A 72,089-nucleotide genomic window follows, 5' to 3' on the forward strand; every position below is an offset into this window, starting at 1 on the left:
CTATATTGTTACACTGCATATTGTTCTCAATGAACAAAATTGGAGAACCGCAAGGTATATCTCAGGTAAATTTTTGAAAGTTCTTAAGCCTTATCGCAAGATGAAGCCAATGCCGCATCGCAGCATTGAAAATATGGAGGAACGTGGAGTGACAATATATTCTGCATCGAATTTGCATGATTCTTGAAGGTGCCACTTAAAGCTTAGTGGTGCATTCTATGACAGTCAGATCTGAAATAATTATTTTGGTTTTAGACGATTACATTACTAACGTTGCCATTATTCAATGGACATATTCGCCAATTTATAGGATGTAAAACGGTATTTTTGCTGTAATTGTTTGCTATTTTAAAGCGCTATTTTCCGTTAATGTAATAATACAATATTTATTCTTTTCTTTCAATAAGATGACTATTCCTATATTGCTGGGGAAGATTTTATTGCAGCGAATGTGGTCATCAGCAACTCTTAAATAATTTCTTTTTCGGCAATATGATAATAAGTCGTTTCATTCTCTTCTTCCTATAGATGATACTCTGACAATAGGCATCAAAGTATTAAAACGGATTATCGTGCGTACATTATACAAAAATACTTCCGTTTTCATTTCAGATCATTCGTTGGATAAATCTGAAAGAGCAAATTTGACAACACTGTCTTGCATTTAGATGTGTTTTCGCATTACACATCTCTGGTTCAATAAAAATCTGTTTGTTGATTTACAGTCTTTCTTATTTTTACCCATTATCCCGTAGATATTTTATTTTATGCTTTTGCTTCATAGATGCATATCTTCCAATTTAAAATAAAATTGCTTTGTTCCTGATTGAATCAATTGATTTTCATCACTGGATTTGATTTTCATTTACTTTAGTAGGCCACCAGATGCCACCATTCTTGTACCATCTGGTGGCAATACGAACTGGATAATATATAACAAACAAATCTAGCCATTATGGTATGCGACGCACTTAGAATACGAATATTTAGTTTCTCCCATAAGGCAGCGGTTCATATGCTTTGTGGTGCTAGTCTCACCACCCATCAAATATATCTCGGCGACCCACCCAAAACAACATGGCGAACCAGTTTCGGGTTACGACAGATTAGTTAAGATCAACTGCCATAAAAGACACTCAGCTTATCTTATAATTATACGATGAATTACACATTAAAATTCTCTGAAGCGCAAGCGTGAATTATTATTCATTGCACATTTGATTCCTTCCGCGGAAAGCAGTGAAGACCCTTCAAAGTTACTAAAAGAATGGATTGTTCCAGCATTCAAAAGCCATTTACCTATTTTCGTATGGAAGTACTCGCAATTACCACTACTATCATCATTGGCGACTCAGTTTTGTGAGACCATGCTAGTAGCGACCTTGGGGTTTCGTCGGTCTCTGGGGTTTTGGGCATCGTATGATGTGGCCATGCAGCCTATGCGTGAGTGACAGTCCCTATTGCAGTTGGTGCGGACGTATTGGGAAGTCTGAGTTGCTGGGTTGCTGCCACACTCTTATTACTGTCACGTTTTTCTGCGGCCAGCTGACCTCTCCTCACAGCAGCAACTGCTGAACCCTTGCGTACCGTCAGTCTCCAGGTGCATTAGTCATCGGCCTGCACTTTCCAGCCGTCGGGTGAAACGTCGCATTCCTTCATGTCCCTCTCGTACACATCCTTGAAACGGAGTGAGGGGCGTCCGATTCTTCTGGTGCCAGTGGTCAGCTGACCATATATGATGTCTTTTGGCAGCCTCACATCCTCTATACGTCGGAAGTGTCCCATCCATCCAAGGCGGCGTTCGCTCAGCAGGGAGTACATGAAAACATCATAGCTTTAATTGATTTAAGTCATTGTCATAATATTGAAAATACCTGGCACGATATGGTATCCGAACATTCCTGGTCCTGCGCGTAAGATTCGTTTGTCTTCGAAAATATCTTAAATAAGTCAATTAATTTCTCAAGATGTTCCAGCTATGTATCTGAAAAATCATAGAACAGAGCCTCTCTGACACATGTATATGATGCGTTTAAAGGAAACAAGATTTAATAGTTTCTGTAACGTTACACACTCCTTTTGCCTGATAATGTGATTCTAGCATTGGGTACACTCAGAAAGTTTTTCAAAATACTATACACATCATTCTTTGAATATCTCTTTTATAGGATGTTGTCTAATATAACAGTCTCATAAATCTCTGCTACGATCAATATTAACTCTAGCTTCACAATGAAAATAATATCTGCACAAAATTTTACAAACATTTTAGCGAATCCTTTTCCTGCATTGAAGTTGCAATTTTATTCGCACAGAAATGCAATCTACATATATGTAGTATAGTCACAATCAATAATAATGTACCGACCTGACTGCGGCAGATTTTGCTTTGCAAAACCATTCACGTGACGAAAGGTGGGAGTAATTGTAATATTTCTATCTTTTAAAAATAATAACAGCTGCGTAGTTTCACGTTAGCGTTATAATTATTTTTACTGACTAAATATTAGCCATACCGTATACACTCGTGTGTGATTTAAGAGTAAGGTCATAGGGTATAGAAGGCTTCGACCTATAGCAGTAAAATTGTCTAAAAGCACGATGATGATACTACTTAACTGACAATTCGTTGTCTCGCTATTTTTGTACTGTATATACACAATGTATCTAGTTGTAGCATGTTCTAATAAATATTTCATCTTTATTATATCCATATTTAAACGGATCTTATTATGGTCTTGTACAAAAAACAATAAAGTTCTTCTCGTAATTGTCAATACTGGTCTTTCCTCAGGTCAATTTCTTTATATTTATTCATTTATTTATTACTAATTTTTTTATCAAACCTATACAGAGTAGAGCAACAACAAAACTGTCAAAAAATGAGTTACTTGAGAAAAATGGTAAAAAGTGTTTCTTCCACTGGCTGTCTGTTTGATATGTGTCTTTTTAAATTCACAGTTGTATGCGTCCCCAGATTTCTTGTTTTGTGTCGTGTACATTTTTGTTGTTATGTCCATATATATATATATATATATATATATATATATATATATATATATATATATATATATATATATATATATATATATATATATATATATATATATTAAGACTCCAATGTAATCCTGCCTACTTTGCAAGGCGCCTTGATGGCATAGCCTCCCATACTAATTATCCCTTACTTAAAGAACATTACCCTGATACATCGAAATGCGAGGGATAGGGGTGTTTATTTTGTTGGGTATTTTAAAATTATATTAGTTAGTATGAGTTGTCTTTGTTTTGTGTTATTGAATTAGATTTTGTAAATTTTGTACTCCCGTCTGTCCCTTTTCTGACCTTAATTTCAGAATTCTTGAACAGATGTGACTGCATTTTAAACTGGCTTGACCCGCTCTTTCTGGAAGTGGAAGATTTTAGCATGTGACGGTAGAGGTTGGCCCAGCTCAGCTCACCGTATGGGAAAGATATAACTAATCACTTCCTCCCAATGGCTATACTTCTCTCCTCTCCCGTCTTAGACGAACAACGACGTCCCTCATTTAACCGCTTGTAGAAAAAAAAAGAAAAATAATATATATATATATATATATATATATATATATATATATATATATATATATATATATATATATATATATATATATATATATATATATGGACAAGAGTCGATTCGTAGAACTTATTGCTTCAGATTATGCATATGTCGTATTTATATGCAAATTTGTATTGCTATGTCCGTTGAAAAGGATAATGTATTTCTAACATGCTGTGAAAAGTAAAGGTTCTATTCATCTTGGTAGAATTGTTGTCTGGGTAGGGAGTAGATAGTCATCGACTTCGTGTACTGTCCTTATGTATTCGTAAAGTTTGTTTAGCTGTGAGAATAAAAATTCGTAACTATCGCAAGTATTTTCCGCTTTATTATGACGTGTATAATGTTGGCTGTAATCTGACTATGTTAATTTTATCTATGTTATTGATATACAGTATTTTATTTTCATCGTATGACCACATAGAGCTTTCTAATCTCGTATTATTCTATTTTATTTAGTTTCGACTTCTTGCCGTTTGTTATCACATGTTTTTATTGTATACTCCTCTTTCACATAATGAGGTTGTTTGTATTTTCCTAAAGATTTTTATGCTAAATGCTGCTTCCTAGTCAAAAAGACATCGTGTAAATATTTATACATAATTCTTCGTATTTCGATAGGCTTAATATTGGCCAATTTTTTCAAAATCTGTGTCCAATTTACGTCTGAGATATTTTAATTAAACTTTTATACAAGTTTCTGTTTTCTTTTTTTTAATCTGTTGCATTTATTTTTGAATGTGTATTTGAATCTTTCTTTCCCTTCTATAATTTGTTTCTGATCCTACACCTAAATACCATGTTTTTATGTTTTTAAGTTTTTTGTAGGTTCGATTCAGTTTTCAGAAGTCTGTTATTGGATATTCGTTTTAATCCTTTATCGTCCGTACTGTAAATCTTGTCATCTCCAGCTACAAATTTACGAAATAAAATATGTTTAAAATAAAAGTGCAACAAAACCAAAATGTATATGTTGCAAAGTAGGTTTTCTTTATCAAATTACTTATTAAAGTTACTATATTTACTTCTGTTACGATTTTAAGGTTTCTGCTGCTTTGCTTTATCTGTCTTTATTTTGTACAAATATTATTTTGGGAAGTAATACATTTTTTCTTCCATATAAACTGTAGTATACTTTAATCATTTTTATAAAGTATGTTATCATCAAAACCTATAGTACTTATAACATACCGTATTATAACATACAATATTATAACATACCGTATTATAACATACCGTATTATACCATACCGTATTATAACATACCGTATAATACCGTACCGTATTTTACCATACCATATTATAGCATACCGTATTATAACATACCGTATTATAACATACCGACCGCTCCGGTGACCTAGTGGTTAGAGCGTCCGCATCGGAAGCGCGAGGTCGTGGGTTCGATCCCCGACCGAGTCATACCAAAGACTTACAAAAATCGTACTAATAGCTGCCTCGCTAGGCGCTCAGCATTAAGAGGCTTGTGTTAAGACTGGTTGGCCTGGTGTCAGGAAAATGTGACTGAGTGGGACATCATGCTACATGTCTGCGGCATGATGCCCCAGTGCTAGACATCACTATAAACTGCCACACTGCAGACATCGTAGCGATAAGACTGAAAAATTGTTAAAGCTACGTTAAAAATCCTAATCACATACACACATACCATACCATATTATAACATACCGTATTATACCATACCATATAATACCATACCGTATTATACTATACCATATTATAGCATACCGTATTATAACATACCGTATTTAGCTGTGTGTTCATGTTTGTGCGACTTGCAATTTTTCAACTCCATTTAGGTCAGAGTAAGACCATATTTTTATGATAGTTTCTACTTTCTCAAATATTGCTTTGAAATTGGTTTTTAATGCCTTTTCCCCATGAATTATTCCTAGCGCTTTTGTTTGTTTTCTTACATGTTTAGGTGATTCAAATTACGCTCAGCTTCCGCAACCGGATGTAAAATGTGACACATGCGCGACAGAGAAAATATTCCAACAAAAAGTATATATATATATATATATATATATATATATATATATATATATATATATATATATATATATATATATATATATTCATTCTATTATTAAATGTTTTCATTTTGCATCTGTTAATATCTTAATGTTTGTCGTTGCTGATGTTCAGATTTGGTTTTGTTCGTTTTGCTATTGTTATGTTTAAATTTTGATTTATTTGTTTTTATGTGGTTCTATGTTTCTTCCCCTTTTTCCTAGTTCCTAGATCTTCCTGTTTTGAAATGTTCGAAATAAAGAACCATTTTCTATTGCAATAAATAAAAGTCGTTCCAATCGAAATATAGCTGTGTAACTCCGAAATTTCATGAATGTGTTACGTCACGAGAAATGCAATAATATGAACTTTCAACTCGTTTGCTTTTTTGAATAAAAAGTCTATTATTTGTATAAATTTTTATAAAGGAATTATAGTGAAATCTACATAATATGTATTTCTGTTTTTTTTTCTTCCAATAATATTTTTCAATCGCATATTTTAATGTTATACAAACTTAAAGATCGGGTTTGTAAAGCGACCAGTTGGACAAGTAAGAGTCGCTATCATAGTTTTCATATGAACTATGATTAGACAAGGAAATGGTGTTTAATTTTCTCCGGTATACAAGACGCTGTGAAAAAAGCACCTACTGCTTTAACTTGTAATACCTTGCGTTCTATATGTGATCAGTGAGGTGTAACATTTCACCAGTGTTCTCTGGCTAATGTACTTATACTCTTCCGAATAAAACGAAACATCAAAACGTAACACTTATAAGAGACAGAGAAGCATACAAGAGACGGAAAAATATGTTGTAGAGCACAGAAGATGGGAGGAATATTCATAAAAATATACAAGTAAGGTTGGATATTCAATAGTACGCGATTACATATCATGGATGATAAAATGGTCTAAATCAGTGCTGTCCAACCTTTTTGACACCATGGACCACTGACAATGTTTTCTTGATGCCGAGGGCCGCAGCAGAAAACTTAAAAGTAACGACTATAAAAAGTATTCACAATTGTTTACCTGGTTAAGAAGATATACTATGAAAGTAGGCCATTGACGTTTTTTTACACAAATGCAAAAAATTTGCTCGAGCTCTGGCGGGCCGCAGGTTGGACAGCACGTAAATCTGGTAGGGCGATAACAATATGTCATTGTCATTCTACCTAACTCATTATAGACTAAAAGTATTAGGAGTTTGTTTGTAATGCCAATAATTAATTTACAAAAATATGTAAGTAAAGCTTCAGTGTCAACTGATTTGCATAAACAAAACTTGTGACTCACAATTCAAAGTTGGCGCTATTTTAGTTTCAAATATTTGGAATATAATTTTTGCAGAGAGTTTACCACGATAATAAACTCAAGTCTTCAAACTCTGAAGTGTCTTTGCCGCTTATGCTGATAGGTTCTTTTCTGTGGACATATATACCATGAGTTTTTAAAAGCAAACACACAACAAAGATATTTATAATAAGATACCGTCCCTATCAGGCAATCAATAAAATATCAACGTTCGTATCCTCTACAATATCCTCCATTTTAGTAAAATTCCAATATTATTGGGGGGGGGGGGGGGTCGACAAGGTTATTTTTAGTTTCCAGATGTTGCAGTATTAGTTTAGTTGTTTTGAATTCTTTGAATCTGAATAGCAGTTTCGGCAAAGGCAACAAAGTCATCCGCATACATCGGTGCAAACGGCTTAGCCAATTCTAATGTTACACCGTTATTGTGGTCAGAAATGTGTGTCCTTAAATCATTTAAAAATAATTTAAATGAAATGGGTCGTAAACGAATAAGTAAATGAATGGTTTTAATTTCAAATGTATTGTCATTTTTAAATTTCAATGTAATGGTCAAGGTCTGTCGTTTCATTAATAATTCACTTAAATCCATTTCCTCGGCATGGCATAGCCAATAATAATGTGTTAAGTGCCGCTAAAACCGACCATTCAAAAGTGTTACAAAAGAACCATAGCCAAAACTGCATATGTGGCGTAAGCCATATTGGCAGATAAAAACAACATCGCAAAACCTTTGTCATGCACAAGTAAGTCTAATACATTTATTATTATTATCCATTTCATCATGTAACTAAAGTGTTATTTATGGTAATATACCCATATCATAATTTTCATATATGTCACATCTGTCGTAAATGGCATAACGTAATGCAAGGAACAGCGTAACGACCGAAGCACCAGTAATTCATTTCAAAGTCATTTCACTGCACTATTCTTTTCTTGGGTCACTTGTTTCCATTATTATAACTATTCATATGAATAGTATTTGCCAGTAAGTTGCTTCGACTGCCGTGTTACGTGTACCTTTTATCATAACTATCCACATGAATAGCATTTGCCAGTAAATTGCTGAGACTGCCGTGTTATATGTACCTTTTATCATAACTATCCACATGAATAGCATTTGACACTAAATTGCTTCGACTGCCGTGTCACGTGTTCAGATTATCATATCTATCCATATGATGAACATTAATCCCTATATTACTGCCACTGTCATATCACTTGCTCCAATTATCGAACTTATTTCAGTTTTGTACAGTATACATTTTTGCGCTAATTTTAATGATTTAGCTGTCCTTTATTTTTCTGTGATACTATAGCTAGGGATAGGGTAGCTGCTATATCAAAGCTAGGGATGAGAATGGGTGTGATATCACAGCTAGGGATAGGGGTATGTGTGGTATCAAAACAAGGGATATGGGATAGGTGTGATATCACAGCTAGGGATAGGGGTATGTGTGATATCTGTATCAGCAACACATGACAAAAGCTTCACTAACGTTGTAATACTTCAATAGAATTTGCTGCTTGTATTTCGACATAATCTAATATTAATTTATAGCCGTTGGGTATAGACGTCTCTCATTCATTTCTCCCTTTCAATAATCTCTATTTTTCAGACGTTAACGGTGTAACTTTTTTGTGCCTTAGAATTTATTGTGTCTTAAATATCCTTACGTTATCAGAGATATTGGTTACATGGTTGTTAGTTTAAAACAATATAGTAACTTGATTTATTATCTTTCGATAATTTTAAATCGGAGCTCGTGTACTTTTCTGGCCTGTTTTACAATTTGCAAAAATACCTATTTTATTTATTCTTCTAAAATATCTAACATTTGTTTTTGTTTCGAATTTGAATCATGAGAATATTAAAATGAAAACTTAGAAATGCATTATTATAGTCTATCCTAAAAAGAGAGGGGTTTGTGACATACTACACATAATTAATTCAGTTCTAGCAATTAGACTTGTCTAAAAGTTTGGTTTATCATTCAAAAAACTTGTAGAAACCAGAGAGATGAATAAAAAACCTTCCATGCAATTAGTTTGAAGCTAAGGCTTACTTTACTTTAATTAACTAGACTGCGATATTCGTTTCATTTTCAAATATCTTCAAATGGTCCGTGAATTGCTGAATTTCATTGAAGGCGGACTGAAAAAGTTTTATATATCCCAATTCACAATGTTTTAATCGTCTTCCAAAAACTAGGTCACACTCTTTCAATTACTAGATCCTGAAATATTTTTATAAATTTAATTTACAAGATTAGTTCCAAATTCAACATCACGTGAACTATTATATAATTCTCCCCGCTTCTAACTTGTCAACCTTTTGTGGCTTCTCTTGTGTGTTACGTGTTTAGGTTCGAATAAACAGTAACACAGAAAGAGTGAAAACAGCAAGCTTTTAACAATTTAACAAATAATTTATTTTCCTGGAAAATTCTGTAAAAATGAAGAAAAAAAAGAACTTACAGTTTCAAGAATCAAATCCAAAAATAATCTAAGAATAATCCACGAATTAAATTGCAAACGTCCGATTAATAAATGTTCTAATAATTTCAAGTTCGAATCCTGTTGGAAAATCCAAGATGGATGACGATGACGTATGCTGTAGTCAGTACTGTGCTTATCTACAGTTCCTTGTAGAAATACAAATAATGGCACTCCGGTGTTGGAAATCCAAATTAAATTTGTAAGCAATGTCTTTCCAAAATTTCTGTGTGAGCACTCCTCAAAATATTTCCAGAGAATAAAGAATTAATCTTTTTGAAATCCAAATGGTCTGAAGATAATGAACTCAAAATCTGGCAACAACAATGAAAACAACTTGATACCAAGTGTAAAATCCCAAAAACTGAGAGAGAGAGAGAGAGATCTAAAACAAAGGTTATATTGTATCATAAGACGCAGTTTCGAAATTCCCGCAAGTTGCGAAATCAAAAGGGGGTCACGTGATCGTGTTTATATCACGTACACAGAATATGGCCTTGATTAGACCAATGATTTTATTCCCAGAATAAAAATGAAAAAGGTATTTACTTCTTAACCCACGTAGTCCCATCATGACCATGACAACAACCAATCATTTTAAAATAAAATAGAACTTTGTTTACTAATTTTGAATCAAGGTCAGCTCCTAGGCCAACACCTGGTGTTTATGAAAAGAACGATTCAAGTTAACCAATTTTCTGAAAGTATATCATCTCCAGTGAATAAATTTCCATTACAATTGCATGTAAGAAACATTTTTAAAAAAAATAAAACTGACAAAATGATTAAATTATAATAAATGTATATTAAATCAGACATATGTAACATATGAACAAAACAAACTCCTGTCCATGTGGTCTACATTGCTCTGACCATTTAGTTTTGTAACTACACATTCTTAAATTGAAAACATTCGACACCGTAAATGACAAAATTTATAAATAAACCGCAATTTACAAATCCGTAACTAGCGACAGCTTGCACTGAACTACTAGTAATACTTTTGATATGTGAAGCAGATGCCTCAACGTGCACGCTGGCGGGTGTCATTTATGCAATTATACCCCTTTAGAACGGTAAGCATTTGTTCTTCCTTTGTAAACTCACTTGTTGTATGACCAGAGATTTACATTTTTAAATAGATTATTTATAGTAAATGATACTTTCATTTAAGCAAATATTAGTTATTGACCGGTACTACAGTAGTACTTCAGATAAGAAAGCACGAATTTCTCCTTAAATAGTTCCTAGCCTTATCTTGAAGATTCGTAAGATTGTGTTAATCTGACTACTTAATTTAGACGTATTTATCAACCTTAACATTTGTATGTGCTCTATTATGGAAAAAGGACTATTCTTCACATTCATTTTCCTTTTTTACATTGGAACTGGTATGTTTGGTCTAATGAATTCATGAATTTCATCGTGCATGTTATATTATAGTAGCCACTTAGTGCCACATTGAATTCTATACTTTATCTTGTAATTACGATTTAGTATTTCTTAATTGCATATTAGCTGGTATTTCTTAATTGCATCTTAGCATACTAAGTATTCATTAAGAAATAAATCATGTATTTCGATTTGACACTAATCGACTTTTGTAAAAATCGGTCTCCATAATCCTAATAATTCATGTATGCATACATGATCGCACACACACACACATCCATCCATCCACACACACACACACACATGCATGCATACATACATACATACATACATACACCCATACATACATACATACAGACATACATACATTTTGTAAAAATCGGTCTCCATAATCCTAATAATTCATGTATGCATACATGATCGCACACACACACACATCCATCCATCCACACACACACACACACACACACACACACACACACACACACACACACACACACACATGCATGCATACATACATGCATACATACATACACCCATACATACATACATACAGACATACATACATTCCTTGACGGGCCCCCGAGTGGCCGAGTGATCTAGAGCGCTGACAGTTACGGATCACTGCCATCTCAACTCTGTCTGCGTGAGTTCGAGTCTCAGGCTTGGCTAACATGGGTACGTGAGAAAGCCTGCCAGTAGCTTCTCGTGGGTCGGTGGTTCTTCCCGGGGTTTTCCAGGGTTCTTCCTCCACCAATTATACTGGCCATGTATAGCCTATCTTGTGCTGAAAAATGGCGTTAAACCCTACAACAACAACAACAACAACAACATTCCTTGACATAATTGCATGTAGCCTTCTCTACAGCTTATAAATGTCCAAATGTAATATTTGCTGAGTAGCACTCTTTATACGAAGATTTATTGACAGAAATGAATACAGAATCATCCTGTCCGCAATGGCTTGTACTGAGGTGCTTATTGCAAAAATGAAAGATCGCAAATGGGTAATGAGTTATATTGAATGAAGCGAATTCATACCATAGTTTGCCCATTTGAGATTCCATTTATCACAATTTTTTATCTGGAGTTAATCAGTCCATAAGCATTCTCTTCATGAGAGAGGCGAGTTTATTTTTTCTTAAATGTAGAACTTTAAGCTATGCTTGTCCTGGGGGTGGAGTGCAAGATGCATGCTGCGTTGCAGCAGCTACGTAAAGGGACTATTTGTATTAGAATATTTTGCCGGGCGTTTCTCTACCTTAAAATATGTTTTTGTTCGTTTTGGACAACGTTGTGTTTCTTTCGCAGTTCTCCCATATATTTGGTATGTAAAGTGTACAAACTATGTATATAAAATATTCAACGGCAAACACTGTATGTAAAGTATACCAACTATGTTACAAGGTGCGCAAAGCAAACGTAGGTCCAAAGTCAATAATTTGTGCCCAGTTCCATTTCCGCTGTAAATCAGAATTCTATTTGTTTAAAATTACGCGAAATCAAACACATTTCATCCGCCTTCCTCTTCAACATCATTTAACTATCACAATCACAGAATACCACCCTTAGTCATATTGGCGGCTAAACTTACTTCTCTTTTAATATAAATGTCTGGCTAATTGAGACCAATTACAGTTTTAGACTAGTTCCCCATCCAATTATATTACATGTTTCGAAATTCACTGTCGTCCGCTTTTGGGATGCAAACAACCTTGAGCGTGCAATGCAGGAAATTTAAATTGTTTGATTGCAAGCCGATTGAAATTTCCGTGACATCTCAATACAAAATAGTTACTCGTTAGCCGGGACCAATGCTCTGACACACACAAAATTGTGTGTGGACCCTAACATGTCTGCATATATACATATCGTTGGTCAAAAATAGAAACAGAAAGACAGAAACACATAACAAAACAGAATATTTTTAACACTACATGATAACATTCACTCATTCACTTATCAGATAGCTAACGCTTCAATCATTATGTTATTTATTCAATCAAGTGTGTAGCCAGTGTGATCCAGGCTGGAATCAACATGGAAACTCTTGCTATCATATGAGCCACGAGAGCGAGTTATGGGTTGCGGCCTTTGTAAGTATAAAAATTCCCATCACCATAGGAGAAAGAGAGGAGAAAGAGAAAGGGTTACTTGTTTATTACTAATAGATAACTGTATAAAAATTACAAATAACAGTAGTCAGGCATGTTTGCATCTCACAAAATAACTAAAAGAAAGACTTGTCTTGGTTTTAAGAAATTCTTAAAAATGCAGACATATGCATCTGGGTCATTTCTTGAGAAGTATACGTCTTAAGGAATAAATAGATTGCATCGATCTAGGTTAGATAAACATGTCAGTACTAAGGCTTATTTCATAATATATCAACTTTACATTTGGTACTCATTTTTAGTGAAAAGTAATCAGATCTATTGCTGTGGGCCGTGCCAACGCACAACAAACAAACATACAAAAAATGACCACTGATATTATGAAAATTTCACAGTTGGCATTTACAATCAACTCTCATCATCATGTCTGGGGTACACGAACATTCCTGGCCACTTCAGTACTACTGCATAAAGAACCAAAATACCGTCAAGTCATTAAACCATAGTACTATGTCATTGATGAGTCAAGTCAGCATTACTGCGTAAAGAACCAAAATACCATAAAGTGATTAAGCCATAGTACTATGTCATTGATGAGTCAATTCAGTATTACTGTGTAAAGAACCAAATGCCGTCAAGTCATTATGCCATACGACTATGTCATTGATGAGTCAATTCAGTATTACTGCGTAAAGAACCAAAATACCACTAAGTCAGTATGCCATAGTACTATGTCATTATGAGTCAATTCAGTATTACTGCGTAAAGAACCAAATGCCGTCAAGTCATTATGCCATACGACTATGTCATTGATGAGTCAATTCAGTATTACTGCGTAAAGAACCAAAATACCACTAAGTCAGTATGTCATAGTACTATGTCATTATGAGTCAATTCAGTATTACTGCGTAAAGAACCAAATGCCGTCAAGTCATTATGCCATACGACTATGTCATTGATGAGTCAATTCAGTATTACTGCGTAAAGAACCAAAATATCACTAAGTCAGTATGCCATAGTACTATGTCATTATGTGTCAATTCAGTATTACTGCGTAAAGAACCAAATGCCGTCAAGTCATTATGCCATACGACTATGTCATTGATGAGTCAATTCAGTATTACTGCGCAAAGAACCAAAATACTATCAAGTCATTAGGCTATAGTACTATATTACTGACGAGTCAATTCAGTACTACTGCATAGAGAACCAAAATACCATCAAGTCAATATACCATATTACTATGTCATTAATGGGTCAATTTAGTATTACTCTGTAAGGAACCAAAATGCCATCAAGTCATCAGACTATAGCACCAAGTCATTGATGAGCCACTTCGGTACTACTGCATGATAATAAAACTGCCATTGATTTTCAAGGATATAGTGTTATTTCAGTGCTGATGCACAGTGAACAGCAAAGCATGATGATACATTCCATACAAAGCCCGATGACAACGCAAAATAAGATCAAATCTTTTAAACAGGATCAATAATTGCATAAAGTTTTGTGCGTTAGAAACTCAACAGTTTCCATGGAGGTAATAAAAATATTAATGAAATTAATCTGAAAGCAGCAATCAGTGCATCAAGAGATAACATGTATTTATTTACGAATCTGGATGGGATAAAAGTATGATCGAAGCTAGTTACAAAACCACGTTCAAGAGCATATCATTTTTATTTGTCAAATTTCAAACGCTAGGAAAGACATTCTGCAATGTTTAAAAAGAGAAAAGATCTTCAGATTGTATTTAATGACCATATCACCATTATAAACAGTATAAACTCTAATAGCAAGATGAGCAAGGCAGTGTAATATGAGGAAATATTAGATTACCAGTAGGTATTTCATGTGGACAAATGCAGAGAATCGTATTCGTCTCAATTTACAGCTGATCAGGTAGCTGTCTTTGAATCAGTCATATGGAATAGCAAAATTTGACATCAATCTAAACTCATTTATATAACTGAAACGATTGAAGAAATGTTACGAGTTGTTACAATAAAAGTTCCTGTAGTAGATGGGTGTCCAGTTATCTTGTTGATAAAACCTAAGACAATTTGTGTTCCCTGGTTGTTTTAATTGATTGACTTCAAGACTTTTCAGAGTAATGTGTTGCAAAGAACAGTAGTTAACAATCTTTACTACGATACTGAAAGTACAGTTGCTACCACAAACTATGAATAAACTTTGGGGACAAAATCAAAAGGGACAACTTAAAACAAATACAGTATATACTCGTAAATCAAAGGAAATAACGAATCGTTTAAGATCTGGGAACCAGTAGAAAACATTACTCAGTTAAAATAAAGTTAAAAACAGCAATACATAGATGCCATTGTCAAGGTACATAGGTTTCTAGAATGTGACATATTTGGAAAACAACCAATAAGAAATTAAAACATGTACGTTATGCGAATTTATATTGCTGTCCAAACAAGAGGGGGGAAAAAGAAAAAGAGAATCACACTTTAACTCACGAGTGGTTGGCATGACAAACGCAATAAGGAGAATACAAGGTAGGCATTGTCCTGGCTAGGTAATAAAAGACAACACAGTAGTAATGAAAAAAAGCTAACATTGAAAAATGTGACACTGAATTTCAGTAAATTAAATGTTTCAAAAGCTGAAAATTAAATACAATATAAATGGCTGGTCTTCGAGATCGTGAACAGCAAAGAAGGTAAAGAGAAGCACACGGACGATGAAACAATCGTTAGAACTTAAAACTTCTATCAAGTTTCTTTCAAATAACATATATCAGCGATTCACGCATGTGCTCCATCAACTGTGCATTTTTCATGGACAAACTATTTACCGTTTTCATTTTTAAAACATTCATGAAACATTCTTTACAAAGAATTACCGAATAAATTAACACAAATCAGTTCATGTGGAAAAATGTTTTAATTCCAACTACAAAATCACTAGTTCAGTCATTTCGTGTAATATGCTGTAAATGGAAAACAGTTAAACATATCAAACTATCAAATTTGCAAAGACTGTCTGAAAGAGGTAAAATGAGTCTAGGATATATGAATAGATTAGAATGCATATTCAACAGTGAATTATATGTTAATGTAGAAAAACAGATGGCACATTACATGCAATAGTCGTGACAATAGTCGCAAAAATTTGTTTCGAAAAATCTTTTTGTCGCAAATGTGACCAATTTTTACTTAACATCAAAATAAATTTGGTCTTTTTCAATGAAGGTCATAAGTTTTGTATTTTCTGATCTTGAATGGTCGTGCTGTATTTTTCTATCCTACTCAAACACTTTTTCGTGATTGCTAACTCATGTGTATGATTCTTTTATAACTGGAAGACGTGTTACAGGGAAAGTTAAACATTTTTGTCACTTGGATTTCGTAAATAAGTATGGAAACCATCATCATTGATTAAATTTACTTGCTCTGTTTCAAAATATATTTCGATAATATTTATATTGTTCAAAAAACATTTCAGATGAGTTTGTGTTGTCTCCGTGCTTTTCATGGACTGTCACCATGCTTTGAAGTTCATTGTACTACAAGTGTTTCAACGTTGAAATATCACTATGGTGCAATGACAAGGTGGTATCTTTGTGTACACGTAAGAGTACGGAAATGGCTCAGCAATATTCACATACCCCTACACGAAACTATGATACGGAATAGGTAGTAAATGTCGATGCTATAATTTTGAATTTGTCTGTAGTAAATATTACAGTATTGTAATTGGGCACAGCACATATCAAAAATGTCTTTCTATTTTACATGCAATAAAAAGCCCAGAATCGACATTTATTATCCACTAATTCTTCATTTTCATATTTCTCATCATCATCATAGTCATCATCTTCGTCATCATCATCTTTATTATTATTATTATTATTATTATTGTTGTTGTTGTTGTTATTATTATTATTATTATTATTATTATTATTCATGATGGTGGTGGTGGTGATAGCTGGTGTTAGAGTTATTTACCAGAGGTATATCAGAGTACAGCGTGGTTGTTCTGATTGTTAGTGTGGAAAGAGACTCTTCCCACTTCAGTATCAAACCAGGACCAAGGCAACAATTTGGGTGCAAGCGTTTGTTGTAAATAAATATATCATAAATAAAATAAAATACGCTACCATATATGAGGTTTTGCCACAATTTGTTACTTACCAGTTGGAATAGCATCCCTAAAACAGAATAAGTTATCATTTTTGGGTTTTTGCACACGTTGTTTACTTACGGTGGATAAGAAATTAGTCATTTCTCTGACCCCATCGGAATATTGCACAGATGAACCAGTATACTTTGTACAACTTTTTATTTCCCAACCAACATATCTATACACGAGGTTCTTTCTTTGTCAACAAGAGTAGATTGGTTTCTGACTACGCACTTCTCAACGTTCAATTTGTAAGTACTCTTCCCCAGTTAAATTCTATATTATATGAACGGTTTGTCTCCTTTTTACGCCTTCGACCTCTCGCAACCTGACCTAAGCCGAGCAACATTTGCTCTATACTTCGCAGTCAAAATGATCTCTGATAAATTAACTGCCACACAAGGCCGATGTTGCACGGCTTGAACCACACGCATCCTCTTTATTTCCTACACCTCAACCTCGATAACTTGCGCACAACGGGGGTCCAAAAACATAGACCGCACAATAAGCGAGGGCGCGAGTTATCGAGGGACATCCATAGCAATATGAAATGATGCCATCATTGCTGGACATCGAGAAAAACGCCGAGGGGTGGGGGAGCGAACTGGTCCGTTTAATGGTTGAATACTCGTTATAAAACCACCTTGGAAATAAATGTCAATAAAGCGCTTTTTCTAACAAAGTTATTCGTTCCTGTGTAATAATGGCATTAATTTTCAAGATGCCCAACCGCTGAGAGATCGTTAAGATTATTCCAGCTGTTTTCAACAATCATTCATGTGATCGTGAAAACATTGCGTATTAGATCACTGCTTTATATTGTTGTTGAGTAGTATGGTTCCCTGATCCGTATGTTCCTTGCTTCGCACTCTGCTAAGTGGAATGCAACGCAAAGAGCATAATAAGAAGAGAACCGGGCTAGTTATTGATTCAAATTCACAGACAAGATTCTTCTTATTTATAAAAAACTGAACATTTTGTTTGTGAAACAGCCGTTAAGGTCGAAACTAAATTTTTATTGTTCTATTAATATCATATTGTTGAAGTGATTTGATACAAGTAATAGTGAAACTTCTTACCCGTGAGGAAATCTCCGAGTGTCAGTTCAGGAATTACAAGTTAACTACAAACTCTGAAACTATCTTCTCATTAATAAAATGTATATGTGAACCAGGATTGTATTTCATCAAGTATTCATTTCACTTGGTAGTCTTTCTTTGATCACATTTGTGAGCGAGTAAGGTAGTTTAATTATACGTGCATTTTAACAAATGTGGGTAATGCTTACTTTCTTAAACTGTTTCGCTTAATCACGACTACAAGTCTCCTCAACCACATAGCAAGAAAGGTATATAATGTTTCTCTCTCTCTCTCTCTCTCTCTCTCTCTCTCTCTCTCTCTCAGCTGCCCTTCCAAAGTTAGCGAAACAATCAGAACGTTTCCTTATCTAAGTTTCCTTTTCAGTTGGATGGTCACAATTATGCCCTAGAAACGCTTAAAATGTAGGAACTTCCAGGGACTTTGCTTCCTAAAGTCCCCACCAGGGGTTCCATCCATCAAACTCCTTGTCGTACTTGTTTACGCACCCCACCCTACCACAATGTTATTTCTGAATCCCACCCCCACTCACCACCCTGCTCGGAACATTGAATACTTGTGTTATGACTTATAGTACCGGGGCCCCGAGTGGCCGAGTGGTCTAAAGCGCTCTCCGTTACGGTTCACTGCCATCTCACCTTTGTCTGCGTGGGTTCGAGTCTTGGCCAATGTGGGTATGTGAGAAAGCTTCTCGTGGGTCGGTGGTTCTTTCCAGGATTTTTCTCGGGTTCTTCCTCCACCATTAATACTGGCCGCCATGTATAGCCTATCGTGTGCTGAAAAATGACGTTAAACCCTACAACAACAACAACTTATAGTACCAGCACCCAAATGCTACAATCTAGCAAGACACAGAAACTTTAAGCCCAAGATGTCGGTAGGCCGTCTTGGCCATCCAAGAGTCATCCATTCACTTCGTTCCACACCGACGCATGCCTATCAAAGATGTCGGTAGGTCTGCATTGTCTCCCATTTAACAGAACCCAACCTTGACGCTCTGTTAAGGGTCACTGCAAACGCTTACAGCATATCCAAGTAATGCTTTTATCTGGCTGTTCCATGGTATTGCATGCTTACAACTTGAGCACATGATGTAGTGAAGTCCATCTGTGAGAACCAACAAACTGGGAGTTATGGAACTGCATTTTTACGTGAAATGAAATAGAGTATTACATATATCTGCATTCCTTAATAGGTCGTTACCAAATGATCTGTGCCACGCCTGACAGGTATCGTTCTAATAAGTTACTTTCCTAGTTTAGGAAAAATGAGTATCGATGCCTACTGACTGGCTACCTATTGGGTCTGGGGAATATATCCGACAACGAAAACATATAATTAACTCTCCATCGTCTGCGTTAACCGAATTTACAAAGACTTACTAGAATATATGTGTATGTTATTAAAATAGTAATAACGGATTAGCTTCATTATTGCAATGTATTATTATTATTATTATTATTATTATTTAAGGATATATGTCGAATCCTGGGTGGATATTTAGCAGAGGTTAACGATGAGGCTGAGGCACATTTCTTGGAAAATCAAGTAAAAATGAATCAAGTCGCCGAAGGTAAATAACTGAAACCTTAGCTACATCGTCATGCATATCATACATTCTTACATTTTTCAGAGCTGTTTTCAGAAAGGTACGTGCCTAAATTAGCTGTAAAATTCCGCATATACACATGTTGTCATTTGCATTTCATGCAAGAAACATACACTCGCTCCCCTGGCGCTCGCTCAGCTAGCCTTGACACCTGTCTTATATAATTTATAATAAATAATCTCAGATGTAGAGCTATACTTACTACCATTCTTTAGGCTAGTTAATAGTTGTTATGACACTGTCAAAAATGGCCAATGTAATCGAGCTAGTACTTCATTTGTTCGGTCTATTTGAGAAGAGAAGTCAGGCATGCGCGATGCATGTTAGCAGAATGATTAGTCTTCATTTGGAAGGTATGGGGGTGCTGGTTAGGGTGTTGAGTGTATTTAAAATGATGTCTTTCCTTCTGTTCAATGCAGGTTAACTTCACATTAGTGACTGCTTAGATATTTCTGATTCTGGCCGTTTGTTATTACTCTGTACTAACTGTATTCAAAGTATACCCCGTTTTTTTACTTGCTGAAACGAATGGACTTAATTTGCTTTATTCAAATACAAAACCAAACCTAGACAAATAAATTGTTCTCCGGTTTCTTTTCCTGACATGTCCGGTCGCGGAGAATAACGTGGTATGGACATGATTCCTACTGGAACGTTAACTGTGCATTCAGGACTCAGGTCACAATTATTTTTCCTATATAGTATCTACATTTTGTCTCAGTGCTAAACTTTCCACCGTGTCCAAATCATAATAAATGATAAACCATATATTAATCTAAAATAACTTCAAAGATGCATTCACTGTGATGTTTTTGTCATAGGTTATCCAGCATTTCTTTGTCAAGCTGAACCACATATTTCCCTTCCGGATCATTACCAATGCCTCATTACTCAGTGTGCATTGTCGCAAAAATACACACAGACAACCACGGACAACCATACCATAATGATGATATTCTAAAAAAATAATGAACAATTACCTTAAAATCAGTACCAAGAATGCCTAAATCTAACTCTAGTATCACAACAAATAAGAGAGTGGAAAAAGTGCAAAAAAAATAGACTGGGACTAAGTAATAAAGTCCTTCAGCGCCTGTTGACCTCGGTTTGAATTGCTGACGCATGCGTGAAAAATAGTATCACCCCAAGGCGAGAGCGTCGTGTCGCAGTGGTAAAGCAAGAACTGACTACTGCGTGTGATAGTTATAGCAGCTAAATACAAAGGTGCTCTTTTCTGATCCTGATTAAAACTATAAAAAAATGAGTCTTCTGAAGGATTTAATGGATTAGTAAAAGAGGGATTATACTGACCGTCTCGATAAGGAGGTTAATCAAAATAAACTTATTAATAAGTAGCAAACAGCCCGATAATCCGACTGAATAAAATGTGGACGCTCCAGACAAATCGTGTCTTCAGTTGTTTTCCGTCACCAGTCATATCAGAAAGAAAATAAGACGGACCAGCTTGTTGGTCTAAGTTCTAGACTGAACCATTTAGACTCGAAACTATGAACCTCCGTCGTGGCAAGAAAAGAAAACTTTCTGCATCTACTATATCAAATTATTATATGTCTACATAAAGAAACTCATGCAACTATTTGTTGTTCTTAGTGTTATTATTACTGTTTTTGTTGCTGTAATATACAGAGACAACTGGATCGGTGGAGGGTTCTTTTGGATAACGGTGATTCCAATATACGAAACAAACCACAAAGATATATCAATTATTCTTTCTACTTTTGAATAAACATACATAAATATATGTCACCAGAGACCTAGATGAATTAAGAAATCATATGTATTAGTCCAATGTCCTTTATGTGCTTTTATATATATATATATATATATATATATATATATATATATATATATATATATATATATATATATATATATATATATAGGGGCATATTGGCTGGGAGCAGACGATTTATTGGTTGAGGGCGATTGGGTGTGGTTAAACAGTAATACCCATGTGGCCTCACAGCCGTATTCTAACTGGCAACCCGGTGACCCGAACGATGGATTTGACGGTGAGAATTGTATGGTGATACTAAATAACGGGCTGTGGAGCGACTGGAGATGTCATACGCCTGTTCATTACATCTGTGAAAAAGACGGTCAGTTTTTGTAAGTTGATTTTGCTTCCATTATCTCTTTTAATAAATTTCTGTTTTCGTCTCTCACCTTATAATGAGGTAGACTTTACTATTATTCCATTGAAATGATCCTTCAGGATCTATTAGATTCGATGTAGGGGGTGGGGATAAGAGTCAGGCCACCCTTCCACCAATAAAACGAATCAGCTCGAAACAACCAGAACGCTTGCATGACTAAGTTTGCTTTACAGATAGATGGTTAAAAGCCTTCCCTGGAAACTATTAAAATGCAAGAGTTTCCTGGGGCTTCGCCTCCTGGACCCCAACATGGGATTCCATCCCACAGACTCCTTGACTATTTGTTCCGGCCACTCCCATACCAAACGAAATGGGTTCCGCCCCTAAATGTAATTCAAATCGATCTTCTTATAATCAGTTCTGATAGGCACCGATAGAGGTTAATGTTTTGGTGACCTTTTGAATCACCCGTCCACGTACGTTTAGTAACCTATCAGATAAAGCCTTCCATCTTATTTTAGGGAGTGTTAGCGTTACAAACGTTATCTTCCGAATTACGTTTTCCACTTTCATATGTATTAATGTCGCAATTTGATTGGTTAATGGAAAGGTCAACAGAACGTGAGCGTGCATTGACGAACGTCAGCTCTCTTTATGATGGAGATCTCGATTTTTATCAGATTAAGTTAAATATATATATATATATATATATATATATATATATATATATATATATATATATATATATATATATATGATGATCTCGATTTTTATCAGATTAAGTTATATATATATATATATATATATATATATATATATATATATATATATATATATATATATATATATATATATATATATATATATATATATATTGAGGACATTTGTTTGAAACGAGTGAATAGCCTATATATTTCACAAAGTGGGTTAAAATTCAACACTTTTAATACACAGAGCATTTATTTCATAAACGTTAAAAATACGTTTTTTTATAGCTATGTTAGATAACATTTGCATTTTTAATTGTACATCGTTCATTACCTTCATAAATTGACAATAAACTATTCCAAGATGTTATGCTTTCGTACTATCCTGATTTTAAAAAAATCACCTCGTTATTCTTTACTTCCAATGGGTGTTTCAAGCCCATACCAACTGTATCTTAGCCGGCGGAGAATAACTTCATTAATATTTGCTTGTGCACTGGCTTCAATCACGTGACCAAGTAGCGAAGGCCAACTTCCTATAAACCGTTGGAAAATGTTGCAGTTACTTATTAGGATTTCCGGTACTCATTCAGCCAACACAATGATATTAGCATTTCAATAACTTCAAATTTCAGAATGATCATGATCAAACCTATATTTATCAGTGTAGACATATACAAGTCATGATGATAGCTTCTGTGTACAGAATATCATGAGCCACGGCATTTTCTGGATCTACATGTGTTTGAAATATACGTTTTCAATTCCGCACCAAAGAGTCGGGGTGCTAATTCAGTAATAAGTTTCCAAATTCAGGGCTGTAAAATGACTGAAATTCCGTCAATAAAATATTATCTCTGTTTTTAAGTTACAACTAGGATAAGCTCTCAAAAGATTCTTTTACTAAAATGTTACTTTTATTATCAACCAATTCTGGCCAGCCAAACCGATATATCCTCTATTTTTTTGTTCATCCACAGACTGGTGTCCAGTCTTCCGTATAATAATAGCACGTGATTACTTTAAAGAAATCGAGTGAGAATGAGTTTTTGAGCTACACCAGTGACCACTATATAACTGTTTCTCACCCATGCGACAGAGAAATCTAGCTATTTTGCCAACCTTACTTTTCTTATCTCAGTCTAGTTGTCCCAGTCCGGTCGTCTCAGTCCATGCTATAGGAACTAATTTTAAAAAATGAAGAAAACCCAGCTTTCTTCTGCTGGTTCTGAGGGAGTTGTTATAAAATCAAATTGCAGCAACAACAGATATATAACAAAAACAAATTTAGTCATATAACAACATAAGGTTTCTCCAACTTAGATAACACACCATTAAAAAAATACATTTTGAGAAGGCAGACACACGCACACGAAGTTGAGTTATTTGGTAATATGCTAGAAACTGCAAAATGCATTGCTAATTTTATCCTATAAATTTTCAGGTCAGCGTCATTAAATGCAGCTAAAATTATGTAATTAGCTTTAAATGCTGCGTGTGAAACGAATTAGGTACTTTTAGCTAGATTTAATGATGATGACCTGAAAATTTACTGAGTTACAAATAGGATAAAATTTGCGATGCGATATGGAACGAACTGTAACAAGAAACACTCTTCCAGATACACATGCGATACACATCACTGGCTACAAAAATCCAGACTCTCTCAAGAAAACCTGCAAAGCCGGCAACAACCAGATGTGTTGTCAGACCTGCGTTCTTCAAACTTTGTCAAACACCCCCAACCAACCCCATTTCAATCAAACGTACTAAACAAATAAAACTTCCTGCACTTACCAATTAGAGTGGTTCATTCATCAGTCTACACGCTATTCCACAAGATTTTCATGTAGCGTATAATTGTACCAGTAATAACAACACTTGATATATTTCAAGGATATAAAATATACATTTCCAACAATATCATGATTTAGAAATCTCCTCACTTCGTTAGAGCTGTGTGCTTCATCGTACCGTTTCCTAACATAGAACTTTTTCCAAATTAGAACTGATGAAAGTTTAAAGATATCGGTATAAAATATATTAACTACTTAGTGTTATTTTCATATGACACCCATCGATTAATGTGATAATACAGTAGTAGCATAAAATGATTTTATAATTCTATTTTCTAATGCGTATAACATGTGTAATCAAAGTCGACTGTGCACCCCATTGCCCGCATAAACATATTCGAATTAATGCGCGTTTACAAAAATAAAAGTATAAAGGGAGATATAAAAAGCTAATGATTAATATCCCAATTATTGATTTTCAATTACTCGGTGCATACAACCTATTAAATTAAAATGCTTTACTGATAGTCTTTATAAAAAAATATCAAAAAGAAGTATCAGAATCAAGATCTGATGGTTAATATTAAAAAAAAAAACATTTCCAGTACAAAGGTGGGTTCGACGAGCATCAGTACATATTAAGTTTTCAGTCCATCAAACTGGACGCCCAGAATGTGCAGGTAGCCTATGCGACCTTTCGAGAGCTAGTCTACAACACAGTCAAAGAGATCGTACGGCCTTCCCCCAGAAAGCACAAGAAAGGTTTGATGATAACTGCGAAAACATCAGGCAGATGTTGGTTGAAAAACATAGGCTCCACAAAGCATAACTAAATTATCCAAATTCCATTTCAAAGAAAGAGGCCTTCAATAACATCAGCAGGACTGTTCAACAGAAACATCGGCAGATGCAGGACACCTGGCTGAGTAACAAAGCTGATAAGATCCAAAGCCACGCTGTCAAGCAGGATACGAAGAGGTTTTATGATGCGCTGAATGACATCCATGGCCCATCATCATCAGCATCATCCCCTCTCCTCAGTGCGGATGGGAACACACTGATCACAGACAAAGAGATGATCCTCAAAAGATGGGTTGGACACTTCAATTGTGTCCCGAACCGCCCAACATCCATCAGTGATGAGCCACCGATCGGCTGCCCCAAGTACCAGTCAATGAATCACTGGATGGCCCACCAACCATGTTAGAGACCCAGAAAGCAATACATCTGCTCTCTAGTGGCAAGGCTCCTGGCTCAGACTCAATCTCAGCATAGATATACAAGAAGGGCGGTGCAGCTCAGACTGAAAAGTTCTATAAGTTGTTTCATCTCATGTGGCAAAAAGAGACGATCCCACAGGAATTCAAGGATGCTACTAGTATACACCTGTATAAGCGCAAAGGAAATCTTCAGGCTTGTGACAACTACCGAGGTATCTCTTTGCTCTCCATCGCAGGCAAGATACTTACCAGGATTCTCCTCAACCGTCTCACATCACACCTTGACCATGGATTCCTACCAGAAAGCCAGTATCGATTCTGAAAGTAGTGTGGAACCATCGACATAGTGTTCGTTGCTAGGCAGTTGCAAGAAAAAAAATCAAGAGCAGAATACTGACCTTTTCTCTACCTATGTCGACCTGACCAAAGGCCTTCGACACTATTAACAGAGAGAGCCTGTGGAAGATCATGGCCAAGTACGGATGCCCAAGGAAATTTATCACTATGGTGCAGCAATTCAACGATGGTATGGAAGCTAGAGTCCGGAACAATGGTGAGACATCAGATCCCTTCCCTGTCTCGAAAGGAGTGAAGCAGGGCTGTGTACTGGCGCCAAAAATTTTCAATCTCATATTCTCAGCTATGCTCACTGGTGCCTTCAGATATAGTGACGTGGGAATCAGCATCAGATACCGAATTGATGGCACACTGTTAAACCTCAAGAGGCCCCAAGCAAAAACGAAGGTCACAACATACATCATCAGAGACTTTCTATTTGCTGATGACTGCGCCTTCAACGCTAGCTCTGAAGCTGACATGCAAAGCAGCGTCAACAAGTTCCCTGATGCTTGCACAAATTTCGGCCTTACGATCAACACAAAGAAGACTGAAATTATGTATCAGCCAGCCCCAGGAAAACTGTATGCTGAGCCAAATATCACAGTCAACGGCTACAAACTGAGCGCAGTGAACAGGTTCACCTATCTTGGCAGCACTCTATCCAAGAATGTCGTAATAGATAACGAAGTTAATGCCAGGATTGCAAACTACACGCCAAGGTATGGAACATAAGAGGCATTAGTCTTCAGACAAAGTTGAAGATGTACAGAGCTATAGTACTCCCTATGTTAGTATACGCCTGTGAAACCTGGACAGTGTACCATCGCCATGCAAAGAAGTTGAACCACTTCCACACTACCTGCCTCAGAAGACTCCTAAACATCAACTGGCAAGACAGGATCTCGGATACTGAGGTCCTTGCACAAGCAAGCCTTCCCAGTATCTACAACATCTTGATGCAATCACAGTTGCGATGGGCAGACCATGTAGCTCGCATGCCAGACAACCGGCTTCCAAAGCAAACTAATTTATGGCGAGCTTGAACAAGGAAAACGCAACAAAGGAGGCCAGAGATAATGATACAAGGATACCCTGTATACGTCATTAAAGATCTTTAGTATTAGCTACGACACGTGGGAGCAGACTGCCCAGGACAGGGTTGTGTGGCGCTCTTGCATCACTAAAGGTGCTGCCGGTTGTGAAGAAAACAGGACAGCCTCGGAAGAACAACGGAGGCAGGCCAGGAAATCCCGAGCCATTCACCCCACGATCAGCGTTGCTACCATCCCATGTCCACAATGCCACAGAACATTCAGGGTGCACACCAGCCTCATCAGCCACCAACGCACCCACAGACCATTTGTTCCCGATTAAACACTGGATGTCTAAAGTGGTCCTCATCGACTTTACGGACGAACTACATACATACTGATTTTATTTATGTTGTTTAAATTTAACACTATCAACGTGCAAGTATAGGTTTTAGGTTACTCTAATAAGCATGACATTAAAGGGATTGTTTATATAGTTTTAAAGAGTAGTCAAACTTTATGATGAAAAACACTTTAGCTTTAAAAATCAGTAGGTTATGGTATGAAATTCGTGCTAAATGTACGATTTAAAGTGGTCTGGTGTTGAGAAACCGAATTTACTCGTTTAGACCAAAAAGGTAGTCTTCATTTTTTTCGATTTACGGTTAAACAAATGTAGATTTTGGTTCAATATCCATCGAAATTACTCTTTTTCGGGTAAGAAAATCTTTTCATATCAGGAGAGGTCATAATGAGTTCAAAAGATGAAATGGCGAGATATATGCTGAATAAGTAGTATGCCGGACGCAATCAGGGTATCTGTAAATGCCATTTTGTAAGTAATATTCTGGACGCTATCAGCGTATCCGTGTACGCTATTTTATAATCTTATGTGACGAATTAGGTTTGATAAATGCCTTGCTCATTCCAAACAGATGATGCCACCATGTCGTTGCAAAGGATTTTGTGTCAGACAAAACTATTTCGGATCTTTGTTCATCGTAGGGAAGCAAACAAATGAATCTACTTTACTTTTTATGTAAATGCGGGTTCTTTTGCACACCACACAAATAAATCTATTTTGTCTGTGCCATATTGTGATCAATAACTAGCAAATGAATGACGCATAAAAAGACTCCGTTAAAATTGACTTGGAGAAAACGAAGTTTGAAATAATTGCCTGCCGGTAATCATGACATATCTAGTTGCAGATAGTATCCGTTTTCGGGTTTAGTAAAAATTATAAAACTTATTTGCATCCCTGATTGATGGAGGATCAGTAGACAAGATAGGTTACAATCACACTGAAATCACACCGTGCTAGTACGCCAGACCTATACTAGGTCATCGAGTGTATATATCTTAAACATCGACAAACCTGGGAAAGGACCTACTGCTCTGAAAACATAAATCCGGAAATGCGAGTATTTGTTTGTAGTAAATTCAGGACGAAGTGTTAATTGCTTAGAAGTAGTAATAATATGATCATGAAAAGTAACAAAACCAACAAATCCCCTATACAGATCATACAATAAAGCATTATCGTTAGATCCTTCTAATTTCCAATCATAAATGTATCCGATATTAGCATTTATTTGGCCTCATAATTGAAATTTCCATATTGCTACGTAACGGCAGCTGGACACTGTATTTTAATCCAAAAATATAATATTTCTCCGTCTGTGATCCACTCTAACCCGCTAGATATAGGGCTGTTAAAAGCAAGCATATATCTTATTTTCTGAATAACAAATTGATGCCGTTGCAATAAAACCATAACGATTATTAACAGGGTCAACAAGATGTGGGATATGACCGACACTATTTTTAGCTCGTTTTGTACTACCACCAATCACTTGCGATTTTGGTGACACTATCCACGTACTGTTTATTGGTAAGATCGGATGTAGATACATACACGTACGTAGAAGTTGTCCTATTATCATCCATATCGTTCGCACCTGTTACCATACCATCGGATTTTTTAAAGTTAATTAGCATCTGCTAATTAGAATTAATTGTACTCCATGATGCTGAACTTATCTCATCCTCAACATACAATGTATTTGTTAGATAAAATGGGGGATTGGATTATAGGCCGTTGTTATTGTACAACTGATTTGCTTAACGTAAGGTGCATCAGCAGCTCGACATGATACATTAATAGCAGAGTTTGTTGCAGTAATTGATCTCAGCTCAACATAAGATATATTTGTAATATCATATCCAGCAGTTGCGTTATATGACGTTGTTATCTTATTCGATCCCTCATCTAACACTAGAGTCATCGTATCGCCGGATTTTATTAAAAAGTTGTCCTTGACAAACTTTACATTTGTTTCAGAATCGTTATTGGTCAAAGTTGCGTTATCAACTTGAGTATTCAATGTTAATTTCTCACCCATATCTAAATTTCCAGCCATCTTCCCATCAGATAATGACAACTTAGAATTATCTACCAAGTTAAGTTGTGCATAGTTTACCGCATGTGAATTATTTATGTTAGTGGGGGGTATTCAGTTTCATGACAAAAAAGCTAAAACTCAACGAATATGAATACGAAAATGCTATCTCAGAACTTGAACCTTACATTGATGAATTAGAAAAATGTTATGATTTGACTAGCGATGATGAAAAACTTGTTAATTTTACTGAAATGAAAATGTTTATGAGGATGTTGTTAATCTTGCCAAAGATCGTATGAATAGAAATATAGTAAATAATATATATCAAACCGTAAAAAATATAAACCCAAAAGCGGTAGACCGCTAGAAAAATCGTTTGGTATAGTTTTAGTTGAAGTTTTTTTTAAGTGAAAAATATTTGAGAAAAGGAAAAAAAAATGTTATATTCATCTGATGCTTATCTCAAATAGGTCTACCTCGAAGTCAAGAAATCATATGAATCAGACAAATCAAATTCTGAATATGATGCTATGGAAGAAAAATACGGTGAAGGATTAAAAATCTTTAACTCGGCAGCCGATATTATTGATCGACTGATGCTGCTTATATCGTCGCAGGAAGTTGGAAACACTAGCACAGAAATTGACAATGAAATAGTTGAAATACTTGATCATCTGAGATCGAACGGATCTTTAACAACTGACGAGTAGTATGTGTTTACACAGCGATCTGATTCGCTAATTCAGAACTGTCTTAGTTTCATATGTGAACAATAAATAAAAATGTCTTCGACACTGTTACTTCACTCATCTCAGACAACATTCAACCGTGTTCTATAATCCTGTTATTGAACTTGATCCTAGGTCCCCAAAGTAATATGAGATCGGATTAGTATCAGTTATTGTTTGGTACTCTATGGCAAATACTTAAACTTAACGTCAACGATGATTTTAAGTTCGGGTTGAAAACTAATGGCGTCATCAAGTGGAAATCTGTTAAGATAACACAAGGCGCATATGACGTCACAGATATCAGCAAAACAATAAAATATCTTATAACTTCTCGCAGTAGTGATATATCATCTGATAATTTGGAGATCATGCTGAACTACACAACACGTTAGGAGCAAGAATAACACTAATAAAAAAAGTTGTTTATCGATCTTAGTAGTCAATACATAATCAGATCATTGTTAGGATTTGATAAACAACAATACGGATCGGAAACAGCTGCGACAGTATCATATGACAGCGAGTCAGCCGTCAACATCACAGATGTCAATAGAATCCTGATAAACTGTTCTATTGCAACTGGGTCATACACAGCACGGAGTAGCCAAGGACAAACGATTTATTCATTTAGCCCTGCTGTTGCACCTAGTTCGTTAATAAATCCGAGACAGATAATATGCATCCTATAAGTATCGAAAATCAAACATCATATATCACGCTGATACTTTCCAATCAATCAGGTCGCCAGATTGATCTTGACAACGAAATTGTGACTTACCATTTACATCTGCGCGTCATTAGCTGAACAAAGCCAATTCTATCAGACATTTTGTATAACATGATGAAACAACAAAACACTAATCACTAAAAATAGTAGGTGTTCTTTTCGGAATATCCTCTCGAAAAAAAATCGAAAATATACCTGGAATAGCTCACAAAGTAACACCTATCGCGTTAGATGCGTCAAAAACTTTTGCAACAGGAGCCGCATCTGTAGCAGGAACAGCTGTCGGACAAAAGATCGCTGATAAAATTAAAGTTGGAATGCCAAGTGGTTTGGATATAAAACAGATTATTTCTGAAATAGCTCCATCATCAGAAACAGCACGTGCGATGATAACAACGACAAAAAAATTGTTGTCTCCGGCTGGAGAAGAGATTGTTAGAAATTTAATAACACGAGCAAAATACTGCAGCGTTTTAGGTGATTGTAAAATAATTACGATTTTGTCTGACGATTACAATAAAATTGTCTATTAAAAATTATCTTAACCTTGGCGACGAGATAACCGAACACGACTTTGCAATGAATATCTCGACTAAAACTCTACTGAGCCTAACAAGGCCGGTAACATAACATTTAATAAGAGAGACGAAGATGTGTTTTTTGCTGCCGCACAAAGCCGCACCTGAAGTACGAGGTAGTATAAGAGCAGCTGCGGATGGTGATATAGTGGTTGGTGCAAATATTACATTAGTGAACATCGGCTGAAGCTTTTTCAAAAGCACCAGATATCAACTTGCCAATCAAACAGTCGAAGATATGTCTATGCACTTGCCGATAGCAAGTACTATTCTAACCATTTGTGTCGTTCAGCGATGATTACTCGAGATCTACTGCAACAAATATGCTATGGATCAAAGATACTTCATTAGGAAATACTGCTGATCTAGATCTAGTTCAAATTAGTGAATCACCAGTTGCTGGCGCTAACAATGTTGGAACTCGCACTAACATAAACTATTTTTTATTGAGGCTTTATAATCAATATGGAACGGCTGCAGCAGTTGATAATGCAATAACTAATGTGAGAAATGCTCTGATAGCTCTTTGTAATGCAATTGGAATTTATTCACCAGCTTCTGCAGCTGATACAGCTGTATTGTTAGCAAAAGCTCAGAGTATTATTCCTGTGATCAATCTTCGAGAATACAACGCTGGTTTTGTTAAACGACGAAATTACAAAGCTCAGTCACGTCAAATTGCAATGATGCTTCCGTTAAGCACAATATTTCATTTTTGCAGGGATAAAATAAAGTTTATCGTGGTATAAAACACACTCTTATACTTGAAAGAGCTGATAATAACGACTGTATTATGAGAGCTGACGGTATTGCTGATTGCCAGTTTGTGATTTTACGATTGGCGTTATGGATTCCTCGGAATGTCATATCCATCTTAAAACCAATAGAACTTGAGACAATGTTAGCCGCGTACAGCAGAAAGATATATGTTGAACGGGATAATGGTTATCTAATAGCTGTACCAAATACAACTGATAACACATGGCGGATAACAACAGCACCGAGCGAGTAATTACCGCGTCATATATTTATCGTGTTTTTATTGACAAAATAAACGTAATAATCAACAACACAACAATTCTTTTTTTGATAACGCTGACGTAAGACGAATATCTGTTAGAATAAACTCTAAGCAATATCCTGAACGAACGATCGAATGCAGTTTCGGAAATAACGCTAATAGAAACGTATCTCGAGCTTATATGTATCTGGTGGACACGATGCAAAAATATCAGGACGCTCATACTGGATCTCAAATATCTGTCGAAGAGTTTCAGTCTTTTTACCAGATATATCATTTTGATGTTAGTAAGCACAGCGAACGAGCTATTTGATCACCAGCTGACATCGAAGTAACAGGGACGTTAGGATTAGCTGCCGCTGGTCCAGATAACGTATATTACGCTTATGCTCTTGTAACATCTGAGAGATCCATAACACTTGACGCCGCACGGGGGAGGATGACTGTACAGGTGTAGTGTTAACATATATTTTATGTGAAAAAATCAATAATGAAATATATTTTGCACGATATTGATTTGTCACAAGGACAAATACGAAAACTAATATGATCTATAGCTAAACAAAAAGCGTTTTCATTAAACATAGATTTCAAAATTCCTCACCGTTCCAACAAAATTACTTCTAACACAAGGTCAGATATCCAAATTGTTAAAAGGTAAGCCATTTATACTTGATCTGTCAGTGGCACAAATAACAGCACTTGCTAGATCCAATGCGATACTTGCCGGATCAATCGGAACAACGATAGCTACTTTAGCACGAATACTATTGCCAAAGATATTACCTGTGCTAGGTACTTTAGGATTAGCTGCAAAGTCAGGTGCAGTATTAGGAGCTGTATCCGGAGACGGAGTTACCGATGACGGAATGAAACAGTTGATGTAAACGGATCGCAGAGCAATCTTAATTTTATCTGATTTTCACGGAATTGTATAGATCCTTTTATTTATTAAATACATGTACTCGGGTTTCGCTTTTGTGTGCAACGATACCCGATGGCGATTTATGTATATTGTACAATATTTCGAAATAATGAGTTCGGTTCATCCTACGCCGCACGTGCGAAGCGCTTTCAATGGGAAAAACCGAATGCTTCCAGCGCACAGACAATGTATGACGACTTCGTCTGCGTATAAATGCCTCAGAGTAAGATTAAATCTTCACATTACGGAACGTCTTGTCAGTGAGCTGTCTACTTTAAGGACTTGTACATCTTCAGCTGTAGAGGTATGTGAATTATTAATTTCTTTGTATAAGTTAGAACTACTGTACTACCACGTTTATTTTTGCATGTATGGTATGTACCTTCGGTTTACGTAGTGTAATGCAAATATTTTCTATTCTGGTTTGTGACCTAGCAAGGGATTTATATTAGCAATATAAAAGTGCATTTTTAAGAAACGTTCAGTACCGTATGATTCTTGTCGGGCACGGTTAGGTTTACTTCTGAACCTGTTTGTTGTTTTGTAATTATTGTGCTGATAATGTAATCTGTATAACTTACCGTATATAACATTATTACGTTTAATCGTATATGCCCGTGTCAAGCATAGTACACGATGTTAGAGGTATTTTCAGCTGACCAGAGTGATCGGAGTGGTCGGACTGACCCGAGTCACCGGAGTGATCAGCTGTGGAGCTGACCCGAGTGATCATCGAATGACCAGAGTGATCGGAGTGGTCGGACTGACACGAGTGACCAGAGTGACTCGAGCGACCGGAGCGATCCGAGTTATCGGAGTGATCGGAGTCGACGTGGTACCAGCTGAAGAGCTAACCACAGACGTCGACCATAGCAGCTGTGAAGCTGAACCATAGCAGCCTTAGAGCTGAACAAACAGTGTTGCTGGTCGAGTAGCACGTGATCGGGCGTTGCTGACCCAGATTGGTGGGCGCTGATTGCTTGATTTACCAACCTGGAATATTGACGGTTTGATTGGCCAGTGTGACTGGTAGCAGAGTGTGCTGGTGACGGAGTGTATAACTCCATACATATAATCTTTTAGCCGTGGGCTAATTTTTGGGGTTTGTAAAACCCAGTGTGGTTTTGGAACTGTAAAGATAATTTGTATATCTGTCCCTTTTGTTTACATAATTTCACTATCTGAGTGAATACACTATATTATATGAGTAAAATACTACATTTGTTTTACTATTTCAGTAAAACACATCAATATTTTAGTTTCGAAATCACTGTGAATCATTCACCCCTTGTCCCTGTACTGTGTAACGTCATTTATTTGTATTTTCGTTATTAAGTCCGTGCGTTTTATGTTAATTGATCCAATATTTAGATCATATACACGCACATATTAATCATAATTAATTGCTCATTCAAGCCGTTCGTTATTAAACATTGTACTTGTATCACCATCAAAAGTGTTCTATTGTAAATCCGAAATCCCACCCGGTTATTTTGTTACACTGATCGATAATTATAACAATGCCGACAACACGAGTGCGAAAAACTCCTACGACAAAAAAAGAAGATCCAAAATGAACGAACCGGAACGCGGTCAGTGGCGGGTTCATCGGCCCGCTGCTAGCAGAAATAGCTGGAAGTTTATTACCAAACCTGTTAGGGATATGACGTGGAGCGCATGCACGTCCAATGCAGGTATACCCAATGCGAAGACTGACTCGTGGAAGTCGTGGCCGAGGACTGATGCTACCGGGAACAAGAAAATGAAATCGTCCGAGTTAAATAATTTTTAAATTGATGATAAACTTAAAGATGTCATACTGTCTCAAATGCAGAACCAAAAACCAATAAATCAAAGAAACAAGAGAAGCAACCACTAATAACAGAAAAAATGCTGAAAAGTATATGTGATGTCTATGGCAACAGAAAGTATGTTCCTTAAACAAGATAAATCCCGTGATACAATCACTAGTGGTTGTGCAATGCAAAACCACAGTGCTAGCACTCCGACTATAACATCCGACGATAGATTTATTTTTGCAGCGACTAAAAATAAATGAAATTAATTGCGAAGATGTGTACAAAGATCTGTGCCTGGAACAAAATAAGATAGTTGTTTATTGCTAGTGTTGCAGTCATAGAGATCTCATCGGATCAGGATTAGATATACATAAAATTATTGACAAATTGCCAGAACCAAGGGGCGGGGGTGGGGCCGGACATCGCTAGGACACAAATATACCGGACCGTGGAATCCACTTGATCAGCAACTCGATGAAAAGGACAAGAACCTTACAACCATGTTGATTCAATTGCGATGCGTCATGATATTTGTTATCGTGATATTTGTTATCGCGAACTCCTTTTCAAAGACAAATTGGAAATAATGTTGTCGGTGACTTATCATTGAGATGATAAACTTGCATTCCAGTAGGAATATCGTCATTGAACAATGTCCAGATAAAGTCATGTAAGAACATTTTAGTATATTCATTATCTTCTTCCGCATTTACTGTTATCCTGTAACTCTCCGATGTTAATACTCCGATCGCATTTTTCGTTTTGAGATTTATAACAACACCAAGTTCATTGCCGGCAAACAAATTATATTTTGGATGACACCAAAATATTTCCTGGCATCTTGCATGATCGTTTACAATGGTAGGTCGTATGTATAAATTTGCCACTTATACTGCTGTGTTTTTCAAATCTCTAATTAACAATTTCATATCGTGCTATTAGAGAATATAAAACACTTATGATGTTGAATCTTGCAGATATCGCAAAACGAAGTTTGTTCGTGACAAATTATCAGCTCCCAAAAATTGCAACAGCATTTGCTGGAATCGATAACAGTTGGATATTTGATTATCAGCTTTTACAAACATATTTCTCAGCCGCAAATTTATTTCATCTACTTCAACCAACAGCAAAATCCGAGCTTACAATGCATAAGGGTCTAAAAATCATTGTGCAATTTCATGTTCCTTTTTCATAGATGAGTATTTCATCGGATCGGCTAGTCGATTAGCAACAACAACAGCACTTCAAAGATCTTGCCGAGCTTACATCGCTATCCCATAGAGTTTTGATTGGAACAAATTTGATGTCATTGTCAAATAATATATTTCAGGAGATACAGAAAAAGATTAATGAATGCACAACATCTGGATCGGATTGGAGATTCAATAAAATAGCATAAATTTCGTTTCATGCTATGAAATATAATCCATTGCTAGGAAGCTCATATGTCGATCTGGCAGCTAAACTTAAAAGCACAGAATATTGTATCAATGTCGAGAAAAACGATAACAACCGTTTACAGTGGGAGTTATTATCAGTGTTATTCGCAGCAGATAAGCACACCGACAGAGTATCAAATTACATTTGTCATTCTAACAATCTAAACTTTTCCGGAATTGTATTTTCCATTTCCGAGTATCAAATTCCAAAATATGAGAAACAAAACATTTTATTTTTACCACGTGGTATTAGTGTGTTTGGAGTAGATGATGATACACACAAGATTTATCCAAGATATATCAGCGATCGAGCCACATCAGATCTCGCGAAATCCAAACAAGCAACAGTAAACTTGCTGTTCTATAAAATCCATTAGGTCTCGATCAAACACTTTAACGGGTTGGTTGGTGGGCAGTATAACAAGCACAACGAAAAGAAACATTTTTGTTTCAAGTGTCTCCACGGATGTAAGTCTCAGCTGATATTAGATCGTCACCTAGAATATTGTTCTAACGTACAACGAATATCTATGCCAGGTATAGATGAAAACATATTGCAGTTAACGAATCACAGACATAAGATGAAGTTCCTTTTATAATCTACTGCGATTTTGAGTCGATTCTACCTCCAGTTCTAGGATTAGAAAATAATCCGGATAAATTTTCTACAAGAAAAGTGAAAGAACATGTTCCATGTGAGATCGCATACAAAGTTGAATGTGTTATTGATGAAAGTTTATCAAAACTTGTTAAACTTTATCGTGGAGAAAATCCTGCTGTGTGGTTGTTGAAACATCTCATTAGCGAGGTTGATGCCATGATGATGTAACTCAGCAGGATAACAAAAATGAAACCGCTTACAATAAACAAGTAACATAATTTGCTTCCTCAAAAATATGTCATATTTGCGAGCAGGCGTTTACGACTCAAGATCGAGTAAAAGATCACTGTCTTATTACAGGCAAGTATCGCGGTCCTGCTCGTGACAAATGCAGTCTTAAATATACCTCAACAGATTTCATTCCTGTTGTCGCACATAATTTCCTTGCATACGATTCTCATATTATCGAAAAAGCGTTCGGTTAAAAAGATATAAGTAACCGCCTAAAAATTAATAACAACGATAAAATAAAATGCATTCTAAACAATACGGAAAAGTTTATGTCTGTGACACTCGGCAATTTGAGATTTATTGATTAGTCTTCAGTTTATGGCGGCATCGTTAGACGAACTTGTCAAAGGATGTGGAAAGTTTGATAATTTGACTGATCATTTCGATGACAAAGCAAATTTACTTTCAAGAAAAGGTATCTTTCCATATGAATATCTTGACGACCTGGATAGATTTAATGAAACAAGTTTACCTAACAGGGAAAGTTTTTATTCTCGATTAAATCTTGAAGGTATCAGCGATGACGACTATGCTTACGCTCAGCAAATTTGGAATGAATTTGATTGTAACTCCTTCGGTGATTAACATGACCTGTACGTGATCACAGATGGGTTGTTGCTCGCGTATATATTTGAAAATTTCAGATATGTCAGCGCTGATAACCTCGGACTCGACCCAGCAAGGTACTATTCAGCACCGGGACTAAGTTGATATGCATTACTTAAGAACAGCAAAATAAAACTGGAGTTGCTGACAGATCCTGACATTTTTTGTTTCATAGAACGTGGAATCAGAGGAGGAATAAGCTTCATAACAAACAAATATAAAGATAATAACAACTACATGAGTAACTATGATAATACATTGCCGTCGGTTTTCATAGTTTATTTGTACGTCAATAACCTCTATGGCTATGCAATGTCTGAGGCAATGCGATATAGCGGATTTCATTGGATAAGTCCGGATCAGGTTTTCAAAGAAACCGATAAAACTGTACATGATAATATCAGCTATTTTGTTGATGTTTATCTTGACTATCCCTTTGATCTTTATGACGATTATCCGTTTTGTCCTGAGTCAATGCTTGTCAATTACATTTTGTTACCAAGGCAACAACGTAATTATTCTTCTAGCACTAGTGGTAAATCTGTTGTTCAAAAACTAGTACCAAATCTTCTTGACAAACGGAGATATATTTTACAGTATAAAAATCTGAAACAGGCACTTGATCATTGTAAGGTACTAAGAAAAGTTCATCGTATGTTAAAATTGAATCAACTGTGTTCTGTGAAAGATTATATAGACTCTAATACTAGACGAAGAGCAGAAGCAACAACAGAATTTGAGAAAAACTTTTTCAAGCTCATGAACAATAGCGTCTTCGGAAAGACCATGGAAACCATTGGAAAGAGAGTCAATATTGAGATCGTCAATAACGCTGAACGTCGTAATAAACTTGTAACATCTGATAAGTTTGTTAGCATGAAAATTTTAATGAAAATCGTGTCGCTATACCTAACAGAAAAACAAACTTGAACTTGAATAAACCAGTTTTTGTTGGTATGGCAGTACATGAGATATCAAAATGGTTAATGTACGACTTTCATTACAATTTTGTTAAGGTTGAGTGGCCTGGTGCAAAGTTGCTATTTACAGATACTGACTCGTTGATGTACAAGATAAAATCTGATGATATTTACAAAGATTTTTATGAACACAGGGATCTTAATTTTTCTGATTATCCTAAAGACACCGGATACACTGCGATGACAATAAAAAAATGTAATAGGAAAGTTTAAAGATGGCGTTTCAATGAAAATTATATCGGACTTCATCGGATTGCGTAATAAAATGTACTGTCTAAAACTAGCTGATAATAAGGCTAAGAAACGAGCTAAGGGAATAAAAAGAAATGTGGTCGGTTAGGTAATGGATTTGATAATTATAAGTCGGCGTTAGACGGTTATAGTGGTCGTGTTGAAATGATGGCAATAAAATCAAATTGTCATAAAATTGAGACGAATGTTATAATACAATCTGGTCTTTGACATTTTGATGATAAATGATACTACTCTGATGGAATTAATACATTTGCGTTGGGATATACAATGTCTGATAATAGTGATTTTAGCAAGGTGGAATTTTTAGATTGGTTATTACAGTAAATCGCCTGCGATTTTTTAGATTGGTTATTACAGTAAATCGCCAGCGATTTCGTTTATAAAAATAAGGATAGTAAAAAATTTGTGTGAAATATGAAATATAATGGAAGATATTACGATGGAAAATACCACGTTCAAGATGAAGAGAATTCTCTTCCAGGGTAAGCATATGACGATTATACTTAACAACGAGAAGTATAGCATGGACTTCAAAAATAGAAACAAGATAACGCTGTCTCTTGTTTGTAATGATTTTTCTGAATATTTCGATAAACTCTCTTTGATCACAAAAGAGCTAGTTAAAACTACTGACGATATTTATAATCCAATATCGCAAAACAAATACACAAAAATTACAGTTGATGAACAGCTATAAAAAAATGTTACGTTAAGACAATAGTTTCTCATGGAAACTTTATCATAATATTTGAACCTGATTCTCTTATCAATAAATCTGTACTTGTTCTGTCATGATGATGAGAGTTATATGATTGCAAAAGCTGAAAAGTTAAAAATATATCGAGAAATCTCTAGCAATTTTGTGTGAAATATCAGATATAAAAAATTGCTTGCAATTTTGTGTGAAATATATCAGTATTCTTATAAAGGGGGTGTTTCTGGATCAGACCCTGTTTTGTTTGATGACGGCGACTATTCAATGCCATGTGCTCATGTTGGTATTCGATTATGAAATAGACGCTGTTGCCTCAACAAAGTTGTTTTCGTAGTTGTTTAGACTAACAGGATGGTGGGGGTATCATGTTTTTGTCCGACAAAAAAAATAAAATAGGATTTTGGGCAGGAAACCCCCTTAAAGAAGACTACTCAGATCTCCGTATTCAAGACGTGAAATTCACGAACGCTTGTTTCATGTTTTTCTTCTTATAAACCTTTGTAAATCAAATCTGAATCCAATTTCACAAGTTGAAACCTACTTTTAAGCAATAATCTCGATATTAAATGATCGCAACATCTTATTTTACTTTTAGAACACCAGAAGTCGTGGGATGATTGAAATATACCCAGCTGCCATGTCATCGATCTCATGTACGCTGTGAGAGAGCCATTATTAAATAAAGGAAAAGCTGCATTAGGATTCAGAACTTGCTTGTGTACCAGAAAAGATTCATAACGAGAAACAGTATTAATAATCTCGGTTTTCTAGAAGAATTAAATATGGTATACAATTTTCACCAACAAGCCATGTGCTCTCTCTCTCTCTCTCTCTCTCTCTCTCTGTACTGTCGCTGCAAGTTACGGGCAAAAATCCATGACAAAACATGCTTAGCCGATTTTCGCCTGCGTCTTGCAGCGATGACTCAAGTTCAAGCAACGATGGTAAAATTTACAGACACACCGATCAACGGAGAGAGAGAGAGAGAGAGAGAGAGAGAGATTTTTGGTTTTAAAAGTAGCTTTAACAATTTAGTCATATCGCTACGATGTCTGCAGTGTGGCAGTTTAAAGTAATGTCTTGGACTGGAGTACGACGTTGCAGACATGTAGCACCATGTCCCACCCAATCACATTATCCTGACACCAGGCCGACCAGTCGTAGCACTAACCTCTTAATGCTGAGCACCAAGCAACGGAACTGCTAATATCATTTTTATAACTCTTTGGCATGACTTGGCCGGCAAGAGAAGTGAAGGATAAAAACAATCTTATCGTCGATAGCAACGTTAATTAAAGCATATTAATGACTCAGACCAACTGTAAATAGATTTAGATGTTTTAATTAGAATCTACTTGTTTCTTCGTTTAGCTAAGTCTATTTTCGAAATCGTTTCAATATACATGACGATGACTAAATAGCTGCGCGTTCAGTATTCAGAAAGTTATCCGTGCTTTGTTTAAAGTGCTCGACTTTCTGCCCTTATACCATTATTTTTAATTAACAGTATTTATTTAATCAATATGAAAGGAAATATAAATGAAATAAGGAAAAAAGCAACTTATCAATCTGCAAAGAGGATTATGAATAGCCGCAACATGTACATAACTACACCTTTTAGCGGAAACACTGGGCAGGGATATGAAGGGTTCACTCACCCTGTCAAGACAGTTTCACGTAGTCAGTCTTAAATCCGTTAGAAATGCAAGTATTTGCATTTGTATTTGACATAAATTAAATACATGGATAGTATATACGCTCGTTATATATATATATATATATATATATATATATATATATATATATATATATATATATATATATATATATATATATATATATATATATATAACTGTGTTCTAAGACTTCTAATTACCCCATGATTATGATCATTGCACACACACAATACTGTCACAAGGCGTACTGTGCAAGGAAGAGCAATATGAGCATACTTAGCTGATTTTCATGTATAACATCAAAATATTTAATGGATCTTTTTTATTATGAATAACAGACATGATGATATAAAAATGGAAAAACTAATTGCACACATTTTCATATTTGTTTATGGTGACGCTCTACAGTTTCATATATTAGACAGGGTTAGATTTTTTAAAGAAACTTAATTTCTCTGGTTTTTCTCACTGGTTATACAGAATTTGTATGTCTTAAGTATTGTTAAAACGAACCGTTAATTCTCTTTCTTTTCTTGTATCATTGATAGGTGTAATCTTGGTTATAGTGTATATACCTTGGCTTTTCTTCAGATGTTCACCTATCAAAGAATTTATATCTCCGCTTGGTCATTTTCTCTTCATGGGCATCAAAGGTATATTGTGGAGAAAAGAGCAGATAATTTTTTAAAATGTTATATATTTGGTAATTCATTCATCGCACTTTCAAAAGCTGGTATTGATCAGTCTGGAAAGAATCGTTTTCCCTATTTTTAAAAATTACTAACGATAACACCTGGGAGCAGAAATTTTGGTTGGATGCGTGCTTAAATCATGCACAATTTCCACCAGCACAACATCCAATGAAATTTCAGCCACAGTACATAAAATATTATAGAGAGCTGCCAACATTCTCCCCACTGTGCATTCTGCAAATGCAAACAACTTCATCGTAAACTTGTTACTTTCTCAGTTCATAATATATGTAGAGTGCCCCCCTTAAGAACCAAACTGACAACATAAGAAGTCTTCCATCGAAAAACCCACGTTAATATAACTTTCCATTCAGGAGAAGCAGCGATAACAAGATTTTCATTTTACTGCCGTCACATCTGCACCATTTTCATTTAGAACCAACAAAACACTCATAAGAAGTCTTGTGGCAAAATCTCCATATTAGTTTGAATATACATTCAGGAAAAGTGGCGATGACAAGACTGTCAAAATGATCGCTATGACAGCCAAAGCTGGTGTCAGATTGGCAGTATTTCGAATGAACAAGACAGCACTAGAAGTCGTTTGGTGAAAATCATACGTCAGTATAACTTTCCGTTCACGAGAGATTCACAAATTTTCCAAGATCGTTGCAGTGGCAGCCATATTGGTACTACGATCAACACTATTTTCATGTAGGACCAATTAGACGTTATATGAAGTCTTTTGGTCACAACCCCATGTCGATAGGACCATCCAAGCAGGAGGAGTAGCCATAGCAAATTTTTCAAGATGGCCGTTGTGGTGGCCATATTAGATGTGCAAGCACCCCCAGTTTCCTTTAGAATTAAGGTGGCGCTCTACAGTTTCGTATTTTGCACAGTTAGAATTTTAAAGAGAAAGAATTTCCCCGGGTTTCCTCACTGGTTATACTGGCTATTTAAAAAAGACCTCGTATATCTTAGATATTGTTCAAAGAACATTTAATTGCCTTTATTTTGGTGTAAGATTGATGGATGCAATGTGGGTTATAGAGTATACAGCTGGGCCTTACTCCAGATATGCATCTTTCAAAAACTGCTAGCTCTGCCTGGTCATTTTCACTTTCTGGTATTCATAGGTAAATTGTAAAGAAAAGAGCCGATAACTTTTTTTACATTTTATATATGTAGTAATTCATCCACTGCACTTTCAGAAGCTGGTATTGTCTAGTTTGGTAATATTCATTTTCCCTATTTTAATAGGTGCTAAAGATAGTGTACTTTAGACTAATTCAGGCTGATTTTTTAGCATAAGGAAACAGTCAGTTTAGTTACCAGTGTGCTTAGATCATGTACAATTTCCATAAGTACAATATCCAAAGAAATGTCAGCCACATTACATCAAAGCAGCATAGAGGTATGCCAACATTCTCTCCACTGTACATGTTTCAAATGCAAACAATATCACCTTACATACGTCACTCTCTCAAAATTACATAACAACTGGTGAGCGCCCCCTAATTAGATCAAGAGATAAATGTGTGTGAAACGTCTGATGGCAATCCACCAGGTATTTTGGGTGTAGTTGCGGTTACAAACTTATTTTTTACGGACAGACAAACGAAGGACAACGGACCATCCCATAAGCTCTTCTGGTATATGGGAAGCATAGCTAAACATTAATTGTGACAAAAAAGTACATTAAAACATCAGCTTCTCTCTCTCTCTATCTCTCTCTCTCTCTCTCTCTCTCTCTCTTTCGTAGATTTCTGACTTAGGGTCTTCAGATGGGTTAAATTTAACTGTGTAATTCAATAAGTTCCATGACATGATAGCTCATTTGACGTCAGGAATAACATGTTGACAACCTTCCCATTTACTATAAGGTAAAGACGACGAATCCTGTCCCTGGAAGCAGTTAGGTGCACCTAAAACATCCAAGATGGTTTTCGCCGGGGACTGGGCAGATCAAAGAGAGAAGATGCTCTTTTGTTAAACATTGTGATGAAGGTTCAAAGAATAAAACCAAAGATTACACATTAATACCTGTACCGACTCTAGTGCAGTAAATGATGACGATTTGCAGATTACATTAAAAGGTGATAATATTGCGTTATGTGTCATTAACCCTAATATCACGACGGTTAAAAGTAGGCATAAATTAAGTATCAGATTATTTGATTGATGTACAAGTGCGCATATCTAAGTACGTAAAGTGGGTGTCGTCCGACTCTCCAAACACAAACATTTTGTTCGTAGATTAAGATCTAAAACAAACACTTGCATTAAGTTCTGTGCACCGGTTCTATATTTTCTGCTTTTAAAAATCCAGTAAGACAAACTAGGACATATAAGAACAATAAAATCGCACATTATGTTAACTGAACATTGTAGGTTATTAGCATTATTTAAAAGCATGTTTATTGCTTTGGCAACAGTATCTATGGCATATCGAAACAAACCTCTGATGGCAAAAGCAGGTCCTCATTAATTAAAATTGTCCTTAATTTCTAGAGACACAACTCTGTACTTAAATAAATTATATATTCTTTTGCTAAAAATCATGGCATTTGTTTTAGCATTATTTGCAGATATATTCTATCTTGTACAGCATGCATGTAAATCGTTTAAGGGTGCTTGGAATCAATTTGTTGTCTCTGACATTCTAACCGTATTTTCACATTATTGTACTTCTTTAGGCAATCGACTTGTCCTTTTAAATAATCAAATGATTTTCTATAATCAATAAAGGCGGAAATAAAAAGTGTTATCTTTTCATCGACAAATTTCTTACTCGCAAAATAATATGTAAATGGACATAATAGTGTACTCCTATTATTCTTTAAAACCAAATTGTGTGCTAGTAGTAATATTATATTTAATTGCCCAGCAGTACAGTCTTTGATTTAATATGCTTGTAAAAATGTTCTTATACAGCTAACCAATGATATCACTCTATTATTGTTGACATCAAATACATCTCTTTTTTCTTAAAAAAATATAACAATAAGACCTTTGTTCCGTTTTGATTGCTGAATGCTGCTAAATATCATAATAAAACGTTCCAGCGTGTACTTTGCTGAAAGTGGAAATTACTCAATAATTTATTAATTCAAATTTGTGTCAAGACCTGGCGTTCTATTATTGTTTGCATTTCTACAGTTGAACTAAATTCCCTTATTGTAATTGGAGTATAGCAGCAGAGAGGGCGAACAGACCGAAATAAGCCTTCCTAAAAAAAAAGGATTAATAAATTTAAAAATAAAAATAAAACTAACTGCAGAGGACTCTCTCAAAGAGTCCCTCCAAGAGTCCCTCTTGGGGTTAGTTCATGTTATTTCTCCAACTAAGAACTTGTTAATGGCGAGTATATTACAAAAACGAGCCAACTTGAGGTCCCGCCCCCTCTGCTGCTATTAATTTATCCAAATATTTTATCAAGTCCGATTCGATATCTTGTTCTAGGATCGTGCAAATTTATTGTTAGAAATCCATGTGGAGTAGCTTGCGCTCGTGAAAAGAAATTTCTGAATTTAATTATATCCATGTCACCGCTGCACCAAATTTGATGAATATTTCTCATTGTATGTGTATCAACTCCATTAAACACAACTAAAATATTACAGTTATCTCTAATCACTTTTGGTATTTGTGTGTATCGTTGAGTAACATAAATGACATCGGTGTTTTTATGTCTACCACGGGAAAAAATTCTAGCTGGATTTGATTGTTTATCCAGCATCACATCATCGTATACAACTAAATTATTAATAAATCCGTCTAAGGAATCAACTGATGGTGCTTCATCAATATCGGTTATAAACTCAATAACATCGTTATCTTTATCTATTCGCGCGTTTTCATTAAAATCCTTGAGCACATCATAACATCGTTGATCATCAACTGACGGGGCTACCAAATACAATTTATCCCACTTTAACCATCTCATTATAAGATTAAGTAACAGCTGTGTCTTTCCACTTCCAGATGGTCATATTATTATCATTCTGATGGAATTCGGTAACGCAGGATGGTGCTTGACAGGTTCTCGTTTTCTTGTCGCTGAAAAATCAATTATATCCATGCTGTATAAAATATCCATGGATTTATATTGTGTGAAGTGCAGGACGCGTACCCCGACGGATACACTTACAACTATTACCACAAAAAAATAACAGATCAGTGTTACGGGTAAGTGTACGCGGTGTGGTACAAAGAAATTTAAATTTATTCCCGATGATAATTCAGAGACAAAGCCAGCGTTAAAAAAAAAAACAAAAAAAAAAAAAAAAAAAAAAACGAGGAGATGATATTGCAGCAAAATTAACAAAATTACCCGGGACTCCGTGGCCTAATACCCAGGAGAAAAACATCTACTAGGATATAATTATTGCGGTCCTGGTACTCGACTCGATATCAGGCTTGATAATCAGGATCAACCAAAACCAGGAGAGGAACCAATAAACGCTATTGATAAAGCATGTCATGTTCATGATGTTGCGTATAAAAGATATTGCAGATGTGAAATTAATTCATGCGCTAAATTCTATAAAAAATAAATATATCAAAGAAAAATTAGCTAATTGGTTAGTAAGATCCGCGATGAAAGGTAAATTAGCGCTAGGGGCTGGTAATGTATAAATGGAATCGATTTATTATTCACCAATTGGATACTGGAAAGGTAAAGCAGGAATTAGTAAACTCGCCGAGGCAACAAAAGTTACACGTGTCACTGCTAAAGCGTGGTTATCCAAACAGGCAATATGGCAAATTCACCTACCACCACCGAAACAAATTCATTACGCGTATTTCGATGTTAGTGTTCCTAATGAAGTTCATCAAGCTGATATTCTGTTTTTACCACATGATACTGTACTTAGAAAAACGTACAAATACGCGCTAACCGTTGTTGATGTTGCAAGTAGATATAAAGAAGCAAAGCCGTTGTCAACTAAGACAGCTGCTGAAGTTGCTTCTGCGTTTAAACGAATTTATCAACGAGGATCCGGACCACAACGTGGTCTACGATGGCCACAGCTGTTACAAGTTGACCCTGGCGAAGAATTTCTTGATCAAGTATCATCGTTAATGAAGTAACATAATATCAAAATACGACGAGGACATACTGCAATTCATCGTGATCAGGCAATTGTTGAACGATTTAATCGAACACTTGCTGAGCGGTTATTTGGATATCAATACGCGAAGGAATTCATTCAAGATAAAAGATCTCGTGAAAGGGTGGCAAGATTACCAAATGTGATAACTGCATTAAATAATGAGATTACTCGAACAACCAACATGAAACCTATTCATGCAATTACAAAAGCGCATATACCAATATAACGACGTGGTTTTTCAACACAGCCAGTATTAGGTAATATCACTGTAAAATATTTATATGAGCCCGGTGAACTTGAAGGTGGTAAAAAAAGAGCGGCTGATCCTATCTGGAGTATTACGACGCACAAGATATCCACCGTGACAAGATCCACTGGTAGACCAGCAATCTACAGACTAGATTCAACTGCTACTCAACGTGGATTTGTAAGTGAACAATTACAGATAATTCCCGATGACACACAATTACCATCCAAATCACTTAACTAATGAGAGTATTTGGGAATCAATCTCCGTTGACAAAGCATATTAGTGATATAAGCAAGGCAAAAAACAACATATTTATGAAGAGAAACATCCGAAAAATAACAACGATAAAAGAAGAACGTATACAACCTATACCACGCTTTTTTATTACTTACCCATTGCTTGTTATCCTTGGGAACATAGATACATTTGCTCGTGATTATACTTTAAGTACCATTTATCTATCCCGATTTTATGAATTTTATCACTTCTTCTGTAGTTCAGATTCCAGTCGAGACCTATTTTACCCTCTCGGACAATCAGTTGTTTTCTAAAACCAATGATTTGACACCTCTGCGTTGGACTGCTCACACCTATTAGTACTCCGCGAGGAGGGTCTAGAATATCAGGTACTTACATTGCAGATGCATGGCAATGCCAGTTCTCGCATTAACACAAACATTTACTTTAAAAAAAAAACGCATTTCTTGAGAAAAGACTTAGTCCATCTTTAAGCTGGGTTTGTTAATTGGATGGCATCGCTTGGCCAAAAGTATATTATCTGAAGTTTAAACAAACTTATGAAGAAAATTGAAACAATGATGTATATATCCCGTCAAGCGATAGAAGAACATGAAAGGGACATTCAAAATTCAATTAAATAGACCATCGCTACGTGTGGAACTTTTGACAATCATTTAATTTACCGGACCACTTATGTTTAGGTTGAAGTAAATACAGTCTCGTCTATTGAGGTTTATCGAAGTAAAGAAATGGTATTCATGCCACTGATGAATGAGAGCAAATTGTTTCGGGATTCATCTAGGCATTATTTTACCAGATAAATATTTACCACAGATTATGGTTTGAAAATCGGTTTTAGTTTATAATCCAGATATAGATACCAACGATTTATCTTTGCAAAACAATATTTTACGATAAACTACGGCCTATATAGTTAACAAGGCTGTAAGATGTGGTTTATACCATAGATAAGATTGTATACTCTGGCCTGTAGAAATAGCAAGCCTATAAACTATGTCCTGTTGCAATAACAAGACTGTACGCTGTGGCTTCTACCGATAGCAAGGCTGTACATTGTGGTCTGGAACATTACCGAGGCTGTAACCTATGAATTGTGTCGTTGGCAGGGTTAAAAATTAGCAAGGCTCTACACTATGGCCTGTACCAATAGCAAGGCTGAACATTATGATCTGTATCGTTAGCAAGGCTGTAAAATATGGCCTGTACCAAGAGCAAGCCTTTACACTAAAGCCTGTACCAATAGCAAACCTTTACACTATCAGTTGTGCCAATAGCAGGTCTGTACCATATGGCATGTACCAATAACAAGCCCTTACATTATGGTCTGTGCCAATAGCAAGCCTTTACACTATGAGCTGTACCAATAGCGAAGCTGTCCATTATGTCATGTACCAATAGTAAGGCTGTACACTATGGCATCTACCAACAGTAAGGCTGTACACTATGGCCTGTACCAATAGCAAACCTTCACACTATGAGCTGTACCAATAACAAGACTGTACACTATGGATTTTACCAATAGCAAGGCTGTGCACTATGGCATCTACCAATAGCAAGGCTGTACACTACGGCCTGTACCAATAGCAAACCTTTACACTATCAGTTGTGCCAATAGCAGGTCTGTACCATATGGCATGTACCAATAACAAGCCCTTACATTATGGTCTGTGCCAATAGCAAGCCTTTACACTATGAGCTGTACCAATAGCGAAGCTGTCCATTATGTCATGTACCAATAGTAAGGCTGTACACTATGGCATCTACCAACAGCAAGGCTGTACACTATGGCCTGTACCAATAGCAAACCTTCACACTATGAGCTGTACCAATAACAAGACTGTACACAATGGTTTTTACCAATAGCAAGGCTTTGCACTATGGCATGTACCAATAGCAAGGCTGTACACCATGGCCTGTACCAATAGCAAGACTTACGCTATGGCCTGTACCAATAGCAAGGATGTTCACTATGGCCTGTATCAATAGCAAAGCTGTACACAATAGCTTGTACCAATAGCAAGTCTGCAGAAAGTGTAGTTTAGAATTTTGTGTAAAAGCATCTCTACGTTTATAGCAAGTCTGTACATTATGGCATGTACCAATAACAAGGCTGTACACTATGGCATGTACCAATAGCAAGGCTGTACACTATGGCCTGTACCAATAGCAAACCTTTACACTATGGCCTGAACCAATAGCAAGCCTTTACACTATGAGCTGTACAAATAACAAGACTGTAAACTATGGGTTGTACCAATAGCAAGGCTGTACACTATGGCATGTACCAATAACAAGACTTGCGCTATGGCCTGTACCAATAGCAAGGATGTTCACTATGGCCTGTATCAATAGCAAAGCTGTACACAATGGCCTGTACCGAGAGCAAGTCAGCAGAAAATGAAGTTTAAAATTTTTAGTTTTATATGTAAATGCATCTCTACGTTGCTAAAATATATTGCAGAGTCACAATTAAGAAATGATATTACGTTATCTGATTTGAACTCATTAAAATACATGGTACAACGGTTTATGTAAGTCATAAAGCCTGATAGATTTAAGACAATGTCTGCACCTAAATATACTCCTGACACTAGTTGTCACCGAAACGACCTTTTTCATTTTTGTGTTTGAACAACTGAGAAATGGTTGAAAGTGATGGTGATGAATTTCATTATATATTTATGTGCGATGTGTGTCTCTAATTTATTCGCTTCTTCTTAGGTGTTGTTAAAAACCTTTTAGCGTGGTATAATTTATTATGATATTGAGGATAATCGTTTAAAATTTGATTCAGTAGTGACGAAAAAAGAAATTTGGACTAAAAGGAGTGGATTTCATACTTTCATATGCGTTATGATTAGTCGAGTTTATTAGTTACTCGTACCAAACAGGCTGTGAAAAATTGACCTATTGGTTTATCTTTCGTACGTGGAGTTGAACCGTAATCGGTTTCCTCTAAAGTCCATGAATATTGATATACGATCACTGACGTGTCAAATTTCAATAATGTCCAATCACTGTTTAAGGAATTTAGCAATGCCACCATGCTAATATTATACCGTAAAGACAGCAACGATCCTCGATGTGAAAATATTTCAAACTGTAATTGAGTCTCGGCCTTTCATGCACGTATTAAAACCGAACTGAATTATACTTGAATGTCGTTTTTTGGCAATAAAAAATTATGTACCAGGTGTGCTGATCCTTAGAATGAGAAGACAGCAAAGATTAAACCTTATCCTTACAAATATGTCTTATCACAATAATCAGTGAATGGATGAATACATAAAGCACATGTAAAGTTAAAACTAAATCCCGACAGCATCCAAATTCAACAAGTCCAAGGGAAGGAATCTTGGATAGCATATTCTTCCTGTGTAAGCATTACGAAACTTGGCAACGGTATGAATTCCTCTGTGTGTGTGTGTGTGTGTCTGTGTGTCTGTGTGTGTGTGTGTGAGTGTGTGTGGAAAGTTCGTATTAAGTTGACAGACTATTTTGAGAAATTGATAATTGCGAACTTTTTCAAGTAGAGGGGTATATAATCTTGTTAATTATTATTATTCATTCTGAAGCAGAAAACAAACTTGTTGTGTTCAGTTTTTAATTTTTGGTGGATTTATTTACTCACATTTTTATTCAATGAGTTACAAAGTGCTCTACAATATTCTTTGACTAAATATTTATTTGGAATTATAGTGAATTTAGACAAGAACAAATTGTACTATATTGATGTTATCCATCAAAAGACTGTTAACACAGGACCACATTTCAGGACAATGACACATAAGTAAATTCATGACTACTGGCACATCAAAACATTCAATATTAGAACTTAATTGAATACCGCTTGAATTCGATTGAAACTTCATACATTTGGACTAGCAGCAGGGAGGGTAAACAGACCAATAGTCGAAAAACGTCAAAAATTTTAAAAAAGCGTCGACAAATTTAAAAAGAAAAGCTTCGGCAGATTTAAAAAAACATCGACGTTACTGAGAAAATCTCTCCGGGTTTGTCTAATTAATATTACCCCATTGTCGTTGATGATTTTCTTTTAGTTTATTATGCGTCTTGTTTACGCAATTACGTCTTCGCGAGGTCCCACCCTCCCTGCTGCTATGTTAATTTATCCAAATATTTTATCAAGTCCAATACGATATCTTGTTCTAGGATCGTGCAAATTTATTGTTATAAATCCATGCGGAGTAGCTTGCGCTTGTGAAAAGAAATTTCTGAATTTAATTATATCCATGTCACCGCTACATCAAGTTTGATGAATATTTCTCAACATGTGTGTATCAACTCCATTAAACACAACTAAAATATTACAGTTATCTCTAATCACCTTTGGTATTTGTGTGTATCGTTGAGTAACATAAATAACATTGGTGTTTTTATGTCTACCTCGAGAAAAAATCCTGGCTGGATTTGATTGTTTGTCCAGCATCACATCATCATATACAACTAAATTATTAATAAATCCGTCTATGGAATCAACTGATGGTGCTTCATCAATATCGGTTATAAACTCGATAACATCGTCATCTTCATCTATTTGCGCGTTTTCATTAAAATCCTTCAGCACATTATAACATCGTTGATCATCAACTGACGGGGCTACCAAATACAATTTATCCCACTTTAACCATCTCATTATAAGATTAAGTAACAACTGCGTCTTTCCACTTCCAGATAGTCCTATTATTATCATTCTAATTGAATTCGGTAACGCAGGATGGTGCTTAACAGGTTCTCGTTTTCTTGTCGCTGAGAAATCAATTATATCCATGCTGTATAAAATATCTATGGATTTATATTGTGTGAAGTGCAGGACGCGTACCCCGACGGATACACGAACAACTATTACCACAAAAAATAATAGATCAGCTGTTACGGGTAAGTGTACGCGGTGTGGTGCAAAGAAGTTTACGTTTATTCCCGGTGATAATTCAGGGGCAAAGTCAGCGTTAAAAAAAAGCAACGCGGAGGTAATATTGCAGCAAAATTAACAAAATTACCGGGAACTCCGTGGGCTAAATACCCAGGAGAAAAACATCTACCAGGATATAATTATTGCGGTCCTGGTACTCGACTCGATATCAGGCTTGATAATCAAGATCAACCAAAACCAGGAGAGGAACCAATAAATGCTATTGATAAAGCATGTCATGCTCATGATGTTGCGTATAAAAGCAATGATCTACAACATAGGCATATTGCAGATGTGAAATTAATTCATGCGCTGAGTTCTATAAAAAATAAAAATATCAAAGAAAAATTGGCTAATTGGCTAGTAAGATCCGCGATGAAGGGTAAATTAGTGCTAGCGGCTTGTAATATATAAAATGGAATCGATTTATTATTCACCAATTGGATACTGGAAGGGTAAAGCAGCAATTAGTAAACTTGCTGATGCAGCAGCGGTTAAACATTCTACTGCTAAAGCGTGGTTATCCAAACAAGCAATATGGCAAATTTATCTACCACCACCTAAGCAAATTCGATTTGCACATTTCAGTGTCAGTGTTCCTAATGAAGTTCATCAAGCTGATATATTATTTCTACCACATGATACCGTTAAAATTGGTCGACGTCAGATAACATACAAATACGCGTTAACTGTCATTGACGTTGCAAGTAGATACAAAGATACAGAACCGCTATCAACGAAAACAGCTTCTGAGGTAGCCGATGCTTTTAAACGAATTTATCAACGAGGTGGCTTACGATGGCCACAGCTGCTACAGGTTGATCCTAGCAAGGAATTTCTTGATCCAGTATCATCGCTGATGAAACAACATAATACCAAAATACGACGAGGACATACTGCGATTCCTCGTGATCAGGCAATTGTTGAACGATTTAATCGAACACTCGCTGAGCGGTTATTTGGATATCAATATGCGAAGGAATTTATTCAGGATACGAGATCTCGTGAATGGGTTGCAAGATTACCAAGTGTGATAGCCGCGTTAAATAATGAAGTAACTCGAACGACCAACATGAAACCTATTAACGCAGTCAAAAAACGAGTATAACCACGCAACAACGTGATTTTTCAGCGCAACCAGTATTGGGTAATATCACTGTCAGGTATTTATATGAACCCGGTGAACTCGAAGGTGGTAAAAAAAGAGCGACTGATCCTATTTGGAGTGTTACCACACATAAGATATCTAACATAACAAGATCCTCAGGTAGACCCGCAATCTACAGATTAGATTCAACTGCTCCTCAACGTGGATTTGTACGTGAACAATTACAAGTAATTCCCGAGGACACGCAATTACCACCGCGATCACTTAACTAGCTCCTCTACGTCGCTTGCATTCAAGACAGGTCAACATGATATTTTCTCGTGTATGACGAAGATTGTTATTTTTTCTGTCTACGGTAAATTGTCTTGGATCATTTTTCAGATACCGCCATAATATTATACAATTACAACTTGCACAATTATTATTCTGTTGTTGTTTCAGTGTGTAAATATATTCAATATCAAGATCAAAATCGCGTTTTTTTTTTGTCACTTTGTTTATAACCAGATAATTTTTTCTTATTATATCATTTTGACATTCGTCAATATCATCATTGATCACTGACAAGTCCATGACGATTCTCCGTAGTTGAGATATTTTTCTAACTCGAGACACTGCAAGATAAACTAAGTTCGACCATTCGATACGATCATCAACGATCCAAACAACTGTATCGGTAGTAGTTAATCCCTCAGATGAATGAATCTTATTTCGCTAATAAAATCAAACATATCTCCATCAGAATTATCTATGGGATAACATTTAACAGTTCGATCTCGTGGAAATATTGTTACTGCGTTAGTCCACGCGTGTGCGTTATGATCAATAATTTCAATCGAAGCTCCTTTTGATTTATATTTTGATTCATGCAAAATCTCTCCTGTTATCGTCGCTACGGTTATTGGAAATTTTAATTTTTTTCCTAACTCAGCGACATCTTTGATAGACACCCCGGTATCTTTAACCATTTCTCCCCACGTGTTTATTATTTTACGTCTTTTATCGGTTAGACTGTTTCCACGAGTTGAAACGGTAAAATGTTCTGTTGCTCGTTCAGCTACACAGTTTATTTTTGAAAATTTCGTCGGCGCCAGTTTATCAACGCTAGGTTTTCATTCATCACATAGATTCCATAAATAACTGCTGTTACAGGAGATGCCCGTTCATAATACGGTTTCTCAATACCTGTCAATAGACCTAGTTTGGAATCTTTCCTTAGTACGACAATTTTTTTATTATTGTGGACAGGATCATATTTGTCACGGATAATCCAATCATCTGTTTCTGTTAGCACGACAAATTTTATTCTGAAAAGATATTTGCGATTATCAAGATAATTAATGATAATTGCTGCTCGTTTGTCGTTCATCATAGAGTCGATGATATCTTTGTTGCGTATAATTTTGAACGTTGACCAGACATGAGATGCACCATCTGTGCGAAATTCTTTCTTGGCGTCGTGAATTTTATTAATCAGACTTTTATTTTTCGGATCAACCAGATCTTGTATCGGTAGGTCAGGAGATATTCTGTCGAGATTAAATTTATCTGTTTTCCAAGGTTTTATTCGGGATAATCTATCGAATTCGTTCATATTATATTTGAAACAAGTATTTAAATTAAAATATTATGTATACAATGTCTCAATGCAAATGGCTCATGGTGGGTTCATTGACTCGTTGTAATAAATCCTGTAAAAAGGAATTCTGCGGACAACACATGCAAAACGTTCACCGTGGAAGCTTAGGACCAATACCATGTCTGCGATGTGGTGCTGGAGTACGAGAAAAACACAGTTGTGTGCATGTTGTGGTGGTAAAAGATACAGAGAGCTTAAAAGATATTATGACAAGAAAATAACGACCCTGACAGAGTCAATAATAACGCTATAAAATTCGTGGAGGATTATCTAACTAAGTTTTAAGACAAATTATGATTTAAACAAATGATATTATTGTATAATGGAGCAATATATGAACCACGAGTTTATAAAGCATCCTACAATAACAAACTACCAATCAAATCGTGATGGCATGATTAGAAATTGCAGGTTGAAGAAACCAGTTGGTGTCATTAGTAATACTGGATATCTAAAGTTTACTATTGGGAAGAAAACTTATCTTTGTCATCGTTTCACATACGAGTGTTTCTTTGGGGTGATCAAAGACGACTTTGTAATCGATCATATTGACCGCTACGGTGGCCTAGTGGTTAGAGCGTCCGCCTCGGATGCGGGAGGTCGTGGGTTCGATCCCTGGCCTAGTCATACCAGAGACTTAAAAAATGGTACTAACAGCTGCCTCGCTTGGCGTTCAAAATTAAGAGGTTAGTGTTAGGACTGGTCGGCCTGGTGTCAGGATAATGTGACTGGGTGGGACATCATGCTACATGTCTGCAGCATGATGCCCCAGTGCTAGATATCACTACAGACTGCCACATTGCAGACATCGTAGCGATATGACTGAAAAATTGTTAAAGCTACGTTAAAAATCAAAATCACATCACATCACGTCACATCACATCGATCATATTGACGGAAATAAACTTAATAATGATTTATCCAACTTCAAGCTGTTACACAGAGTGATAATTATGCACGGGGTAATATTGGGAGATGTAAAACAACCGGAAAGAGGGCGGTAAAATCTACAAACATAGAGACGGGCAAAGAAATTATATTTTAATCAATGAACGCGGCTGCGAAATACTTTGATATTAACTCGCCTGTGGTAAAATACGTCGCAGAAAATATAACCAAATCTACTCTTTCCAGTAAATATAAACAGAAAGTCACCTTTCACTATTGTTAATGAGATAAACTATCATCACTATCAAGTAATTACGTAGAATTATATTTATTAACTATTTTTTTAATTATTTATCCTTTTGTCAGAAATTCCCACTTTTATACTACTTATTTTTTCGACTTTAGTGAAAGGGAGATTACTTCTGTAATATAGCTTTCTTCCTAGATTTCTGATTTGTATGGCCGTAATTAGTCAATTAACCATCTACGTCGTAAATAATATCAATAATTATGCTCGTAGAAAGATATTTAAGGTTTTTATCTCACAAAATAGAAGAATAAACGTATTTCACATCGTACAATATAGAGAGTTATTTTTAAATCTGTTACGAGAAATCGAGGCAAAACACGCTGTTTTAATGCAGATATTTACAATCTGTTCAGAAATACAGAAATATTTAAACCGATCTGCAGGTGGTAAAACGTTTGATGGTGCAGTGGTAGGAGATGTAAATATATTTTATCAATGTAGAACACGCTGTTAGTGCAGATATTTACAATATATTCAGAAACCGCTGTTTTAATACAGAAATATTTACAATCTACTCAGAAACCGCTGTTTTAATGCACATATTGTATAACTTACAATCTATTCAGAAACCGTAGCTATATAATAACTTCTGAAACGTATATTGTTAGGTGATTCGATAGCTCAGTTGATAACGTATCGAACCGTGATACTTGAGATCCCAGGATCGAATCCCATGACTGACAACTGTTGGTGGTTTACGCTTATTAGCGATTTTTATAATTAATTGGGGTCCCGCCAGCCGTCGCCTCTCAACAGACCCCCTCCAACCACACGTCACTGGTGGTGGATACATGTTTTGTATCACCCATCGGCTGATTATTGGGGGGTGTTCTGTTGAGCGAAGAGAATGGCCCCATATATGTTTGTGCCGTCCTTAATTAAGATTTCATTCATTCATTGTATATATTTCATGTACCCACTCAACTTGCTAAAACACTCGAATAGAGGTTCATGTGGGGATCGTCATTCATTGTATATATTTCATAAATGTTTGTGCCGTCATTCATTCATTTTATATATTTCATGTACCCACTGAACGTGCTAGCACACTCGAATAAAGGTTCATGTGGGGATTGTCATTCATCATACATGTTGTGCTGTCCTTGAATATTTTTTGATTTAAATAAATATATACCGTATAATAATGAACTGCGAAAATATTAATGATGTAATTGTTGCTATTAAAAAATTGGAAAAAGATGGAATTAATATATCTGATGAACTAAATCCTGAGAAAATAATTTCTGATTTTGAAATTTTACAAGAACGTAAAAACCAAGGAATGCACACAATATCATCTGAATACAAGTTCATAAAACGGATTCAGCCGGCGATGTTTCAGTCGCTGGCTACTGTAGAAGATGATCAGGTGAAGGAATTCGCCCCTCTCCCTGTCGCAGTAGAAAAAATTAGATCAGAGTTATCCCACGAATACGAGGCAAAGAAGATGATTAGTACTCGTATAAGACAATTAAGAAAAATTATGTCAGCGAGTAACTTCGTTGGTGAAACGACCGAGCACGTGTAATATTTTATTTATTTTATCAGAAATATTTTATTAAGAAACATTTTTATTTTATTTTATCAGAAATATTTATTTTATTTTTTTCTGAAATATTTTATTTTTTTTAGAAATATTCCAACATTTTTAGTCAAATTTTTTATTTTTTTTAAGCTATTTTAGTCGATTTGTCAAGGAAAATTGATGAATTTTCCAATATCATTCGGGTCAAACCTCAAGCGGTTCTCTAATTGATTTATCGATAAATCGCCAAAAATCAGTAAAATTAGCTCAAAAAATGAGATTTTTCATACGATTTTTGTTAACTTTTCTGGTAATTTTCGAAAAAAATGAGGATTTTTAACGATTTATCGATAAATCAATTAGAGAACGGCTTGAGGTTTGACCTGACGAAAAACTGTAATTTGACGAATTTTCCTTGACAAATCGACTAAAATAGCTGAAAAAAATAACAAATTTGACTAAAAATGTTGGAATATTTCTGAAAAAATAAAATAAAATATTTCTGATAAAATAAAAATATTTCTGATCAAAGATCTATGATCAAAAATCATTACGATAAAAGTCTTTAAGATTTTACATGCAGATTGACAATCAATTCCTCCCCATGCAGGTCAGTTAATCGTCCTATGTGGTCTGTGAGTTTGAAATTTATACGTGACAAATACTGATTATGTGTACGTAGATAAACAGGATTTGTTGGCTCTTGCACGATCAAATCCCCAGGGGGAACTTGTGGTATGAACGTGTATAAGATATATCCTTGTTGAGCCTGATTTGATTTTCAGAGATCTATTTGATAGCTGCCATCGATTACGTCACAAACAAGATTGACTGCGATTGTTGATGTTATATTAACGATTCCCGGGGTTATATGTCTACCGCCTCCGTGTGGATCATTATTATATCTAAGAACAGTTGTTCGTGGGGCTATTTTTCTCCACACAGCTAGTATTTCAGGAAAGTTTTTCGCGATAAGATCATTGATAGATTTTTTTAATTCGCCTGTGGAAAATCCTGGCAATATGAACGTTGATATATCCGCGTCGGTTATCTTATAATGATCAGTAAATAATTTTTTAACTGTTATATGAGGTTTAGCATTATAAATAACACTACCACCAGTAAACGCAGACTGTCTTGGAGTGTTGATAGTAAGTGATAGAGTAATAATTTTATTAATATAATTAAAATCTGATATAACATGCTTAAAATGTTTATTGTTTCAATAATCTGTCGTCTTGTATTTTCTGAATAAAGATGTGTTTTATCAAAAAATAAATTTCGTAGATTACCGAATACACGTTCATACTCGGACTTAATTGTACTGGAAAATACACCAATAAATTATTCATTGACAAACGCTTTTTCATTACTAACATAGTACATACTACTTCCTAGGAAGTTGTGTGCCATCAGGTGCAGTAAATACAGCTCTAACACCACCTATATAGTAATTTGTTAGAGTCCATGGGTATTTGCTTTGATATTCTGGAGTTATTATAAACTTTGTTTCATCTGTGATAAAATCATTTAACTTCGGTTCTGGTGGTCCATGATATACTGGCGCAATATTAGGCCATCCTAGTACGGATCTTATTGTGGACTGATAAATATCAACGACGTAATCAGGAGAGTTTATTTCGATTGCAGAAGACAGTGTTGGTGCATGAACATTAATCGATATTTTTGCTTCTTTTCCTGTTATTGATTTTATTCTACGCGCAAATTCATCATTGATTTGTTCGATCTCATAACTACCAGTTGGTATTCCAACAACAACCCAGTCAGGTGTTCCATCGGGTTTATTCTTATTAGCAAATACAAGCGAATTATTTGCTAGTGTACCATTAAATGATCTCGATCTGATATTTGGCCAACCATGGTATACTCGTAATTGCGCTAGTGCAATTTCTTTTACTGGAATTGCAGTTGGAAAATTGATGTTAAATTCAGGATTAATCGAGCTTACCGAGATCATCGTGGTTTTGTGCGGGGTTGTGTTCGTCACGACCTGCTGAAGTAATTCCGTCATTATTAATACTCTTACCTTTAATACCAGCGCAGTTGTATATTTTGATCATCTCTGAAAACTCAAAATCAGGTATAATTCCATCACTGAGACTCGCTGATAACAACGAAGATAACTTCGAGTATGCGACAGTTGCTATGTGTAATTTTATCATGTAATCGGATAATTTTTCATTCGTGCAAGTACATATATTTTTGCAATGATATTGAGCACACCTGCAATCATTGTTATAGCTGAAATACAAATAGTTACAGCTACTGGTGCCATCATTGTCATTGTTGATAATATCACACCGGTTCCAGCAACAACAGCGGATACTGAATAAACGATCACGTCGACGATAACCAGTCGTCGTCGATATTTCTTTACTTTTACTATATATTGTTCGACTCGATCTTTCAACGCTGCCTGCCATTCACGCGCTTGATTGTACCTAAATTTTTGAACGTCGATTGAGGTACTCATTATATTTTATGCAGTAACCAATTGAGGTGTTTCAGCTGCAAATTCCGAACACCACCACTAAGATGTTGAGGTTAATTTCTTATCAGCTGCTTCCAGAATAAATATTTCTTCGTTTCCGCTATTTAATATAACAGATACAACCCCGGAAATCTTATCAGTTGAATGACGCCATGGATACGTTGTAAATATTTCAAATTTTTCAGCACTGAAAACAGACAGCCTGTACACGCCAGTGACTGTTGCGGTATATTTGATGGTTTTAATTTGCTGCGACCATGTTGCGAATCCAGATGATACCGTGTATACGATGTTGGTAATATGCCCGGGAGTAACCCCGCCGGGAATTTTAATCAAACTGGTTTTATTAACGATCTCAGGAATCCCCGCTACGATGTTTTGCTGTGTTTGTTTGATCGTGTCGATGTTCGTCTTGATATCAACGGGGTTTACATCAACGGTCAACGGATTACCGAAAAATTCCTCTGCGGTTTCGTTAATTTTTCTGAAGTTTCTGCGGAGATTTGTGAACGTGTTTACGTGAACATCATACTCGGCCCGCAACGTGGATAATTTACCATCTACGGTGTTGTAGTTGACGTCAACGTATTTTTTTGTTGCTGCGTCTTCGTCGGATGTTGGATCTCTCAAAACTACTATCTTATTCCCGTTCATTCTGAGTCTCCCGTCATTGTGTCACCGGTATTTTTCACGCGATTAGCAACACTTGCTGTAATTTGATCTCTGATGGTTGTAAACGATACACTTGAATCCCTGATTTTACCGCTGTCAGTAAACACAGGGATATTATCCGTGACCGCACCGAGTACTCGTTGAATTTGATATTGCTGGTTTTAGTTTACCATATCGATCCTGAAAAATAACAACCTCATCTGGGTCAACTCCAGCCAGGTTCATAATATCAGCGAGTTGATCTTTAGTCGCGTACTTCGACAGATCAATGTCATCGGACTTTTTCTTAACGCCGGAAGATCTTCTTCCGTAAATATCAACCATTATATAAGATGTAAGATCTAAAATCTGTTTAAAACGAATTGGTTGCGTGTATAATCATGCACGACTTTATGTGGCGGTTTGGATGATTTTGATATAGAGTTAAGTACATTAATTACTTCACGGCCGCATATTGGCGGATCTGTCATTGTTTGTGTGGGTAGCGTTGAATACCAAACTTGCGCGTGAAGTGGTGCAACATACTTCATAAACTCACGCGGAGCTAACCCGTATGAATCAAAATAAACGATTCCACGTGGAACAACCGCGTATGATACCCAATGAGTACCAGGTCCTGAATTCGAGTCGAGATTAATAATACCTGTTTCGAATTCATTCGGTTGTTTCGGTAATTAATCTCGCATAAAAACACCTCTGACGTATTTTATTTTTAATCGTTTAGCAGCATCAAGTAAATCAAAATTTGATGCTGGAGCGTCTAACGAACTGATCCTGGAAGCCTCAGACCTCTTCCCCAACGAGATCCCGGCAATCTTAGGCCGCGTCCCTTTTTTATATCCATTTCCTGTTGCTTTCTTTACAGCCATTCCAGCAGCAGTTCCAACAGCACCTAATTCAGCTGCTTTGCTACGGCTGGAGCGGCAGCAGCTATTAACGCTGGTATTGCTGCGAGAAGTGGAAAAATACCACCGGTTTTAACTTAGTCCTTAATCGCACCCGCAGAGAGATTAAGTTTGACGCCTGTTTTTGATTGTTTTGCGCCGTTGAAATGTTTAAGTTGACGTTCTGATAATGATAATTTATTTTGACCACCCGTGATCTGATCTCGCTTTAGTGATATTTTCATTCCGCCGTTTTTTGCTGAATTTGATTGAAGGTTTTTAATCTGACCAGGAGTCAGACTGACACTAACGTGATGATATGGCATTTTATGATAAATACTTGCCACGTTCCAAATAATGATTAAAGATTTTCCACTGGTGCATCAACGACTTTCATTCGACCGCTACCACCTTCAAGTAACATGGCTTTATCGCTGAGTATAACCGCGATTGCTCTATAATTAGCACCACCTGTATTTAACGTTGCTTTAAGATGTATAACAACGACAGATTGTTTTGATGGATCAAGATGTTCCAGTGAAAAATAATAAATCGGATACAAAGTTCTGAAATCATATTGTGATATTTGCAACCCAGTATCTACATTTTGATCACGTCCCATGAATGACATCAAACGATGATATACACGTCCTATATGATTTTGCTCATAATTTAGTTCTAAATTTTCGGTTGGTTCTTGTTGTCCGTTTATCCGTAAAGAAATATCTGTGATACCTAGTTTATCAAATATCATATGAGTACGTTCTTGATTACTTAAACGATCATAGTTCTGAAACGCAATAAAAATATGCCATGGTGCAGAAACACCTTGTTGGGATGCTATATGCCATGTAAACTGACCGTTAGTATCACTTTGTATACTATCCGTGCTTGTTGTTAGCCATGACAACAAGGATTTACTACCTGTGTCCATGAAAGAAATCAATTTTTGTTCTTCTGCGATCGTTGGAGTCATCACCGGCATCCACAGTGAAAGTTTCGATAATACTACTTTACTAGCATCACCAGCAGGTCTACACAGAGCATCGTTATCATCACCCTTTCTTGCAAAAACAACCGTGTGTCAGGCTCCAAAAATAACCTTTTTAATATCCCTACAAAATCCAAAAATATGCGATAGTGGAATCGTACATGAAAAACTTCTATTGTCTCCTAGCAACATATTTTTACGCGTTGTAAATCCCAAGTTGAAATCTGGGTTAGCACCATGAACCACTGGCGCCACATCAGCATCAGCGTTATTGGCATTGTTTTTAGGTTGTCTTATATTATACGGATCGATTTCAGGGTGACCAGAATTATCTTTCACAGACACCATTGTGGGACCTGCTGATCTTGTATAATCATCAGAATATCTTGCTAGACCAATTATTGTTGTAACAACGTCGACATCTTTCTGAATTGATTCAATATTTTTTCCATCGATCATATATGTGGCGCTATCAAATAATGCCATGATCCCGTTGTTGACAAAACCAACTTTTACTGCATCTGCTTAATTAGCATCATTTGTTCTTACAATTGTACCTTCTACCTCAATAAAAGCCTCAGCGGGTAGAAAATATCTACTTGTGTCATGAACTTGTAATTCAATTCTTCCACGTTGATCTGGCATTCGTGCGTCATAAGAATAAAACTGATAATCACGTACCGATTCATCTTTAATGACAGGTGCTTCCATGTCAAATGCTGTGTCAGATATGCGCTTGAACATTTTATTGTAATTATTTTCGTCTAACACGTTGATTACCGCGTTCGGGAAATTCCACTTCGGGATATTAAACTTGAGATATTATTTCCCGATTCACCGAGTCCCCGATCTGCTAACGCTGCTAGTTTTTGATTTGCAGCTTGATTTATTATTTTGCTGACATTTGCGGGCATAATTTCAGTACTTGGGAATTTTACTGGTTGTCGTTTTCGTCTTATTAATCGTGCTAGTCTATTTTTGATCGCCGAGAACACCTTACCAGCAACATTGACAATTGCACCAGGAGTTTTTTCACGAACAATATCAAATGCTTTCATCGATAAGTGTTTTGCAATAGGCGCTGCTTTTGAGGCTAACCTTGTAAATAATCCCTGAATAACATCACCAAGTCCATCTCCATAAATTGCTCTATAGATTGGTAATCGTGAGTTTACCTCTCTGACCTGTACGGATTTACGATGATTATTGTGTTCTATCATCTTATTTTATTTACCATTTATCTAATCGCGGTGACTAATCATCAACGAGATCACCAATAAGTTCCCGGTAAACGCCGATATCCATGATGCCGCCGCGAAATAATCGCCGACAAATATCAGCTGCTTCATTAATTATTTCTGGTGAATTATTTCCGGCACGTTTTCCCCCTATGAGAACTTCTAACCGTGACACGTCATTGAGGATATTATCGGAACAAACAAAGTTATTTCCCACTGTATTCAGGGAAGAAAGACCACTTCCAGTAGCGTCAAAAGAATCATCGCCAGGATCTCTTTCGTTACCCAGTGAACGTAATTTCTCCCGTTGCTTAGTTTCTATATCTCTGAATATTTCTTCTCTTTGTTTCCATTCTTCTTCTACTGTTTGCTTCATTTCTTTTGCCATCTGTTTCCTTTTCTCTCTAGATGGTTTCAACATCATCTCTTTCTGCGGTGAAGAAGATTGTTGTTGTTCTATTTGTTGCAGAGGTGGAGGAAGTTGATATGAAGGTTCCTGCCGGGAGAGTTGTTCTTGTTCTAGTTGTTTTATTTTCTCTCTATAAAGTCTTTTTACTTCTTTATCAAGACTTTTATATTCTAGATCTCTGGCTTGTTTTTTGTTTCTATATACGCGATATATCCATTTAATAAGATTATTATCACTTACTTTTTCATGACGGGGTTTTAAAATATCAGATTTATTAAATATACCAAATAATATTGTTTCGGGTAATTTTTCTCTTTTAGTATTTCTAATATCTTCGACAAAAACTTTCCTAAATCTTGCAATCAATTCTAAGTTTTCTTCTGTTGGTTTGGGTTCAAGTGCAAGTTCTTTTCTCACGTCGGCTACTTCAGTACGAAGTTTTCCAATATCTTCAAGTATTTCTTCATCGACAGGTGGAGGTTGAGCCACAGCTATATTAGTTGGAAGATCTCGTAAAATCTTTTTTGTTTGTTTGGTTCTTCTTGCTATTTTTTCAGTCTGCGCTGCAGTTTGTTCTAATACTGGAAAAATACCCTTTTTCCTCTTCTCATCTTCCTCCTTAATATCTCCCCATATAATTTTCTCAGCAGCCGCTGCAGCTTTCTCAGTAGCTGTAGTGACGGGTTTAAATAACTTTTTAGTGTCTTCTTCGTACTCAACTTGTGCTTCCTGCTGCGCTTGTAGATTTTTTTTTAATGAATCTCTAGCAGGAAGAAATTTATTGATTGCTTCTAATCGTTCTCAAGCTATCCTTGCAGCATGAGATTCCGGATGTACCATTTTATTATAACATAATGATTTAATTATAGCAGCAGAGGGGGCTGGACCTCAAGTTGGTTCGTTTTTGTAATATACTCGCCATTAACAAGTTTTTAGTTGGAGAAATAACATGAACAAACCCCAAGAGGGTCTCTTGGAGGGACTCTTTGAGAGAGTTCTCTGTAGTTAGTTATTTTGATTTTTAAAGTTATTAATCCTTTTTTTAGGAAGGCTTATTTCGGTTTTTGGACGCTTCCAAAGTCGGTCTGTTCGCCACCTCTGCTGCTAGTATTCAGCAAATATCGGTTTGCTTTAATACTCGAATCTGCCTTTGTCTTTTATCTTTATACTCTGCTCTAATAGACCAATATGTATTTTGGGTAAGGCTTTTGCAAATTTCTGAAAATGCTCATAAAGTTCTCAACAATCATTCGTCTAATTATTGGAACGTTTCAGACATTTAAACTGATTCCAGAACTCACGTGGATTTTCTTTTCGCAAATCATGCAACGTTTGCCCTCTCAATCTTTAATTACACTAATTTACAAGTACGGAAGAACTTTTTGTATTCTTTTTTCTTCTTTAAATAATATTTTTTTTTTATTTACATCGGATCTAAAAGAAACCAATTAGTACTATCTTTAATATGATCATTAAATTTAACATCCTGAAAATGCACAGTTCTTCCCACACTTTCCATTTGCCTTTTTTGTAATTATTACCGCCAAGGCTTCCGCGATTTCATCGATTATGCTTTGATCTGCGAGACCAATAGCATTAACATCAAAGTAGTCTTCCAATTCCTCAATGTCTTGCTGTATGTCTGTAAGAAACGCAGTTTTAAAATCAGGATTCCATTGATGTTGTAGTATTACCAAATTCATTTAAATCGATCAGTTATATGCAGTTTCTAACGAGAAAGAGATTGGAATATGAATTGAAAATTGTGTAAATATGTGAACTTTGAACTTTATTAAGAAACGTGCAATTATTCTCATTAGTCAAGACGCTTTGAAATGTACTTTGTCTCCTTTAATTGTATAAAAGTATATATTCACCCTTTCTGCATCATCACCTAATCTACTTTAAGCTCTGCGTATACCACAACTCTTACTTAAGTCGAGTACGTGATTTCAAAAACTGACTGTTTTGATCATAACTAGCACGTAGAATTGAAGGTTAATAGAAAATACCTTAGCATGGGATATGAAGCGGGGGGGGGGGGGCATTTTTTATTTTTTCGATCTTTAAACTGATACTGTTATTGAAATCCCCCCAGAGCGCGAAATTAACAATAATCCATTATCCCGAGGTCAATGATTTTGCCGACGTATCACTAAAACCTGCCTTCATTAATCCATTTTAGCAGTGAAAATTACTTCCTCTCGCTATCATAACAGCTAAGCAGTGTTTGTGAGTCGTTTTTACCGTTACTAGTTAATTTATTCGCTTACTGTATTCATTGAGTACCCAGCAACGTCGTGCATTGAACGAACTACAATAAATGCAGATGCGCAAAAGGATGCGTGTTAAACTACATTTCTACTCATCAAGAAAACTGGGATTATTACACTAAGCACTGATTTCAATTCTAATGATAAGAAAAGGAAAATGGTTTCGGGTTAGTACTTAACAATCGGAAAAGGTTACGTTCTCCGACTCAACGAATAATGCCGAATTATACCAAACAATGTGTTTTAATATTTATATCGTTGTTGGTAAATATTGAACGCATTGTGCAGTGAGAATAGTCAACATATGTCAGTATTTACATGGAACGGCATAAATCAGACGATGACAAGTGAGAGGGCGATTGCAAATAAGATCATAAGAAAGTTCCAGAAATGCGGGAGAAATGGACACAAGTGGCTGAAGTATGACCCAGAGGAGGCTGTGATGTTGACCACTGTCTGAACTGAATAGTAAGAGAAATAAGATAATGCTATGGGTACTACGTTCTTGAGTTTTCTTTGTGAAATATTGTTGTTGATGCAATTAATGCTATTGAGAAATTGTTGAATTAGACAAATAACTGGCTTCTGTTTCATTTTAGCAGAATCAGTGAGATGTAGGCAGAATCAGTATTTTAAAAAATATTTTCGTGATCCTTTGGATTAGTTTTAAAGAAATAATTTAGGCCCCTGTCACCCGCTACTATAAAGTTTTTCTGTAATTCGTGTAATGATTGACTTACTTATGTAGTCTACCAAGCAAATGGAAATTACTAAACTTTATGTAAAAGTAGAATATAAGCACTCAAACATCATCATCAATACCAAAACAACCCTTTTCTAACCTCAACCCAACAATGCACTCAAAATGACTTTGAAGATCTTGTATCACTGGAATATGATTTGAAAATTACTAATGATAAGAAAAGATAAATGGAACTTTGTTTAATTCTTGTTTCTATTAAGTCACATTTGGAAAGAAATTTATTAAAATTATTTGTTTCATTTTCCCTTTTGTAAGCCCTGCTACATTCTACGTCAACATGTTAACCGTCCATATTTCTCATTGTTCATCTGTTCTGAATGCATCTCTTATTGACCATTTGTTCCGGCCATCATAATCAGTGTAATCGTCGTGCTCGGTATGTTTGTTGTGTCATTTGCCAATCTCATTGCCGATGTTCCCTTTGTTTATCAATTTTTTCTCATGTTAACCCACGTTAGCTACCTTTCTTCCATTTATGAATAATGTTTCCGATATCAAATTCCGCCTTCTTTGGTTTTTAAAATATCGGTAATAGATTAATGTGTTTTCTATACATTTCTTGGTGAAAGGTTAATCTGAAAGGTGTCTCCTGAAGATGACCAGCATTTTTTCTCACTTTTATCTATATCCGGAAAGTATACAAACTTTGCAACGATAGGATCAATCTCTGTCGGTGTAAATTTTCCAAGTCTATGCGCTCGGTGTCATTTTATTTCTGTGTTTGTGTTTTCGACCCTATGATTTATTTCGCAGAATTCCACAGTTTTCCTCTTTTTCTTCGTGGATATTAAACAATTATCCCGCATTGACTGACACGAAAGGTTAATGACCAGACGGATTAATTGGCAAGCGAGGGGTATGATCTCCTTCATGTCCTTAACCATGGTACTCTGAATTTTCCTTATGTCTTCCTTAACCATGGTACTCTGAATTGTCCTTATGTCTTCCTTAACCATGGTACTCTGAATTTTCCTTATGTCTTCCTTAACCATGGTACTCTGAATTTTCCTTATGTCTTCCTTAACCATGGTACTCTGAATTTTCCTTATGTCTTCCAAATATCAAAGACAAACACACTAATTTCCTCAATGGCGCAAACTCTGTTGTCAAGTGTAGAAACTGACACTTCAATTCTGTCGACGTTTAGCTGAATGTTGTCAAATTTCTTTAATCTTTCTTCTTTTCGACACTATTTCAATAAACTTTTCTCAGATGTTTTGCTGATCATCGATCCACCTTATCTTTGCGATTATATATGTGCACATGGCACATTTGCTCTATGATCATGTCTGGATGAGCGTGAATACGTGGGTGGATGATATACTGGCAGAGAGTATTGTGAGTACTGTGAATATTGTGGGAATTGACTAGTAGGTCATTGGGTATCAAAGATAACCGCACTATTTCGTTCTTGTTGGTTGGAAACCCTATGGAGAATATGTACTAGTTCGTGCGTTTCTGAGTGGTTTTCTCCACACCGTCTTACTTTGTTCAGACTTCATAAGTTTAATGCTAATGATGTACTATTAATTAATTACTTGCTCAAGAAAAAATGATTTTCAGTGTTCTTTGAATATCCTCCATGAAATTTATCCTTATTTTTAGAAATGCAAATATTTTTCATACAGCCTTACTTCACGCATGTGCAATGCAACAAGGGATACAATCACAGGTTTACAGCGATAGATGTTTTATCAAGTTATTATTGGGCTAAAAAAGTAAAATTCTAAACGATTCTTGTATAAAAAGTTCCAAAGAGTGGAAGCTGAAAAAGATATAGCATGATGAGGTAAACAAAAACAATGTATACTTCTTTACCTGCTGAGTCAAAATAACAACAACCCACCTCCAAAAGAAAATCCCAAATATTTGTAATGGAAATGTTTATCAGAGTTCTAAATACCAGAAAAGGGGTTGACATTTTATCAACTTTAATCGATAATTTCAATTACACTCGGTTGAAGCAAGCAAACGTTAATAAAACGTAGAGAAAACAGAATGATCGAAAGAATGGATTAACCTGACAACATATATAGTTTGAATATCTAAATGTAAAATTGGCGAGATAGCCATAATCATCAAATTATATATATAAAAAATTAAAGAACACTCTTTTCAACATTTCAGGCTAAAATTTTTTTAAACTCAAGAAAATTTTGGTGATCCAATCGTTTACAAATTGGAAGATTTGAAGGGAAAGGCTTTAGAAGGGATGTTGTACGAGCAAAATGTTTGTCCCTATACAACATATTACAAGACGATATAGATAATGTTCAAAAGATATTGAACACCATACGAATGAAAGGCAAAAAGCTCGTAGACAAATTGCATAAAACATTCCAAGTGTGCCATTGCTGCATCCTACACTGCTGATGGGTATTTTCATTAATTTACATTAACGAGATTACAGTGGTTTTTTTTCAGGGAGATAGAACACTATGGAGGTGTGAGAAAGAAATACAAAGCAGACAAGTTCTGAGCTGAACGGAGGTTGCTATGATAACAGTTTGAGGTGGTATGGGTGTAACAGCAGCTGGATTGGGTATTCTAGAAAAGATACAAGTGAAGCTGTTCCTATAATTTTTAGTGGGCTTGGTTCAACACTCTTGGAATTTGCTGCAAAAGCTTTCAAGTAGAAGTTAATTTAAAATACAATTTTTAAAAATCATAAGATAGCAACTTCTAGCAAATAGACTCTTCATGATAATCCCTTTATATCGTGAATACACCTTTGGGTCATGGATTTAAGAGCCGACTGTTTGCTTTGATCATGTTTAGTGTTTGTTGCACTTCAGAGACTTGTGGGCCATTACCTGTGAAATAAAGTCGATGCCTCGCCAAACGTTCAGCATATTTACCTGCACTATGTGGGTCAGTTCGATAAAGATATAATTGTAAATTCGTAAATTTTATTCCGTGAGATAAAAAGACGCATATGCCGTCACTTTTTATATTCTGTCAGGAGATGATGAAAATCACAGCATATGGTCAATGCAGACATTATGTTCGTAACAGTAGATATGTGCCCCAAAGTATACCGGCGATATGACGGAACAGTGTTGATCAACCAGTAAGGAGCATCTTACAGAAATGGTAAATTTTTGCTATCAGATGAACTGCTTATTTTATGTATGTCGTTATTTGTTATGGTTCAATAGATTAAAGGTTTATGCTTCAGATGACCAGTCAAAAAGATGTAGAATTGTGTTAAGATGATAATAACGAATCTTCCAGGCAGATTAAGTATCGACAGGGTCGGTCCATTCCTGCAACACTGTGCACAAAACATAAATGGCTTACCGTTTCATTTATCGGCAGGCCATAACTTCGAATATTCATTAGCAAACATTTAAAAAAGGTGAAATCAGGTGATAAAATAAGACTTTTGCTTTTGCTGATTATATACGCTAATAAATTAATCTTGCAGTTTCGAGAAAAAGATAAAAAGAGACTGCATATGTTTATTTCATACACAAAATTACAAAGGTGTTTTGTGTCTTGTCAGCTTAATAAAAAAAATCTGACAGGACTCGGTAAACTGCAGAGTTCTCCTTGGCGTCAGTCTGAAATAAGTTATTTCCCCTGTCCAATCACAAAACTGATTTTCTGTTCAATTATGGTTTCAAAGCACTCGTTCAGTGCAGTGTCAAAAACAGAAATGTAGCCACATCGTTTCACATGTCCTCGTTTGATAATTATATGGGGTTAAACTCTGATTTTAGTGGGCATAAAATCTATAACACAGATTTTTTTTTTTTGTTGTATAAATTATATATTAACATAAAGGAACTTTTTATGGTAACTGCATGGAGCATATGCCCATAGGTCCCTAGTGCATTTGCTTATATATTT

General features: G+C 35.8%; 2 protein-coding genes across 2 annotated transcripts in view; one reads left to right on the forward strand and one right to left on the reverse strand.

The window, feature by feature from the left end:
* The first annotated feature begins 10,702 nt into the window (after positions 1-10,702).
* Positions 10,703-40,789, forward strand: LOC149787690 (perlucin-like). The gene is made up of 5 exons (XM_089975642.1): positions 10,703-10,836; positions 12,845-12,933; positions 19,672-19,771; positions 21,712-21,937; positions 40,689-40,789. The coding sequence occupies exons 1-5, from the start codon at positions 10,773-10,775 to the stop codon at positions 40,708-40,710; spliced, it is 501 nt and encodes a 166-aa protein (XP_089831768.1). The 5' UTR covers positions 10,703-10,772; the 3' UTR covers positions 40,711-40,789.
* A 30,895-nt stretch (positions 40,790-71,684) lies between these two features.
* The window catches only part of LOC149787691 (uncharacterized), a 2,970-nt gene continuing 2,565 nt past the window's right edge, over positions 71,685-72,089 (reverse strand). The window contains exon 2 of the mRNA XM_089973876.1: positions 71,685-72,089. This exon is cut by the window's right edge and continues 770 nt beyond it. The gene's annotated coding sequence lies outside the window, so the exon portion shown is untranslated.

Source organism: Sinohyriopsis cumingii, chromosome 11 (genome assembly GCF_028554795.1).
Source record: "Sinohyriopsis cumingii isolate HCF-2022 chromosome 11, ASM2855479v2, whole genome shotgun sequence".
Lineage (NCBI taxonomy): Eukaryota > Metazoa > Mollusca > Bivalvia > Unionida > Unionidae > Sinohyriopsis > Sinohyriopsis cumingii.

What these genes read in the sequence shown, in the direction of transcription:
- LOC149787690 (XM_089975642.1), top strand. Translation starts at nt 10,773, where the DNA reads ATGTGCTCTATTATGGAAAAAGGACTATTCTTCACATTCATTTTCCTT. An exon ending in AGTTATGGGTTGCGGCCTTT is followed by an intron (nt 12,934 to 19,671) that starts GTAAGTATAAAA and finishes TTATTATTTAAG; the next exon opens with GATATATGTCGAATCCTGGG. An exon ending in AATGAATCAAGTCGCCGAAG is followed by an intron (nt 19,772 to 21,711) that starts GTAAATAACTGA and finishes ATATATATATAG; the next exon opens with GGGCATATTGGCTGGGAGCA.